Below are 70262 nucleotides of genomic sequence, written 5' to 3'. Positions count from 1 at the left end.
CATCCCTACGGTGAAGCATGGTGGTGGCAGCATCATGCTGTGGGGATGTTTTTCAGAGGCAGGAACTGGGAAACTAGTCAGGATCGAGGGAAAAATAAACAGAGCAAAGTACAGAGAGATCCTTGATGAAAACCTGCTCCAGAGCGCTCAGGACCTCAGGTTGGGGCGAAGGTTCACCTTCCAACAGGACAATGACACTAATCAAACAGCCAAGACAATGCAGGAGTGGCCACGGGACAAGTCTCCGAATGTCCTTGAGTGGCCCAGCCAGAGCCCGGACATGAACCCGATCGAATCTCTGGAGACCTGAAAATAGCTTTGCAGCGAAGCTCCCCATCCAACCTGACAGAGCTTGAGATTATCTGCAGAGAAGAATGGGAGAAACTCCCCAAATACAGGTGTGCCAAGCTTGTAGCGTCATACCCAAGAAGACTCAAGGATGTAATCGCTGCCAAAGGTGCTTCAACAAAGTACTGAGTAAAGGGTCTGAATACTTATGTAAATGTGATATTTCTGTTTTTAATTTTTAATACATTTTGCAAAGATTTCTAAAAACCTGTTTTTGCTTTGTCATTATGGTGTAATGTGTGTAGACTGATAAGGGGAATAAAACGACAATCTATTTCAGAATAAGGCTGTAACGTAACAAAATGTGGAAAAAGTCAACGGGTCTGAATACTTTCCGAATGCACTGTTGCTATTCTCTGCTTCTGATGACAGCTGACCATAAGGCCAGTCATGCCATCATACTGTAAGCCTGTGGCTGCATTGGTGATGCATGCCATATGATAAGCTGCAAAATGGATTCAGATAGCTGATATACTGAGAATGACAGTCAAATAAAACAGACTGGAGATTTTACAGCTAGACACGAAGGAAATGTTCATTTGAGAATACAACACAGAAACTTTGCAGACAGAACCTCTTCCTGTCACGACTTCCGCCGAAGTTGGCGCCTCTCCTTGTTCGGGCGGCGTTCGGCGGTCGTCGTCACCGGCTTTCTAGCTGCCACCGATCCACTTTTCTTTTTCCATTTGTTATGTCTTGATTGTTCACACCTGGTTCCCATTATGTTATGATTATGTCCCTATTTAACCCTCTGGTTCTCATTATGTCTTGTGCGTGATTGTTTCTTGTTTTGTGCTAGTCGGTTGTGTTGGTGTTATTATCCCTGCGTGGTATTTTGGTATATTCTTGTTTCAGAGTAAATGATGTTATTTTTACTCAGTTCTGTGTCCTGCGCCTGACTCCATCCTCACCTCCACACAACTGACTTGTGACACTTCCCCTCTTTATTGCAGGATTGTAATATGTGATTAATCAACATTAGTTCATTAGACACATGTTCATTTTGAATAATGGTTTAACAATTAAAAGAAGTTTAAACACTTCACTTCAAAGAGTCAACACTTTATCACTTCAAAATGTAGAAATACGCAGTGGCGATTTTAGCATGGTATTCTTGGTGGGGCAAACTCAACCAATTGTTTTTTTATGCATGCCAGCAAAGCCACTACACAACACAACATTAAACAATACATTAATTGCACTATAACGGTGACAAACAGTGCCCATAAACTGTTAGGGCCTACATAAAGCTGTCCCAACAGCAGAGCTTTCCTTTCAGCAACATGGAGTGAATCCTTACCACTGCTACACCTGATATGGCTGACTTGCTTGAATAAAGAAAGTTTCTACTGACTCCTTGTGGACTTGTGTAAGTCGATAAGAACTGCATTGTCCAATAATCATGAACCATACACAAACATTATTACATTTATGTTCAGTAAATTCATTATGTTTGTTCATTTATCATTAACACTTAGCTCCAAGTATAAGCAAGTGCAAGCAAACGAGCTACAACAAGGTAGGCCTTTCGTTCAGCAGGCCTTTCGTTCAGCACTTTCAAAATGGACACCAACAAAAATTGTGAGTCCGTGTAACTTATTATGTGATTTTTTTAAAGCCACATTTTCCTCCTGAACTAATTTAGGCTTGGCTAAACAAAGGGTCTGAATACTGATGCAACAACTATATTTTAGTTATCTTAAAAAATATAAAATATGTCTTCCACTTTGACATTACAGAATATTTTGTGTACATTATTGACAACAAATGTCGATTAAATCCATTTGAATCCCATTTTGTAGCACAATCAAATTTGAAGAAATCCAAGGGGATTAAATAATACTTTTGCAAGGCATCATTTTACTCCCCTTTTCTTTTGTCCAACACCTGAACCAATTTAATATTTGATTTTTCAGAAACTACAGAGACCAAAACCCACAAGACCCCCCTCGTGACCGAAGAATTAGAGAAATGCCCAGATCACTCTCCCCTTCTAGGTACATGGTAACATGGAAAACAATAAATGAAATTCTCTATCAATACCAATAAGTACTGATACCATTTCTAAAGACATCAAGTCACCACATGAATAGATTTTAAGTTCATTTAATGTAACTTTTCTCCCGACCTGCAGTTGGGCCTCTCAGGGTTGAGTTCTCTACGCCTGTCAGCTTGGACACAGTGAGAAAGGCGAACCCAGGTCTGCAGGAAGGCGGTCGCTACAAACCACATGACTGCGTCGCCCTCCAGAAGGTTGCTCTCATCATCCCCTTCCGCCTTCGTGACGAGCACCTCAAGTTCTGGCTCTACTACCTCCATCCCATCCTTCAGCGCCAACAGCTGGACTATGGCGTCTATGTTATCAATCAGGTACAGTACAACACATTTGTAAATGTAAAACTTAAATTTAACACTTACATTTAAACACTTGAATGAAACACTTAGGGCCTGTTTCCGGGAAACAGATTAAGCCTAATCCTGGGCTAAATAGCGATTACAATGGAGATTCTCCATTCAACATGCTATTAAGTCCAGAATTAGGCCTAATGTGTTTCCATAAAACTGGCCCTTAAATGACGTAGAGCCTGGTTCCGCTCTAGGTTTCGTCCTAGGTTCCTGCTTTCTATGGAGTGTTTCCTAGCCACAGTGCTTCTACACCTGCATTGCTTGCTGTTTGGGGTTTTAGGCTGGGTTTCTGTATAGCACTTTGAGATATCTGCTGAATTAAAAAGTGCTTTATAAATACATTTGGTTGGTTTAGAGTAAGATGTTTAATCTTCATCTTGAGGATGCCTTTTACCTTCATCAGGATGGAGACAACACGTTCAACAGGGCCAAGCTGATGAACATTGGCTATGCTGAGGCCCTGAAAGAGTATGACTACGACTGCTTTGTGTTCAGTGACGTGGACATCATCCCCATGGATGACCGCAACACCTACAAATGCTTCAGCCAGCCCAGACACCTGTCTGTCTCCATGGACAAGTATGGCTTCAAGTAGGTGTCAAGTCCTAGACCTCAACCAATAACCTTTATTTTGGAGTGAACAATCACTTTAAATGTTTAAACGCTGACTCATTGTTATGACCATGGTAAATGCCAGAGTGGTTGTTACTGTTTCCTCATACCTACAGTATTACCAAGGGGAAAAGGACTCGCGGTTTAAATGTAAAGGTATTTTCCACTTGAACCAACATGCAGCGTTTACCGTGAATACAGTCTCCACTAACACGGGAACATTGCTTTTAAATGTAACTCTGGCTACAATGCAGAACTTTAGCGCTACGGATTGAATACATCCCTAACACTTCAATTCCTACCTTCGGAGGCACAGCATGACAGAACAGGAAACTATAATATATCATAACGTATGACATTTAGCAAACACTTTTATCCAAAGTGACTTAGTCATGCATGCACACATTTTATTGGCCCCAAGAATCAAACCCACTATTCTGACATTGCAAGTTCCGTGCTCTACTCACTGGCCTACAGTGGACCACCAAGGGAGAGCCCGTCACGTCCAACGCCTCAACCACTCGGCCATCACAGCTGCTAATATTTCCAATATATCTGTATATTTGATTGTCTTCGTCTCCTCCATAGGTTGCCCTATAATCAGTACTTTGGCGGTGTCTCATCGTTGAGTAAAGAGCAGATCATGAAAATCAACGGCTTTCCCAACAACTACTGGGGGTGGGGTGGTGAAGATGACGACATTTTCAACAGGTCAGAAAACGTTGAACCTCACAGACGTGTAGCACATCGTAACTGTTGATCTTACTTACGTTTGCCTTATCTTTTCCGACTACAAAACATAGAAACCTGCCGTCGTCACATTATGTTGGCATTGCGGGGGTGTTGGAGAGGATGCGTTTTGTTTAAACAAATTATTGATTTCCCCCCCTTTTTTTAAATCATTTTAATCAAATTCCTATCACTGGTCTGATTTCCATAGGGTGGATAACAGAGAAATGTCCATCTCTCGTCCGGACAGCGTAGTCGGAAAATGCCGGATGATCCGTCACGAAAGAGACAAAAATAACAACGACAATCCTCAGAGGTAAAGCTTTAGCACAACCGCGTTCACGAAGTTCCCCCTCAAGCTTTGAACTACCACCCGTTCCCCAACTGTACTCCAAATGTTGATGACAGTTGATTATTTTTGCCCTGCAGGTTCAAGAGAATAACTCACACGTTAATGACGATGGATACCGATGGCCTCAACTCTCTCGAGTACGAAGTTGTCGCAGTTGAAAAGCATGACCTGTTCACAAAGATTACAGTAGACGTGGGGATGCCACCCGAAGATTAAGAAGACATGGACAAAGGAGGAATGAGGAAGAGATGAACAAGCAGGGCCCTGCGAGCCCGTTTGTAAATCCGGCCCTGTGAAGAAGGCAGGGACCACCAGGAATGAGGTCAAGAAAACTTCCCAGAACAGTACGAGAGATGCTGGGTAAGAGGGCAGCGCACAATCTATTTGTTGCGTTAACCAATAACCTATTGCAGAGGCTGCAGCGGTAATAACACAACACTGTAGAACCGTAACATGATTTAGCGTGAATCTTTGAGGAGGTGTCATGATTTCCACCTACTAATTGGCACTTTTGTCCGTCGAGCGGCCCAATTGGCAGAGCTTTGTGTAGCGCTACCTTCAACTGCTTTCGCCGTAACTCTTGAAAAACAAGGTCCCAACTCTGAAATAACCCCCCCTCCAAATTACAAGTGGGGAAAGTCTGAGATTATTTTGATACCCAAATTGTGACGTTTCATCTCTGACCTTTCACCTTTTCAAGGAGCAAACGTTTGGTTTACAAATACTGTATTTTTGCTCTACACTAGTGTACATCAAGCAAGGGCTATGGAATGTAGAGGTTTCAGAGATGCTTTTTGATATTGTTGTCGATCGAATGTGTTGCCTTTCCTCCTTTAAGTTATTTTCTGTGTGAAAATCTGAACTTTAATTGAGTATTTTTTTTAGTTATTGGGCTATTATAGTGTGGCTACTGTGTGAGCCGTGGGAAACTCCAACAAATAATAACAAAATGTTCAACTGTTCAAAATAAAATGACAGAGACCTCTTCTTTATTTGCCAATTGATTTATTATCTGGTTATGATGATGTCATTTGTTTGGTGATGTCAGATCCCCCTAGCAGCTCTCCTCCTTCATGACAAAGATGTCCATTCTGGTTTCCCTGTAGAGAAAGGAATATTCATGCCATGATTTATTTATTATGTTGTTGGGTATGAATTATGTTCAAAATGGTTGTGTTGTACATTCAAACGGAATTCAATGAAACCTGCTCTCATGGAGTCTTAATTTGATTACTCTTTTGTTGCTGAGAATTTTCTTGCACAGCAGGAAATGCAAACGTGTAGTGTATTTGACATTTTAAAAAGGCTTCTAAAGTTTGTAATTTCAATTTAGAAATTGCAGACTTGATTTGCCCTAACGAAAAATGTGCTAACCCATACAAAAATATCCATTCATTATAATCCACATAATAATTCACATTTCCTGTTGCTGCAGGATTTTTTTCCTACTGTAGCAAACTGGCTCAAATTAAGATCCTACATCCGTAGTATCTGTGTTTCATTATCTAGGTTTCCATCCAATTGGAGACAGATTCTAAAGTCCACATAGAAAATAAGCACATTTTGCCACCAGTGGTGTGCTTCCACCAAACAGACCTGTTTCAGATCAAATTCAGCGCTTGGTGACGTAGCGCACACAAAATGTACTTTTTCGCTTAAGTTTTCACGTACCGAATAAAGATCTAAAGTTCAATGTGTTTCCATCGCATTTTCAACTCTACCGATAGTTATGTCACAAAAACTATTGCGTTAAATAGCAAATGGACCTACTCTGGTCTTGGCACCTGCGCTGTAGACAACAGCTCGCAGCTAGTCTACATAAGGAAAATATTTTTATTTGTCAAACGGCAGTCAAGCATCGATCATGTCACCAAAATAAGACCCTCTATGTATTGGAAAGGAGCATCAAGATCATCTTGTACTTTCACCACCCTGTGAAGTTCATCATCAGTTATTTAACCTGTAGCCTAATAATCAACATGCTTTCCAGAGTTGTAGTGGGAGGACCACACACCATATCATCGTGTGACTTCAAGTTTACTTTGATATTATGGTTATTATATCAATATTTGTGCTTAATGGCGTTTCCACCACCATTTCTCGCATAATTCATTATACCGACGACATGTCCAACAAATTAGGCCTATCTGTCGGGCATTTATAAAATGTTACCGAAACTTCCTGTTTCCATCACAGCTGTCATGCTTTGTTTTTTAAATAAGGTATGACTTTACTCACATAAACTGTGGATGGAAACGTAGTTCCAGAAGCACTTTAGTGGGCACAACATTACATTGTAGGAGCCTACAGAATGTGGATTTTCCTGAAATACTGGTTTGATTGAATTCGGTCCCTTGTACTTCAGTGTTTACCTGTGGGTGTTGAGTGTTGTTTCTGTAAACGGACTCTCTCAGCTTTATAGTGATATGGTTGGACAGGGCTGTGAGAAAGGAGCAGCTGTGTACCAGGGACATCATTCAAATACTTTTTGTGTGTTTCAACTTGTCTGAAATGCCTGATGGGCAGGGTTAGCCGTTTTTTGAACTAATCTATTGGTTCCATTGTGCCAGGCAAGCTCAATCAAGCCCAGTTTAAGTATCTGCAATGATTTCAAATAATACTTTAACCCAGGTCGGTACAGTACTCACTGTCTCTGGACACAGAGTGCACACTCGTTGGGGTAGGTGTTGCCATCGGAGCCACACACAGGAGCCAAGTTCATAGGGCAAGCTAGGATCTCCACCATATCAACACAAGACGGCTGCAAAACAATATCGCATTACTGTTAAGACCAAGAGCGTGGGCAGTCAGGAGAGTGTAATGTTACATAACGCCGAGTTAGAAATGCATTGTGTAGAACAAGTATGAACGATATGATTGCATGTCATGTGGAATAGGGGTTGATTGTGTCAGGCTCTATTGATTACATTTCTATCTGCTGACACTTTCTGAATGTATCATGACACTGAATTCACAGACAGAGTGAAATTGTCCCTAGATGCTGATCTTGGGTTTTGTGTTTTCCCCGCTAATGGTTAAGGTTATGATTGGGGGAGGGGAAGCTGATCCTTAATCTGTACCTAGGGGAAACTTTACCCCAAGCTGAATTCACACCAGGTTTGGTTTACGAAGCAGCATTTACATTAAACATGTCAAGATCAGCCTTACCTTTCTGTAAAGTCCAGAGTTCTCTTCTTCTGCGCCTGAAGAAAACAAATAGTATGTTACAATGTTTTTTCAAATCACCTCAAGAATGTTATTACAATGTCAGACCATGGAGGTTTAGATAACATCATACACATTTAACCATCATCTCATGTACTGTACATTAAAACTGGTATATCATCTGTCCACTTAGCCATAATAGTTTCAACATAGGTTCATAGTCCCTCGACTCCAGCAGGTGGCAGAATCAAGCTTTTCCCATAGTTACTGAAATACTCCTCCATGGTTCAATCAATGCTTTCTTTGAGTATTCAATTATATTCAATAAACTTTATTAAACCCCAAGATATCCCACAGAAAACAGTTGTACTTGACCTGCAAAGGCGACGAGGAGCATCACACACAGCAGCATCACTACTTTTCCAGCCATGTTGTCAGTGGATAGACGGCGAGAGTGCCCTATCTAACAGTCTCTCAGTGGTTATTGTGAAGCAGCAGGTGTGAGAACTTTCACAGCTGACAGGAGTCAGGCTGTGTCCCAAATAGCACCCTCTCCCCTATAATATAGTGCACTATATTAGTCCTACGAACCCTGGTCAAACCCTAGTCAAAATGTAGTGCCCTATATAGGGAGTAGGGTGCCATTTGAGACACAAATGGACTTTACTCGGCAGAAGATGATGAAATACACGTTTGAAGTGCTGTAGTTTTACATTCCTATGAATTCACCTTAGAGTTTTGGAGCTAATCGTGGGGGGCCCGGGTGTAGGGGGCCCGGGTGTGGGGGGCCCGGGTGATATCCTGAATCCTTACACTTCACATGTACCACAGGAAGGCTTCAACTCTGAAATAACCCCTTAAATGACCATCCTTGTTGTCGGAAAGTCTGAGATGATTTTGATACCCAAGTTTACGAGTTGTGAAGTATCATCTCTGACCTTTCACCTTTTCAGGGAGCATTTGAAGACAGCGTTACTTTTGGTTTACCAATACTGTGTTATTGTTCTACATCAAACAAGGGCTATGGAATGTAAAGTTCTCAGACCTAGAGATGTCATATTTTGTGAACTTGAATTTGATGTATTTTTTGTTGTTATCGAATGTCAATTGGGCTAGACGCTTTGTATTATAGTGTGGTGTTTGTGTAAAATGGGAGCCATAGGAAACTCCCATAGAATAAACTGAGGTCACTTTCTTTATTTTCCAATTAATTAATATCTGGTCATGATGATGTCATTTGTGTGGTGATGTCAGACCCCCTAGCAGCTCCCTTGCCTGACGACTCACCATTCACTTAATTCCGCTGCTCTATCGATCTCTCCATACATCAGTCTGAACCTGCTATCCTAGAAGTCCTTTGTGCTTACGTGAAAATGACCTGATTCGTGATTCGTGTAGGCCGGCTCTGGACCAACCCATCGGTTTCTGGGACCAATCAGAACCGGTTTGAATGTCGTCGGGGAGGGAGCATATCCCGTCTCAACGTGGAGAAGAAACGTTAATGGCTGTGGCGTTTGGCCGGAGCGATGTGGATTGGTAGCCAGTTAAGCACTTCCTCCCATGCTCATGATCGAAATGTCCATTCCGGTTTCCCTGTAAAGAGACAAATGTTCATGTCATACACTGATTTATTTGTTATGCCTTGTCGTATGAATAAAACATAACAATTTTAATTGAAAAAATCTCTAAGTTCTACAGTGAGTGCATTATATATGAGAATTATGTTCAATATGGTTGTATTGTACATATAGCTGGAATTCAATGAAACCTACTCTCATAGGAGGGAAATATACACAGTGTATGCCAAACATTAGAAACACCTTCCTAATATTGAGTTGCACTTACATTTTCTGTCTTGCCCATTCACCCTCTGAATGGCACACATACACAATCCATGTCTCAAGGCTTGAAAATCCTTCTTTAACCTGTCTCCTCCCCTTAATTTACACTGATTGAAGTGGATTAAATAAGGGATCATCAATAATGATCATAGCTTTCACCTGGATTCACCTGGTCAGTCTATGTCCTGGAAAGAGCAGGTGTTCTTATTGTTTTGTATACTCAGTGTAAAGTATCTGTCATTGAAGCACAGTATGTGTTTTTCCTTGCAATGCATGTTTGATTAAATTCAGCCCCTTAAATGTATTTCAGTGTTTTACTGGAGGCCCGAAGCATTGCTTCTGTAAACTGTGACACGCCCTCAGCTGTATAGTGACAACAAGTGTATGTAGTATTCTATTTTGGGGCTCCCGAGTGGCTTAGCGGTCTAAGGCACTGCATCTCAGTGCTAGAGGCGTCACTACAGACACCCTGGTTCAAATTCAGTATCACAACTGGCCCAACAGTAGGTTTATAGGTCTGCTGTTAGAACCAGTAAAGGCTGTTTTACCACTCTTGGGTAGCGGAATTACTTTGGCTTCCCTCAAGGCCTGAGGACAAAGACTTTCCTCTAGGCTCAGATTAAAGATATGACAGATAGGAGTGGCTATAGAGTCAGCTACCATCCTCAGTAACTTTCCATCTAAGTTGTCAATGCCAGGAGGTTATTATTATCGTTAACAATAATTTTTTCACCTCTCCCACACTAACTTTACAAAATTCAAAATTACACTGCTTTTCTTTCATTATTCGTTTTTTTATGCATGAATGTAATTGCCCACTTTGCCAATGAAATAATAATTAAAATAATTGCCAACATCAAATGGTTTTGTGTTGAATAAGCCATCCGATTCGATGAAAGATGGAGTTGAATTTGTCTTATGTTACATAATGCTGAGTTAGAAATGCATTCTGTAGAACAAGTATGATATTATTGCATGTCATATAGAATAGGGACTGATTGTGTCAGGCTCTACTGATTACATTTCTATTATGAATATTTCATCACACTGAATTCACAGAATAGGGTGAAGTTCCCTGTTGCCTCTAGATGCTGATATTGTGTTTTGTGTTTTTCCCCATTTGTCACGTCCTGACCAGCAGAGGGTGTTGTTGTGTAGTTTTGGTCAGGACGTGGCAGAGTATGTCTGTGTATGTGTGTTCTGGGTGTTGTATTTCTATGTGGGTCTGTGTGGCTCCCGATCAGGGACAGCTGGTTATCGTTGTTCCTGATTGGGAGTCATATAATTAGGAGTATGTTTGTCACTTGGGGTTGTGGGTGGTTGAGTTAACACTGCTATTCGTTTTGTTCGTAAGTAGCATGTCGTGAGTGTTTATTGTTTTCTGTGTATACTTTACTTAATTATATTAAAAGATGAGTATCCACATTCCGCATGCAGTTTGGTCTCTTCAACACGGCTTCAACATTTATGACACCATTAATGATTAAAGGGCAATTCCTCCACTTTTCAACCTCATGTTCATTGTCTCCAGCACCATACCAGGGTCTACATACAGTATGTGAAAACAGCACATTACTATGCTTTGTGGTAAAAAAGATATGAAGAATGTCTGAAAAAATGCTTCTCCGTGACATCACAATGTAGGATGAAAAGTATGAAAAATTGTGATTTTCAAAACCTTCTATGAATTATGAAGTCTTTATGGTTTTTAAAATTACATAAATTCTTCCAAATTCACAAAAAGTAACTTTAGCTTATGAAGATTCTCATACAACAAAACAAAAATGATCTCCTAAGCTCATTTACAACATTAACAATGTCTGGGTTTGGTGGATGCCAGGAGAATGCTACCTGTGCGAATGCATTGTGGCAACTGTAAAGTTTGGTGGAGGAGGAATAATGGTCTGGGGATTTTCATGGCTCAGGCCCCTTAGTTCCAGTGAAGGGAAATCTTAACGCTACAGCATACACTGACATTCTAGACGATTCTGTGCTTCCAACTTTGTGGTAACAGTTTGGAGAAGGCCTTTTCCTGTTTCAGCATGACAATGCCCCCATGCACAATGCCAGGTCCATACAGAAATGGTTTGTCGAGATCGGTGTGGAAGAACTTGACTGGCCTGCACAGAGCCTTGACCTCAACCCCATTGAAGACCTTTGGGATGATTTGGAACTGCGAGCCAGGCCTAATCGCCCAACATCAGTGCCTGACTTTACTAATGCCATTTTGGCTGAATGGAAGACAGCAATGTTTCAACATCTAGTGGTAAGCCTTCCCAGAATGAGATGTTCAACGAGCAGGTGTCCACATACTTTTGGTCATGCAGTGTAAATGTCAAAACAGTGCAAACTGGCTCTAACCAGAATAGAAAGAGGAGTGGGAGGCCCCGGTGCACATCTGAGCATGAGGACAGGTACATTAGAGTGTCTAGTTTGAGAAACAGATGCTTCACAAGTCCTCAACTGGCAGCTTCATTAAATAGTACCCGCCTCTTCACTGTTGACGTTGAGACTGGTGTTTTGCGGCTACTATTTAATGAAGCTGCCAGTTGAGGACTTGTGAGGCGTGTCACATCCTGACCACAGAGAGCTCTTATTTTCTATGGTAGAGTAGGTCAGGGCGTGACTGGGGTTTTTTCTAGTTATTATTTTCTATGTGGGGTTTATAATTAGTTTTTCTATGTTTGGGTGTTTGGTATGATTCCCAATTAGAGGCAGCTGGCTATCGTTGTCTCAAATTGGGGATCCTACTTAAGTAACATTTTTCCACCTGTGGGTTATGGGATATTGTTTTGAGTAGTGCACATTGCACCTCTGTAGTCACGGTTTGTTGTTCGTTTACTGTTTATTGTTGTTTGTTTTGCTAAGTTTCACTTTATAATAAATGATGTGGAACTCTACATTCGCTGCGCCTTGGTCCGATATACATTCCAGCGAACGTGACAAAATATCCCATCAATAAAGGACCAAGCAGCGTGTTCACCAGGTGAAGGAGTCCTGGACTTGGGAGGAGATCTTGGACGGTAAGGGATCCTGGACGTGGGAGGAGATCCAGGTCGGAAAGGATCGCCTTCCATGGGAGCAGACGGAGGCAGCGAGGGAGGAACAACGACGACACTGGGGTTCGCGACCACGAGGGAAGCCCCAAAAAGGTTTTTTGGGGGCGGGGGGGCACACGGGGTGGTTGGCGGAGCCAGGGTTTGAACCAGAGCCAACTCCGCGTACTCACCGTGGGGAGCGTGTGACCGGTCAGGCACCATGTTTTGCGATGATACGCACAGTGTCCCCAGTGCCCCTTCACAGCCCAGTGCGTCCTGTGCCAGCTCCCCACACTTGCCGTACGAGGGTGGTCATCTGTCCAGGACATGTTGTGCCAGCTCTACGCTCCAGACCTCTAGTGCGCCTCCAAGGTCCAGTACATCCTGCACCGGCTCTACGCGTTGTATCTCCAGTGCGCCTCCACAGCCCAGTGCGTCCTGTGCCAGCCCCCCGGACTTTCCGTGCTAGGGTGGTCATCTGTCCAGGACACATTGTGCCAGCTCTACGCTCCAGACCTCCAGTGCGCCTCCACAGCCCGGTACGCCCTGTGCCAGCTCCACGCACCAGGCCTCCAGCGACGGTCCCCAGTCCAGAGCTTCCGGTGACGGTTCCCAGTTCAGAGCTTCCGGCGACGGTTCCCAGTCCGGAGCTTCCGGCGACGGTTCCCAGTCCGGAGCTTCCGGCGACGGTTCCCAGTCCGGAGCTTCCGGCGACGGTTCCCAGTCCGGAGCTTCCGGCGACGGTTCCCAGTCCGGAACCTCCAATGACGGTCCACAGTCCGGAACCTCCAACGACGGTCCACAGTCCGGAACCTCCAACGACGGTCCACAGTCCGGAACCTCCAACGACGGTCCACAGTCCGGAACCTCCTGTGATGGTCCACAGTCCGGAACCTCCAGCTCCATGGCCGGAGCCTTCCCTGCGCCGATGCCCAGTCCAGGCACAGTGTCCAGTCCTGCTCCATGGCAGGAGCATTCCTCTGCACCGATGACCAGGCCAGGTCCGGTGTCCAGTCCTGCTCCACGGCAGGAGCCTTCCTCGGCATCCAGGCCCAGTCCAGGCACAGCGTTCAGCCTTGGTCCATGGCTGGATCCGCAGGATGAGCGGGTTCTTCGGCCCGCACCAGAGCCGCTACCGACACTAGACACCCCCCCCTAACCCTCCCTTTTTGTTTCAGATTCTGCGGTCAGAGTCCGCAACTTTTGGGGGGTACTGTCACGTGCTGACCATAGAGAGCTCTTTGGTAGAGTAGGTCAGGGCGTGACTGGGGGTTTTTCTAGTTATTATTTTCTATGTGGGGTTGTAGTTTAGTTTTTCTATGTTTGGGTGTTTGGTATGATTCCCAATTAGAGGCAGCTGGCTATCGTTGTCTCTAATTGGGGATCATACTTAAGTAGAATTTTTTTCCACCTGTGGGTTATGGGATATTATTTTGAGTAGTGCACGTTGCACCTCTGTAGTCACGGTTTGTTGTTCGTTTATTGTTTGTTTTGCTTAGTTTCACTTTATAATAAATTATGTGGAACTCTACATTCGCTGCGCCTTGGTCCGATATTCATTCCAGCAAACGTGACAAGGCGTCTGTTTGTGCTGTTCTGTGAACGGAGTAGTACACTGCGTTGTACGATATCTTAAATTTCTTGGAAATATCTCACATGGAATAGCCTTCATTTTTCAGTTTCAGAAGAAAGTTATTTGTTTCTGGCCATTTTGAGCCTGTAATTGAATCCACAAATGCTGATGCTCCAGATACTCAACTAGTCTAAAGAAGGACAGTTTTATTGCTTCTTTAATCAGAACAACAGTTTCAGCTGTGCTAACATAATTGCAAAAGGGTTTTCTAATCAATTAGCCTTTTAAAATGATTAACTTGGATTAGCTAACACAACGTGCCATTGGAACACAGGAGTGAGGGTTGCTGATAATGGGCCTCTGTATGGATATGTAGATATTCCATAAAAAATCTGCTGTTTCCAGCAACAATAGTCATTTACAACATTAACAATGTCTAAACAGTTTGATGTTATTTTAATGGACAAAAAATGTGGTTTTCTTTCAAGAACAAGGGCATTTCTAAGTGACCCCAAACTTTTGAACGGTAGTGTATGTGAGAATGCTGTTCATTGCCTACAGCTCAGCGTTCAACACCATAGTGCCCGCAAAGCTCATCACTAAGCTAAGGACCCTGGGACTAAACACCTCCCTCAGCAACTGGATCCTGGACTTCCTGACAGGCCGCCCCCAGGTGGTAAGGGTAAGTAACAACACATCTGCCACGCTGATCCTCAACATTGGGTCCCCTCAGGGGTGCGTGCTTAGTCCCCTCCTGTACTCCCTGTTCACCCACGACTGCGTGGCCAAGCACGACTCCAACACCATCCTTAAGTTTGCTGACGACACCAGTGGTAGGCCTGATCACCGACAACGATGAGACAGCCTATAGGGAGGAGGTCAGAGACCTGACAGTGTGGTGCCAGGACAACAACCTCTCTCTCTATGTGAGCAAGACAACGAGCTGATCGTGGACTATAGGAAAAGGAGGGCCGAACAGACCCCCATTAACAAGTGGAGCGAGTTTCAAGTTCCTTGGTGTCCACATCACCAACAAACTATCATGGTCCAAACACACCAAGAAAGTTGTGAAGAGGGCACAACAACACCTTTTACCCCTCAGGAGACTGAAAAGGTTTGGCATGGGTCCCCAGATCCTCAAAACCTTCTACAGCTGCACCATTGAGAGCATCCTGACTGGTTGCATCACCACCTGGTATGGCAACTGCTTGGCTTCTCCGCTGTGCAATCCGGTTTTCGAGCTGGTCACGGGTGCACCTCAGCCACACTCAAGGTACTAAATGATATCATAACCGCCATTGATAAAAGACAGTACTGTGCAGCCATCTTCATCGACCTGGCCAAGGCTTTCGACGCTGTCAATCACTGTATTCTTATCGGCAGACTCAACAGCCTTGGTTTCTCAAATGACTGCCTTGCTTGGTTCACCAACTACTTCTCAGACAGAATTCAGTGTGTCAAATCGGAGGGCCTGTTGTCTGGACCTCTGGCAGTCTCTATGGGTGTACCACAGGGTTCAATTCTCGGGCCGACTCCTTTCTCTTTATATATCAACGATGTTGCTCTTGCTGCAGGTGATTCCCTGATCCACATCTACGCAGACACCATTCTGTATTCATCTGGCCCTTCTTTGGACACTGTGTTAACTAACCTCCAAGCAAGCTTCAATGCCATACAACACTCCATCCGTGGCCTCCAACTGCTTTTAAACACTAGTAAAACCAAATGTATGCTTTTTAACCGTTCGCTGCCCGCACCCGCCCGCCCGACTAGCATCACTACTCTGGACGGTTCTGACTTAGAATATGTGGACAACTACAAATACCTAGGTGTCTGGCTAGACTGTAAACTCTCCTTCCAGACTCATATTAAACATCTCCAATCCAAAATTACTAGAATCGGCTTCCTATTTCGCAACAAAGCCTCCTTCACTCATGCCGCCAAACATACCCTCGTAAAACTGACTATCCTACCGATCCTCGACTTCGGCGATGTCATTTACAAAATAGCTTCCAATACTCTGCATCCAGTTTTCTGAGTAGTCTATCACAGTGCCATCCGTTTTGTCACCAAAGCCCCATATACCACCCACCACTGCGACCTGTATGCTCTAGTCGGCTGGCCCTTGCTCCATATTCGTCGCCAGACCCACTGGCTCCAGGTCATCTATAAGTCTATGCTAGGTAAAGCTCCTCCTTATCTCAGCTCACTGGTCACGATGACAACACCCACCCGTAGCACGCGCTCCAGCAGGTATATCTCACTGGTCATCCCCAAAGCCAACATCTCCTTTGGCCGCCTTTCCTTCCAGTTCTCTGCTGCCAATGACTGGAACGAATTGCAAAAATTGCATGAAGCTGGAGACTTATATTTCCCTCACTAACTTTAAACATCAGCTATCTGAGCAGCTAACTGACCGCTGCAGCTGTACATAGCCCATCTGTAGATAGCCCACCCAATCTACCTACCTCATCCCCATATTGTTTTTATTTACTTTTCTGCTCTTTTGCACACCAGTATTTCTACTTGCACATCACCATCTGCTCATCTATCACTCCAGTGTTAATTTGCTAAATTGTAATTACTTCGCTACTATGGCCTAATTATTGCCTTACTTCCTCACGCCATTTGCACACACTGTATATAGACTTTCTTTTTTTATATTGTGTTATTAACTGTACGCTTGTTTATTCCATGTGTAACTCTGTGTTGTTGTTTGTGTCACACTGCTTTGCTTTATCTTGGCCAGGTCGCAGTTGTAAATGAGAACTTGTTCTCAACTAGCCTACCTGGTTAAATAAAGTAGAAATAAAATAAAACATTTAAATCTGACAGTAAGGCAGAGGGTAGTGCGTACGGCCCAGTACATCACTGCGGCCAAGCTTCCTGATTTCCAGGACATATATACTAGGTGGTGTCAGAGGAAGGCCCAAAAAATGGTCAAAAACTCCAGTCTCCCAAGTCATAGACTGTTCTCTCTGCTACTGCATGGCAAGCAGTACCAGAGCGCCAAGTCTATGACCAAAAGGCTCCTTAACAGCTTCTACCCTCAAGCCATGAGACTGCTGAACAACTAATCAAATGACCAACTGGACTATTTACATTGACCCTTTGTTTTTACACTGCTGCTACTCGCTGTTTATCTATGCATAGTCACTTTACAAATTACCTCGACTAACCTGTACCCCAGCACAGTGACTCAGTACTGGTACCTGCTGTTTATAGCCTCGTTATTGTTATGTACATTTATTGTGTTACTTTTTGATTGATTCGATTTTTTAAAACTTATTTCGTAAATATTTTATTAACTCTATTTCTTGAACTGCATTGTTGGTTAAGGGCTTGTAAGTAAGCATTTCACGGTAAGCTCTGTTGTGTTCGGCACATGTGACAAATGTAATTAGATGTGATTTGATATATAAACCCTTCTCATAAAATATTATAAAGGATTACACATGCTTAGAACAAGAAATAAAGGAGTGTATACGTCGCTTATGCTGGTATTGATTTTAATGTTGTATTAAATCCAATTATTTTCAAATGTAGGCCTATAACGTCAGAGAAACAAGTAGCCTAGCCCTGGCCTTTAGGCTAAAACGTTTTCTGGGGACAAATTGCCTACCTCACAGGCATCTGGTCCCTCTCCTAGAGTAAATTCAAACAAATCTCAACCTAGGGACTTGCAAATTAATAAAGACTACGTAATGAGTATATTTTGGACATTTTACTGAATAGTTTGCTAGTGCAGTTCCCTAGTAGGCTAGGATTTCCTAGCCGTGGCTTTTATTATAGAGGAAGCCACAGGTCCACAAGATGTCATATTACTGCCATAAAGTGTAGTACAGAGTGAATTCACTGTCGGGAGCCTACGACAACTGATGGTCACAGTCAGCATGCAACCACCACACAGTAGAGGAAAAAATGATCTTACCTTGTTTTTTTTATCTTTAAACTATACAGATTTTTGCAAAAAATAAAGAGTATTTGTAAATTGCTTTTTTAATACCGTCGGTGAGTAAACGGATGTGTTTCGGTTCGGCATATGACAACCGCATAATGCTCGACTCATCTCTCAATTGTAGGCTGCGGAGGAGAGGCTGCACCTTGGTTGTAGTTTTAGGTGTTATTAATCTCTTAGTTGCTTTATTTTATTTCATGGGTTACTCGATTGGGTTGTCACCAAACCAACAAATACAGACACAGACGCGAATTGAAACGGATTTTATTACCGTGACACATTCACCGGAAGACATTGGACATCGCGACCTTAATAACAGCGTTGTAACAATGCAAACTCCGAAGCTTCACGACATACATTTACCCAATACAACTACTACAACAACTACTAACACTACTACAACTTCGTGGAAAAAGTTAGAAAAATGTCCTGATCCGTCTCCACATCTTGGTAAGTAGCCTATGATTTGATCAATTCATTTTAATGCAAGGGCTGGTATTTAATCAAACATGCACAGCAGAAACATCACATTATACTGCATTATACATGTAACTGTTATAAACATGTAAGAGGAGTGTTTATAACACATTATTAGGCTATTTCTATGCAGATTTTCTTTCTCTCAAATTCTTCTGCCATGCACATATTGACTGTATTTTTTCCCCTAATCTAACATGAAACCTAAATCCAGATAGTTTGGCCTCCCATGGAAATACATTCAAACTTTTTATATTAAATCGAACTGTTTTGCCAAATAACAGGTAAATAAACATGCTGCATAACCTTGAAATATATATAATTATCAGCTGTTGAGCATGAAAAACCCAGCAGCGTTGCAGTTCTTGACACAAACCGGTGAGTCTGGCACCTACTAGCATACCCCATTCAAAGCCAGATAAATGTTTTTTCTTGTCCATTCACCCCCTGAATGGCACACATACACAATTTATGTCTCAATTGTCTCAAGGCTTAAAAATCCTTCTTTAACCTGTCTCCTCCCCTTCATCTACACTGATTGAAGTGGATTTAACAAGTGACATCAATAAGGGATCATAGCTTTCACCTGGATTCACCTTGTCAGTCTATGTCATAGAAAGAACAGGTGTTCTTAATGTTTTGTTTACTGGCACAGTTGCATCAAACATTGTATTATGTAGTTATACATAGATTATGTAGTTGTGTATCTCATATTAGGCCTACATTTCCTTCCTTTAACTGAAAGTCGATACGAGGAAAGATCTCTCGATTTATTTCATGTTAAGCCGAGCTGCATTGTGAAGTTTGCTCCCTGCTGCTGAAAATAACTATATGTTCTGTGTTCAGCTCAATCATGGCTCGGGGAAAATACTTTCAGCAGCGTAGACCATCTTTTTTTTTTTGGGGGGGGACGAGATAACACATATTTCCTCTTAACCCCTGAACTGCCTGTTGCAAAGAGACAAGCATGAGATATCCGTTAAGTCAGCATCATTTCCTGTGGGTATGAGTGTGTCTGCATGCGTGCGTATGCGTGTGTGCGTGTGTGCATGCGTGTGAGTGTTCAATTTTGTTTTACATGAGGTCAAAGGCTGCAAACTTTGAACAAAGAGAGAGAGATAGAGATGGAGGCATGAAGGCAGCAAGTGAAAAGGAAGTGAATGTGGTAGAGGAACAGGAAGAGGTGTGTGAGAGTTTGTGACCCAACAGATCTGTTTCTCCCGACCTGCAGTTGGGCCTCTCAGGATTGAGTTCTCTACGCCTGTCAGCTTGGACACAGTGAGGAAGGAGAACCCAGGTCTGCAGGAAGGAGGTCGCTACAAACCACATGACTGCGTCGCCCTCCAGAAGGTTGCTCTCATCATCCCCTTCCGCCTTCGTGACGAGCACCTCAAGTTCTGGCTCTACTACCTCCATCCCATCCTTCAGCGCCAACAGCTGGACTATGGCGTCTACGTCGTCAATCAGGTGAAGCCAGAGCAACCAATCTAATCTCTGTGTATAAGACTGGTTTCATCTATTCACTGAACTAGCCTTTCAGAGTCTGTCTGAACAAAGAAAACCGCTCAGTTGTGCGACATTTGTTTATTCATGCCTGAAGGTTTCCACACACCCCGCCCCCTCGTTGTAGATAACAGGAAGAATGTTAACGTGTGTCGCAACATCCCGCCTGACAGTTACAAATCAGGGTCTTTAAACCGAGGCTGAATCTCAGTAGCCTGTCCTCCATTCCTTGTGTCCTCTCCTGCCGTCCTTCACCCTCGCTTCCTACAGAAAAGCGAGATGTACGTAAATGTACGGAACTACGAAATGATAGATTTGTAAGAAATGCGACGTTTGTGAGAAGCCTAAGAGAGCTCTGAGAGAGACACTGAGAGAGACACTGAAACAGGAGATATACAGACAGACAAAGCTTGCACTTTCAGCTGTTTCTCCGAGAGCAGTTGTTAGAGGGTGGACCGTGGTGGCTGTTATTGCCCCAGGCCCAGCCTGAACCTCAGCCCCAGCTTAGCCCTAGCCCCAGTCCATCTCCCCAGCCCCCCAGCTCCCCAGCCGCCCAGCCCCCTAGCTATCCAGCCCCAGCTCCCCAGCTCCACACAAGCCCAAGCTTGTACTTTAAACACAAACATGGTTCAGCTGTCAGTTGAAGTTTATACTCACTATCTGTAGGCCACCAGCTGTCCTGCTGTGTTTCTCACAAATAATCAGAGGGCACAGCCAAGCCACCATGATGAACAAATGGAAACCTTCTTATAAACAAACGGTTTGCAACATGGAGTGTCTCTATCAAGTAACCCTGATGCCTGATGTGATGTCATCAAGTATGAGTTTATTCTAAAGCACCTTGTATTGTTTTAAAGGACAACATGTCTTAGACGCTGTCTATTTCCTGATTGTGTGGTAAAGCAGGTCCATGTATTCCTGTTTGATGGTTTCTCCAATGGGCAAACGTTTGTTAGTTTAAGTCAACAGATTTAGTGATCGTTAAAGGGTTTCAGACACAGGTGCGTCTTGCTCTCTTTGTGAACAGTTTATTTTCTTGTAAACAGATTAGAAACCAGATATGGCAGAATGAGAGCCCATCCTACAACACTAGAAGAGAAAAGGGTCAATGGCTCACACGGGGATCCATTCTCACCAGCTGAAGTTGTTTGACTGCATACCGCTGACAGCTTCTCTCTTTTTTATTCTCCTCTCTTTCCTCCACACCTTTCCTCCTTTCCACCCCATCCATCATCTCAATGAACTCTGCCTTTCCTAACCTTTCCACCCCATCCATCACCTCAATGAACTCTGCCTTTCCTAACCTGTAATGATAAAGAGACAGAGGATTCCTTATTTTTTCTTCCATAGGTTTAAAAAAAGGGGGGAAAAGTACAATTAAAGGGGCAATCCACAGTTGAAACAATAACAAAGCGGACTCCCTGCCTTTGTTTTGGTAAAAAAAAAAAAAGGCCCTGGAGAAATGTAACGACTCTTAAAATCATAGATGGAGATATTGATGCAAAGACTGACCATCCAAGATATCAACATTATAGTTTTAAGCATATTTTCAGGCTATACATTTACAATGTTTACAAACATTGGAGTATAACCAGCTTATATTTTGGGTTCTGATGGGGTATGAAAGTTGAACAAAGCTCAAAGTCATTTAGAAGCTATATTCTTCAAGAATCAATGCGTATCTATCATTCATTTATAAGTCCAAAATTGGATGTAGTAACCACAGATTTCATCTTTTAAAGCATGATTCTCATGAAAATGGTCAGGTACAGTAGTTTTCAGGATGTAGCAGGTATCTCTAATTACGAAGATCAAACAAAGGCAAATGATTAAAGCAATTGTACATGAGAGGGTGTGCTTTTTTTAGCACGGCTGTTGCAGCGGTCAAGGTACGAGGCGGATCCTTGTGCCGTAGATCAGCGCAGACGTGTTAAACAAAAGTTGTTTCACACAAACCTTGAGTGAACAATTGCTTTTCTACAACGGGTTACCAATTAAATAAAACACTTGATTTTGATAAATGTATTCATAGGCTATTATTTCATCCCACGACGAAAAATATAGGCCTAGTCCTGACACAAAGCTATGGTTTCTAGCCAAGCCGGCTGGTCGTTCATTCTATCGTTTAGGTTGCCAGAGCCGTGACCCAGTCGTGAAGTCTATTTGTTTTATATCTATGAACGCGACCAAGTCGTTCGGTCTAAATGTTCACGGTAACGCTCTTGTCCCTTGCTTGCTAGTTAGCCAACTACGGCTAACACAGTCACGTCAAACACGTCTCAGAATAACAGCAAAGTAGCTGTATTTGCGTTTGTTTAAGTTGTTTTTTTATTGACATTTATGTGGATACATCCATAACAATAAGCTAATGATGCACGATTTCGCCTGGCATATAACATGTGCTCTCTCGTCAGGACACTGTTCAGAGGAGCTAGCCCAAAACACAACACAATCACTTCAAACTGAAGCTGGGAAGACCGCAAGCTAGCTGCATTTCATTTAGTTTGATTCATGATTTGGACGGGTTGAGAAAATATGTTTGTCTCGTCCTGACACGATAATCCTCATTGGGACAGTGAGAAAGAGATAGAATTGCAATATTGGAACAATGTTGCAAATGTCGGAGAGACGGATGGCAACGTATGTACAGTGCAAACCAAAAGTAATGCCTCGATCAGACCAACAGTTTGATTGCGTTTTGGTTAATTTATCCAACATATGCGTAGACTTGACAGAAATAGTAGCAAAAGGTGAATGTTTAACTTTTATTGCACACATCCAGTAACAATTTTGGAAGCCCGGGAGATAATGTCAAGATGTTTCTTATAGTGGAAATCAAGTTAATGAATTGCTTGGCTGGGCTGATGGGACAGTGGAGGCGCAATCATTTCTCTGATGGAACAGAAAACAAGACTCCAATTTTTGCGTTATAGGCTTACCCGTGCTAAACGGGTTATTTAGTATGGCTTAGACCGCGTCTCAACCAATCACAAAGCTTGTTTTGTCCAACCTGTTATAGAATTTTAACAGTAGATTTTTTTATTTTTATAATCAAATTCAATATTATTTCATTTTTGTGGTGTATTTGGGTGACAGAATCACCACTTAGTACCAAACTGTCAGCTGATGACTGCCACGCATTGATAGTGAACAGTAGCCTACTCCTATGAAGATGACATTGACAGTGTAGAGGAAAGAAGTGTGTCCTTACTTCTACAGGTGCTTCCTGTTCTTTTGACAACTTAGGCAGCACTTGAAACCAAAATAACAGCTAACTTTTTTTCTCTCTCTCTCTCTCTCTCTCTCTCTCTCTCTCCCTCTCTCTCTCTGTCTCCCCCTTTCCCCCTCTCTCTCTGTCTCTCTCTCTCTCTATGTCTCTTGTCTCTCTCTCTTTCTCTCTGTCTTTCTCTTTCCCTCTCTCTCTGTTTCTCACTCGGACATACTAATAACTACTATTAACTCTGTTTCCACTCTCCTAGCACTGCATGTCTGCAACCAATCACATCTCAGCTAAAGTATGGTTGGGTTCTTCCAATGCTCGGTGGCTTTCTTCTCTTTCTGCTTTCTTCTTCTGAGGTAACCAAGAACTCTATGGTTCTCTAACACGCCGCTGCTTATATTCTGACACATTTCTTAAAGGGAAGTCCCTTGGTTTTTCTATTTAGTGTACTGCATGATGGTTATGAAAATATTGTTTACTTTCCTCATGCTAAATGACAAAAATGTGCATATACCAGAACTTTAAAAAAAATGTTTTACACTTTTCGATGAATTAAACATTTTCTATGGACAAACTTTATTCAATTATATGTGAATATTTGGCAAATAATTTAGCATACCCATGTTTTGAAAATGACTGTAACTTCTTCATTAGGATGGAGACAACACGTTCAACAGGGCCAAGCTGATGAACATTGGCTATGCTGAGGCCCTGAAAGAGTATGACTACGACTGCTTTGTGTTCAGTGACGTGGACCTCATCCCCATGGATGACCGCAACACCTACAAATGCTTCAGCCAGCCCAGACATATGTCTGTCTCCATGGACAAGTTTGGATTCAAGTACGGCGCAAAACTCAACCGACAACTTCTTTCTAATGCATCATCATTATTTTGATTCATTGGGACTCTCCCTCTTCCTCAGTTCATACCATGAGTGCATAGCTAGAAGAGTAGTAAACAAGTATATCTATTTATGCTTAGCCTACCCTTTTCATTACTTGGCTCTTTGTATGGGCCAGATGAGAAATATTTTGTCTTCGTCTCCTCCATAGGTTGCCCTATAACCAGTACTTTGGCGGTGTCTCGGCGTTAAGTAAGGAGCAGTTCCTGAAAATCAACGGCTTTCCCAACAACTACTGGGGCTGGGGTGGTGAAGATGATGACATTTTCAACAGGCAAGACAGTGCATTCCAATCCAAACAGATTTTTTACAGCATTACAGATGAGCCTATATTAAAGTCAGACATGGCAATGGGACATCATCACTTTCTGATGTTAGCGATGTATTGTATAATGTTCATGCAAAACACAATATATCCACCAGGGTGTTAGGGTCGGTCAATTCAGGAAGTAAACTGAAATGGCAATTATTTTTTCAATGATTTTTCAATCAACTGAAAAGGAGAAGCTATTTACTTAAAAAGTTGTGCCATTTTTTACTCGGATCACTTCCTGAATTGAATTAGAATTGACCCCAACCCTGAATTCCACAGTATTTCCAACTTGTATGCAAAGTCCATTATAATAATAAATTCTGACTTCCACAGGGTGAGCTCTAGAGGAATGTCCATCTCTCGTCCAGATAGCGAGATCGGAAAATGCCGGATGATCCGTCACGAAAGAGACAAACTGAACGACCCAAATCCTCAGAGGTAAAGCTTTTGATTAGAACAACCACATTCACCAGGTTCCCCACAAATCAAATCAAATCAAAGTTTATTTGTCACGTACGCCGAATACAACAGGTATTACAGTGAAATACCTTACAGTGAAATGCTTACTTACAGGCTCTAACCAATTGTGCAAAAAAGGTATTAGGTGAACAATAGGTAAAGAAATAAAAACAGCAGTAAAAAGACAGGCTATATACAGTAGCGAGGCTATAAAAGTATCGAGGCTACATACAGACACCGGTTAGTCAGGCTGATTGAGGTAGTATGTACATGTAGATATGGTTAAAGTGACTATGCATATATGATGAACAGAGAGTAGCAGTAGTGTAAAAGAGGGGTTGGCGGGTGGTGGGACAATGCAGATAGTCCGGTTAGCCAATGTGCGGGAGCAGTGGTTGGTCGGCCCAATTGAGGTAGTATGTACATGAATGTATAGTTAAAGTGACTATGCATATATGATAAACAGAGATTAGCAGCAGCGTAAAAACAGGGGTTGGGGGGGGGGGCACAATGCAAATAGTCCGGGTAGCCATTTGATTACCCGAGTCTTATGGCTTGGGGGTAAAAACTGTTGAGATGCCTTTTTGTCCTAGACTTGGCACTCTGGTACCGCTTGCCATGCGGTAGTAGAGAGAACAGTCTATGACTGGGGTCGCTGGGGTCTTTGACAATTTTTAGGGCCTTTCTCACCGCCTGGTGTAGAGGTCCTGGATGGCAGGCAGCTAAGCCCCAGTGATGTACTGGGCCGTACGCACTACCCTCTGTAGTGCCTTGCGGTCAAAGGCCGAGCAATTGCCGTACCAGGCAGTGATGCAACCTGTCAGGATGCTCTCGATGTTGCAGCTGTAGAACCTTTTGAGGATCTCAGAGGTTGTATCTTTAAAAGAAGAATTTACTTAGTTTTTATTTATTCATGATAGTATCAGCATTGATACTCTGCCATCACAGCCAAGAAAATATTGGCTATTGTATGGCCCCAGAATTGACATATCAGTGCATCCTGAATATCTTCATATGAGGATAGTATACTGATAGTCGTTTCCTTTGCATCGCAGGTTTGACAGAATACAACGCACGAGACTGACGATGAATACCGATGGTATAAACTCTCTCAAGTACGAAGTCGTCAAAGTGGAAAAGGATCCTCTGTTCACGAAAATCACAGTAGATGTGGGGAAACCTTAGTGAAAGTGGATAAATGTGAGGAGTTATTTTGCACATCACTTTATCACAAGGTGGCGGGCAGAGAAAGCACGGCAGAACCATGGAATACAATACTGAGAATGCTTTGAATTCTCCGGAACACGGCCATTTATTGTGGAAACAAATGGACAGCACTTGGATGAATAGGATGGCACAACAAGACCTTATAAATATCAGAGTGGATCAAAATGTTTGGTCAACATGTTTGACTTCTAATGGCAGTACCAAAAAGTTATTTTGTTCATAATTTGTAATGAGTTGCCTGTGTGTAATTTTGTAAGGGAGAACTACTTTATTTAAATGTGAATATAAGTTTAATAAATATGTATATAGTTAATACATATTTTATACATTGTTTCTTCTTGCATTTTCGGCAGAGATATTTGAGATGATTATGGTTTAATATATTTTGCAAAAATGTTTACCATGTTTGAAACTGTGTGAAAGGTAATAAGCCCGATCTACAGCAACTGTTGGTTTGGTTACTTATACATGTTTCCAAAAACATCAGTTGATACACACTTGTTTGCTGTATTCTGTACTTTCACTACCTGTGACATGATCACTTCCATGCTTCTTTACATTCAAAACCTATTCAGTACCTGTTACATGAATGATCACTTCCTTGTTTCTGCAATGAGGATACAAATCAGTCAGGAACAAACATATGACCTACCATCACAATGGTGTAGTATATAGGTATGGTCAGTCTCAGTCCCCACCCACTTGGCTTATCTTAAATGTGTAGAAATACTGGTTTGGTGAGCAGGTTTGGTGGACACCACCTGTCATGTGACTGAAAGCAAAAGCATAATGCCTGGTGTTCAGTCATAGGAATAGAACAGGGAGAAGTTATTAAATAAATAAAATGTTTACATTTTAATTATTCAAATAATTTTTTATTGAATACATTTTACTTTATTCTCCAGTTGGCCTATTGAATACATACATTTATTAGAATTAGAATTATTGGAATACTTGTTTTATTGAATTAATTTTATTTCAAGTCTCCAGTTAAGGACTCCAAAAAGTGACTACAGACCTAGCTCTGTGTTTGATTTTCATCCTGTTACAAGGAATCCAGTAACGTATAGGTCATTTGTGCTTAGTCATTTTAGCTACTGTTGCATCAATATGTTTTGACCATTTCAGTTTACAATCCAGGGTTACACCAAGCAGTTTAGTCTCCTCAATTTCCCCAGATACAATGCTTTTTGGTTGTATTTATATATATATATTTAGGACTAGCTTATTACCAGTCAATCCTTCTAAAACTGATTGTAGCTCTTTGTTAAACGTTGCAGTGATTTCACTTGCTGTGGGAACTGACGTGTATAATGTTGAGTCATCAGCGGACACACTGGCTTTACTCAAGGACAGTGGTAGGTCTTCAGTAAAAAAATAGAGGTATGCCTAACTCTACCTGGTTATCGTTAGAGGCAAGCATTTAAGAACACCCTCTGTGTTCCGTAACTCTCGATCCACAAGCTGCCGCTTATCCTTTCTTTGGATTGGTGGACACATCTCATTATTGTAATCCTTTTAAAATATTCGACGAGGGCCGTTGACGTCAACCGCCTGTATTCAACATAGAGACTATGATATTAGCCTAATTGCATGAATATGCATAGTCGTCTCTAGACAACGCCCATACGAAGTGTTTTTCCGGGATGTCACTTGTCCTACTTATATCAGTAGAATCGTAACAACTTTGGCGTTATGAAACTTCTATTTGATCAAATAAACCTCACGTAGCAAATTAGCTATACATTTTTGTTGTTGACCGCAATTGATACTCATTGACTTCCATACAAAAACACCTTGCTTGGTGGGCGAAACACAACGAAAAAAACACCTACTGGAGGGAGACAGATTTTCCGTCGAGTTGGGCCTCTCTCTTTTTCTTCCTCTCTGCTCTTTCTCTTCCTCTCTCCTCTTACCTACCTACCCGATGCAATATATGACCCGTGACTGATAGGAGAAGATGTAAGGCAAGGTAATACACCAGCAGATAGTCATCTCATGAAAAGCATGAGTAGACGCACATCCAACAATATTTAAAGGTGCTGACAAACGGAAAGGTAAACTTGAGATACAAAAACGACCACAAGCTGGTGATTAGATACAGCAGATTATCACTGTTTTGTTTGACTTCAGTGAAGCTTTTGACATTATCAATCAATCTGCTGCCGAAACGATGTATTTGTTATGGTTTTACATCCTCTGCCGCAGCTAGACAGCCTGCTGTTAGGGTGAGACATGTATATAGGATATCAATCATCTTTGGTAGAAGGGAAAAGTTGTAAACGGCAGAAATGGTGCCGCCTGTTGTTAACATGAAGTTGTTTTGACTTGAATTATTGTAGAAATAAGGGCAAACTATAAGTCATGTATTTTAGAAAGGATTTGGAAAACAGTTTACCTTAAAGAGATCTAGAATTGATCATGATGAAGACAAGATAATAGTGGTAAGATTTTTTTTTTAAAGCAGACAAACAACTATCTTCAAAATGTATCAATTTTTATTCATGTACATAAGTACTGTACACAACAAATAACAGACACAAACAACCTTTTTAATACGTCAAATGTAAACATATAATCAACACAAGAAAATAACTACCATGGTACAGTCGGACACTTTCTCCTCCAAATAGTTTTTTTTTTCTCTTCTTTTTTTTGTCATGGAACAAACAAAATGCATTGTAGTTCCAGGTGTGTCTTCTGAAATCTGGGGCTATTCCAGTGTAAATCCTGTACTGTGTAGATTAGAATACATAGAAAACTTCTATAAAGTGCTAGGAGGCGTCCACATCACATCTTTGTGTAATCAGCTATTCTGTCCGCATGAACGTAGTATTCATCGTAACGTAACCAAAACGGTGGCACTTTATTGGTCTGGTCCCTCTCAATTCGACTGGTGTTCGACTGTTGCCTTTTATCGTGTTTGTTTGGCCCTAAGTTTGTATGTTTATATGGCAGACTGCTGGTGTAACTATGGCAGAAGTGTTGTTTGTCAGTAAATACAACAGTGGGAGTTACAGAAGAGGGGGGTGTACATTTGGGGTCAGGAATAATAATGCACAAGAAGGACCGCGGCAACGGCAACAGGATGTAAAATGATGATTGGATCGTTTGTGAGCAACACGTGAGACCCAGCCTCCATGTGTAGCCACGTGCTCGGCGAAAAACTCCAAAGATGGTGGCTGAACTACAGGAAGTCAGCTGTTCAAGGAAAAAGACAAGTAAAAGTGTACAAATAAGCCGCCCGCCCCCCTGACTCAACCTCAACACAACGTTGACTCAACGTTTTGGCACTGGTGACAGTGTTTACTGAACGACACATCATATATATATATATATATATATACACACATATAGAATATATATATATATACACATATAGAATATATGTGTATATATATATACACATATATATTCTATATTGAAGATATAGCTCACCCATGTCTGTTCTCCTGTCACTGTTTACCTGTGACTTCACAATACATATATAAATGAAGAAGAAGAAAAAAAATGAATACGCAGTCACATTTCTCCCGTGGTCATGTTAGTAATACCGCTTTTTAACACAGAATCTTGAAGCCTGCTGGGGGGAAAACCCCAGTAGGTTGTCCAACAACAACAGCCAATCTCTTTAGTCCATTATGCCTGTCTTAGAGGGTTTATGCTTTGGCACACATACCGTACAGGTCCTATCTACGCTATTTAGAAAAGCATGAAATTTAGTTCCATCCTCACACTTCAGAAAACCTGTCACAAATGTCAGACGGATGATTGTTAGCTAATAAACAACTGTTGTCATTATTAGACTGCACATTCACATACAGAAGTACAGAAATTGACGCCTCACTGCCATAGTACAGTACATTTAAAGCAGTAATCTGACAATAAGGTCTCTCTGACATCCCTTCAGGGTTCTAAAGAAGCTCCGGTCTTTTTGCTTTGTCATTCCAGAACATTCCATGGCCTCTCTTTTGGAGTGTTAACATTATCTCCACCATGATTGCAGGCACTGTGCTGGGCGTCATGACAACAAAGACAAAACATTAATCTTTAAAAAAAAAAATACAACAAACACCATTAGGTTCCATTTTTTCAGATACAAAACTAAATTGATCAATATACTGTATTCAAAATGTATTTTATTTGGGATTGGACTGTCGTTGGAATTGATTCTTGTTCTTCCGGTTCATAAAAAAAAAAGTACTTCTCATGGTAACAAAGCGAGGGAGAGAAAATAGACGTTGAATCAAAATGACTGTCGGTTGGCAGTGAGCGAGTTGATTGGAACTTCTTTTTACATTGTCGAGCGTGTCGCTGATCCAGGTCAAGTGAGCACACAGAAACTGTGTACTCTTAATGCTCTAACTGGGGTACAACTTTGAAGTATAGTCAAGTCTTTCAGTCTTTTCAATCTAGCTAACGAGGGCCACAAGGCTGTTCCTCGGAGAACACTTCATGGGATTGTGTCATCTTTGTTGATTTGCATTGATTTGCATTGCGTTTCAGTGTTGAACTTCTGCCGCTTGTTCTCGTGTCGCCCTACAAAGAACGCTAACGCTGGGCAGTCCACTGAGAAAGAATTAAAAGAACGCTACAATAAAGTAGAAAACCCTCCTCTCCAGAATGACCCGTCTACAGGCGCCTCAGCAGTTCATCTGGGAGGGGGATAGGAACAGACACAGGGTTCGTCCAAAATGGCACCCTATACCCAACACAGCGCACTTTTTTGACCTGGCTCTGGTCGAAGGTAGCGCACTACGTAGGGAATAGAGTTCCACTTCAGGTGCAGCCTTGGATTCACACACAGCTCTCCCTGGCCTTCTCGTCTGTGAGGAAAGACTTGAGCTGAGTAATGTCCACTGCCACCGCGTCTCTCTTGTGCACGGAAATGTCTTTTAAGTGGTCCTCGTCACTTTGGTCCTTGGCGAAATTGACAAACACCTGAAGACAAGAGAACACACACAGACCAGATGAATCAGTGTGCTATGCAAGCAACGGTTGTTTCATTTGTATTTTGGTTTAAATGTTTTTATTTTTATTGTTCTATTTTGTATTGGCAATGAAACACTCATTTCATCTAAACCTATGCAAGACCCCCTCGAAAAACAACAACTTTATTTCAATAAAAAAAAAAGTATAATAAAATAATAATTGCTACGATAATCAAAATGGCCGACGACAACGTTTTCAACCAGCCTCAGTGCTTACTTGGTCTAGTGTTGTCTGGGAAACGGAGTAGTCCTCAATGTGCAGCCACTCCTTGTTCTTGGCCAGGATGCTGAAGATGCGTGCCAGGGAGGTTTTGGAGGAGGACAGCTGATACTGCAGCATGTTCCTGTGCTTCTCCTTCAGAGTGCTGCCTGGAAGCTCCTTCTCAATAAACTCCATCACCGGCCTCAGGTCCGGGTCTGGTCCTGCCACCCGGAGGATGATGGTGTAGCCATCCCCAAATCTGAATGAGGAAACGCATAGGGATGATTAGCGTTGGCTCAATGTTGATCCAAAATGGCCACAGTGCTTCTTCACCAATGTAGTGATTCACTACTGAACATCCCATCTCTCCCTCTCTCCTTTCTTACCTGTTCTTTAAGTGCTGTACGCTGCCCAGGCAGCGGAACCTCCCATTGACCATGATGGCCATCCGCGTACACAGGGCCTCACACTCCTCCATACTGTGCGAGGTGAGAACCACCGATCGCCCCTCCTTGACGATACTGAGAATGCAGTTCCACAGAGCCCGCCTGGCCTTGGGGTCCATACCAGTGGTGGGCTCGTCCTGTCAGTCACAAAGAAGAACAACACCACAGCCTGGTCAGACTAGGCCCAGGAACAAGTTGGTGTAGGAAACAACATCCTCTAGCGCCTGGTCTATTGTTGACATCCTCAATGGAGAGATTGGTTTCTAGGTTATAGGTTAGGCTGGGAGTTTTTCCAACTGACCATGATGTGATCAGGAAAAACTCTGCGCCCTAGATACTGTAATAGCTATTGAACTTGAATTTAAAAGGTTGGTCCAGTTCACACACATTGCTATACTGTAACGTACCATGACTGAATAACATTATAACAACGTTTGGGTATATAAACAAATGATTAGTTAGTTAAAAGGCTCATAAAGTAGGCCTACTCACCAGGAAGACCACCGGGGGACCACCGATCAGTGCCATGGCCGTGGAGAGTTTCCTCATGTTCCCTCCACTGTAGCTCCCTGCTGCCTTGTCCACATACTTGATCAGGCCTAGTTTACGGATGCCCCACTCTGCCACCTGGACCAGAGAGAGAGAGAGAGAGAGAGAGAGAGGTGCCAAAGACATGATTAGACTAACAAGATAACAAGATCACATACTATAGCCCACCAGGGCTGGGGTCAATCCCATCTTACTTCAGTCAATTCAGGAAGTAAACCGAAACAACCTGTCCTTAAAACAACAACCCGCCCTTCAAACAACAACCCGCCCTTCAAACAACAACCCGCCCTTCAAACAACAACCCGCCCTTCAAACAACAACCCGCCCTTCAAACAACAACCCGCCCTTCAAACAACAACCCGCCCTTCAAACAACAACCCGCCCTTAAAACAACAACCCGCCCTTCAAACAACAACCCGCCCTTAAAACAACAACCCGTCCATAAAACAACAAATTGTCCATAAAACAAAAACATGTCCTTAAAACAATTACCTGCCCTTAAAATGGACCAACAAAAAGGCAGAGACAAGGTCTCCAAATAAAGAGCATGACATAGTTACCTGTCCTTTGACAGGGCACAAAATGTCACGGTTGTAAGAATGTTATTTTTTTTGTCAAGGGGATAACACACGGACACACGCTCACCTCACACACTTCCTTCTCGGGAACCCCCCTCAGGATGGCGTAGAACTCAAGGTGCTCCCTGCCAGTCAGCAGGTCGTTGATAGCATCAAACTGAGGGCAGTAGCCCATGTTCTGGTGCACCTCGTTTATCTCCGTCAACACACTGGTGGACCACACAGTGACACAATGTCAGTCACAACAGCACACACCTCCAAATTATTTAAGACTCCGTTCACAGTACGTATTTCAAGACGTTGCAAGACTATTGCGATGTACAATGGTCATGGAAGCTTCAGTGTGAACAAGGTCTTAGAGGCTATACTGTAAAATACGGTACCTGTATACTGTATAAATCCCGTAATAACAATTTGTTCAGCTTGTTTAATTATCTTTACTATCCTTCTCACCTCTTTCCCGCCAGGTAAGCTTCTCCACTCGTGACTATTGAGTCTCCAGTCAGCATCTTGAAGGTGCTCGTCTTTCCTGCTCCGTTGACTCCAAGCAGACCAAAACACTGGAGAGAGAGAGAGAGAGGAGAGAAGAGTTTCACTGGACTGAACCACCAACAGGATATGGAAAGGGGAGAATCTATGGGCAGGGCCAGCAACTTTTCCTGACCATCTGACCTGACCAGTAAAGCTAGTCTATTGTAGACCAATGATCAGGTAAGGTCATGTGACCAGGAAAACTAGTCTAATGGAGTCTAATGGTCGTGTGACCAGGAAAACTAATCTAATGGAGTCTAATGGTCGTGTGACCAGGAAAACTAATCTAATGGAGTCTAATGGTCGTGTGACCAGGAAAACTAATCTAATGGAGTCTAATGGTCGTGTGACCAGGAAAACTAATCTAATGGATACAATGGTCGTGTGACCAGGAAAACTAATCTAATGGAGTCTAATGGTCGTGTGACCAGGAAAACTAATCTAATGGAGTCTAATGGTCGTGTGACCAGGAAAACTAGTCTAATGGAGTCTAATGGTCGTGTGACCAGGAAAACTAATCTAATGGAGTCTAATGGTCGTGTGACCAGGAAAACTAATCTAATGGAGACTAATGAGCAGGTGAGGTCATATGGCCAGGAAAAACTCCCGTCCCTATCTATGCTGTACAGTGGTAGCAGAGCCAGCTCACCTCTCCAGGAGGAATTCCCACACAAAGACGATCCACTGCTGGTTTCTGTTTTCTATTGTACACCTTGGTCAGCTGCTTGAGTTCCAGAATGTCAGACTGTCCCCCTCCTCCCAGAATCCTTTGCCTCTCTCTGGCCACGTCTTCATCCTCCTCACCGATAGGTTTCTGGTCGGTGCGCAAAGATCTGAGACATCCAATCAGATCAGGGAGGATATTTACAGCAGATCATTATGAATGCAAAATCTTTTACCGACTTGACAATTTTCATTTGTATTATTTTTTAAATAGAAAGTGGATAAAGGACACAACAAAAGAGTCAGATTAATCTGTCCAATGAAATGCGAGGCCACGCCTACCTGGCCTTGATACAGAAGCGGTATTGGATGAGCACGGTGATAGTGAAGAACACCACGCCCTGCACAGCCATGGCGAACAGGTTCTTGCCCACCATGTCCCACGCCAGAGGGGAACGGAACCGGTTCTCACCTTGAACCAATGGAAGGAACAGATGATTGGTCAAGAAACAGAAGCACAGCCCTGACAAATTTACAATAATAATAATAACAAAAACATTAAATCACAAACTTGATTCATTGACATTACTTTTTTGTCCTAACGTAATAAACGACCTATGACCTATGACCTGAGCCTACTTACCAAACCTCTCCAGAGCGTCGGCCATGGCCTGGTTCTTCACCATGTCGATGAGGCCTCGGCCCAGACAGAAGTGAGGGAAGATCAGGAACACGTTCTTCAGGATGTCGTTGATCCCTCCGATCTCCTGTTGTCACGTAGTAGAACAACACACAATCAGTCAAATCAAATCAAATTTATTTATATAGCCCTTCTTACATCAGCTGATATCTCAAAGTGCTGTACAGAAACCCAGCCTAAAACCCCAAACAGCAAGCAATGCCGGTGTAGAAGCAGTCAAGCTGTCACATGTATTTCTAAAGTCCCAATTTCATTCAATTCACTTTAAATCTTGTAATAAAATAAGTGCTGAATTGTAACAGTGTGTCACACGGATAAAAAGCATTTCCACAGGGATCTTTCATTTCTGCGGTATGGGTCCACCTAATGACTTTCACAAGTTCTATGAAGCCCTATTAAGTCACTATGAAGTTTAACGAAGCCCTTATGAAGTCTTGTTGTACGCACGTTGCTGCCGAAGAGCTCGAGGACGAAGGTGGAGACGCTGCCGTTGATGCCGATGAGGATGTTGACGGAGGTGAGCACCACGTAGGCCGTGCTGGGGATCTTGAAGAAGAAGGACGCCGGGTACATCAGGGGCGTGATGGACCACCTAGGAGCAGACATCAAAAAGGAAGTCAGAACAGGTACGTTGTAGCTCCCAATCGTATACAGACGCAGCCTTGCATCGCTAGGACATATGGTGTGTGAGGGACGTAGTTTGTCTGCGACATATCCGAGTGTGCGACATATGTGCCTGCACGTGTTTTCTGCGTGTGTGTGCGCTTCTGCCTGTGTGTGTGCGTGGTGTGTGTTTCTGCGTGTGGTGTGTGTTTCTGCATGTGTTTGTGTGTGGTGGGTGTTTCTGCATCTGTGTGCTTCTGCCTGTGTGTGTGTGGTGGGTGTTTCTGCATCTGTGTGTTTCTGCATGTGTTTGTGTGTGGTGGGTGTTTCTGCATCTGTGTGCCTCTGTGTGTGTGTATGTGTGTGTCCCTCACCCATAGAGCAGCAGCAGCAGGGCCAGTACAGGCAGGTTGGTGGAGGAGACGTAGGCGTCTTGTTGGAAGCAGATGAAGATGATGATGACCAGAGTAGCAGGGACGATGTAGTTACACTGGAACATACAGGAAGAGGCCAGGACATTCAGGACTTTCTCATACAGTCACATACCATTTCAGGGTAAAGGAAGATGCTGCGTACAGTCCAGATACAGAGCTATCCCAATGAGTTGACTTAAAACAGCGGAGAATATGTGTTTGGGACATTTCCATGGTGTCTCAAGTCATTTGAATTTTTTATAAAAGTCTAATATACAGTTATTGAAAGTCACATCGCGTGTACAGTCTTCACATTATGCTGCCTTCAAATGACATCTAAATGGGGTGTACGTTCACTAGTCACTGTGAACTAATATATATGGTATACTGTATATCCACACTGACCTCCCTACACTCTTAGAACTTAACATTCTCTGGCCGTCGCCATAGGAGAAGCCTTTTTGGTTCCAGGCCAGTGGAGGCTGCTGAGAGGAGGACGGCTCATAATAATGTCTGGAAGGGAGTCAATGGAATGGCATCAACCACATGGAAACAACGTCTTTGATGCCATTCCATTGACTCCATTCCAGCCATCATTATGAGCCGTCCTCCGACTCAGCAGCCTCCAACATTTTGGGTTCCATGTAGAACCCTCTGTGGAAAAGGTTCTACATGGAACCCAAAAAAGGTTCTACATGGAACCAAAAAGGGTTCTTTAAATGGTTTTCCTATGGGGACAGCCAAATAACCCTTAAAGGTTCTAGATAGAACCCTTAAAGTTTCTAGATAGAACCCTTAAAGGTTTTAGATAGGGAAAAAAAAGATTCTAAGAGTGCAGGATGAGATGAGAAGACTTACCATGTCCCAGATGAAGTTGGACAGCCAATAGAGGAAGGGATGCACACCACTGATGAACTGCATGTGCTTGGCCTTGTTGACTCTCTCCTGAATGAGGAAGACTACGAAGCTGGCCGGGACGAAAGACATGGCGAAGATCACGCAGATGGACACCAGCACGTCCACAGAGGTGGTCATCCTGGAGGGAGCATGCAGAGGGAAAATATGGTTCTGAGTCATACATAGAGCAAGTTATAAAGCATTATGCCTGGATGCTTTAAGTAAAGTGTTGCCATGCTTTTTTTTTATTAAAAAAAGAAATAGTAATTAGGTTGGTACTTATATTTGTTCTATTTCACACACACGGTGTGTCTATGTGCATGTGTGATTTGGAAATGTGTTTTTTTGCGTATCCCAACTCTCTCTGATTCACCCCCCCATTGAGCAATTAGGATTAAGTGCCTTGCTCAAGGGCCCATCAACAGATGTTTCACCTTGTCGGCTCTGCGATTCGAACTAGAGACCTTTCAACGACTATAAGGAGTTGCATTGTCATACTGTATATTTCTTCCAATCCATGTTATTGATAGATGAGAAATGTATTTAATGGAAGAATTTGAGTTGTCGACTAGGTACTTACAGTGCGACCTGGGACAGTTGCTCCTTGGTGAGGTTGAGTGGGTGGTTGAAAGCACGGATGCCATACTTGCTGGAGTCCTGGCCGGCGGGCAGGCTGGCGCGCAGGATTCCGTTGTTCATCACGTTCAGGAAAGACCCGATGCTGTGCCACCCCTTGTTGTTGAACCAGATCTGGATGGGGTCAGAGGTTACAGGACAGAGGTTAGGAGGGAGGAGCTATTAAAACAGAGGAAGGAAGAAGTGTTTTTGTGAGGCCTTAAAATGGCGGAAGCGATAAATGCGAAAACTGACTAAGCAAACACACAAAGGCCTCATCTTCCGCTTCTTGGTAGAATAACGGAAGTGATGATGAGTGACTTTAGGTTCTAGAACAAAAGGTCTTTGGTCTGGATATAATCAACATCGTTCAAGTTCCCTGAAAAACAGTGTGAGCGTTTCCTCTTCGTTCCTCAAGTCTCATTTCCTGGTCATGGCATTTCCGTCGGTCTGAACTTGCTCATTAAGGTCAAAGTGCAGTCGTAGCAATTTTAAAAGCTTTTCAGCTGTGTAAGCATAAAAATCTACTGTGTTGGGTCTGAAACAATGTTCCCACAGTGAAAGCGGCACGAAGTTCAACATGTGATTAAATGAATCACTGTGCAATCTAAATTGTGCAACAAAAGACCTGCAGTTGAACCCTACATTTATACGAGTGTGGAAAATTTGCACCAAAGCACTAAACTAACCTTGACATTGTTCTTAGTGTCCAGTCCCTGGATAAAACTGGATAAGCTGGCAAGGAAACGGTCAGCAGCAGTCCCCTATACAGAGAAAGACCGCAAGACCCAGTTTAGTACGCAAGCTAACCCTAACAACATTAAATGCCAACATTTAAACAAATAGCAAGTATTGGTAATCATAGAAATGTAATTGTTAGAAGGGACAAAGCCCCTCAGACCCTGATCATTTGAGTGAAACACTCATGAGTACACTCAATATGGCCGCCGTTACACGAACAGAACCTGGACTTGAACGTCCATTCTAGCCATTCTATTTCTATGTTGATAATACTGTACAGTACATTACAGTGGCATTGTTCCAGGGTAAGTATAGGGGATATTAAGTATGTAATGGTAAGGCTTACTCTTTCCAGGTGGAAGCGTTGTCTGATCTCAGAGATGGCCTGATCAATATCATCACCTGGTGGGAGGTGCTGAGTGTTCCTAGCGCCCAATGAGAATCCACCATATCTGCATAAAAAAAACCACAATTGCATATTATTGAATAACGTGGTACAGAACGTTCTCAGACCACTACTGATGCCTATGGCACGTTCTAAAGACCTACAGTGTATTTAGCATTGAGAGATTGACACCTGCCAGTTTACCTGAATTCATTGACCGAGATTTTGTTCTTCAAACTGTGAAAAGACACCATGTACAGTATTAACATAATGTTCCACCTCCTTTTTCATTGAAATCAAATGGAGCATTAAAATAAACATCTACATTTGTAATAAAATAATATAATCAATTATACCTTTTCCCGATAATCTGAGCATAGGTTTTGACCAGGTAATCTGAGATATTTCTGCCAGTCAGATTTTGCAGGGTACCTTTGTCACTGATTTTCACCTGAAGAGAAAGAAAGAACGAGATTAAACTTTTGTGGATACTACATTATCTGCATTTCTGTGTGTGTGTGTGTGTGTGTGTGTGTGTGTGTGTGTGTTTTCTCATGCGTGTGTACCTGTGGAGGAGGCAGACCACCAGCTCCCGCTGGGCATTCAGGAAGCATCTTCTTGCGTCCTTCACAGCTGCACTCACACAGAGGAGAGGGGTTTTCCATACTCCAGTTGCCATTCATAAAGATGTCCCTCACACTCTCCGGTACCTCAGGAACGGCCCACTCATCATCCAACGTGTTGCAAGGAATATGACTGTTGAGAGAGCGAGAAAGTTATAATCACTCTTCAAAGCGACAAGTATTTAACTATCAACTCTTTTACAACCAGTGAATATCGATACTGTAGTTTAGCCGAACTGTATTTGGTTAGTTTTGGTTAGTACGGGGGGGGGTCAGACTTACAGTGAGTTGCAGCGCGAACCAAAGCCGTCGTAGTTTGTCAGGGCACCCAACAGCTTGTTAGTGTCTGCATCCCCAGGGGCGTCGTTGCTGCAACGAGATAATATTGTACCATCGTCAAGGAAACAGACACGGCACTACTTCTTACAACCCAACGGGTGACCTTCATCGTATACGTTTCCGTAACATCATTTCTCTACGTAAGAAACACTGTACTTTGATTTTTGATCTTTGATTTCCAGGCTTTCTAACCTCGGGTTCAAATAACTGAGTGAATGTGAGAAGTATCTACATATTCAAAGATGTATGAAAACAAATAAACATTCTGTTGGCACTAATATCGCTCCATAAAGTTGGCGTTGGTCGTACCTGATGAAGGTGAACTGTTCTTCATACATGCCGGGCTCCAGCTCCAGGCTGGGATACTTTCCAAACGGAGGGACGATGAGACTGAAGACGAGGGCGATGCACACAAACACAGCAGGAAGAACGATCTGAAACCAACACAGGACAAGGCTACGTTTACAACAGGAACTGATATTTGAAGTTGAAGATCTACTTCGCTACCAAATGAAGGGGTTCCAAGGTAAACACGGCAATTACCCACAATGCCAGTAAAAATATGGTATAAACTTGCGCAGTACAATAGATGCACCAATGCTGCACCATTGCTAGATCATGTAATGATGATGAATTAAAATGTAACACTTAACAACTTTGATCAACTTTGATTTTATTTGTAATGCCCTGATGAGTCCAGTTTACCTGAGCGAAGAAGCCTTTCCTGGAGCGCCGGGCATACAGGAAGCGTTTCCATATCAACGCCACAAACTGCTGTCTAATCAGACGCCAGCCTTTGACCTGGTACGAGCCTTTACCATCCGAGCCTCCCAGCCAGTCCGTCTCACGAGATTCTGGGGCAGGAAGAGGAGAAAGGGAATGAGCCTCAAGTGTTCAAGGGTTTCCACTAGTTACCACAGCCACAATGTCAAAATATCGCAAAAATGAAGAAAATGTTTCATATAAGGTTAGGGTTAGGTTTAAAATCACATTTTAAGAAGAGAAATTGTAGAAATAGGCAGGGTTTATGACTTTGTGGCTGGGGTAACTAGTGACGACCGTGTTCAAGGGCAAAATGCACGAATATGATGCTTTAAAATGAGATGAGATCCTTTTAGTGAATTAACGGTCGAAACGAAGAGCGCTCCGTTCCGACGGAACATGAGAGGAGTGAAGTGATGGTTCACGGGTAATACATGGTACCTGGGTCACCTTCTGAGTCGTTGAAGTCGAAAGCGTCATCCTCGGTGAAGGGTTTCAGACAGCTCTGGTGGTCTCCGAACGCGTGTCTGCGGTGCCTGCGAGCCGGGATGGCGCCATCTGAATGAAAGGCGACATAGACGAGGTTGAGTCACAGAATGATAACAAGTAACGGAACACTAATAAATGAAGTATTTGCTATAAAGGGGTTTCAATGGGGTAGTATGATAATGTCTCACCAGAGTTGGGAAGTTCAGCAGCGTCCACTCCACTGTCCTCTGCTACCTTCAGGAAAATCTACAAAAATGTATTATAAATATGTTTTTTTTTTATAAAAGAACCAAAGTCAACATACATGCATCAAATAATCAACTGCCACAATAACTCACTTATAAGAATATAGCATGTAAATATTTGAAAAAAAATTGTCAAATCCAACTGCTTGGTTATTTGCCGTACCTCTTCCAGGGTGGTGTCTGAGATGCCGTAGCTGGAGATGCCGAGGTCAGACAGGCGGTCGTCGATCTCGTGGAAGAGTTCCACGAAGGCTCCACCTTTGGCCGCCTTGTAGGGCAGAACGTAGGTGAGTTCGTGGCCCAGGTCCTCAACCAGCCTGGCAGCGGGGACGTGCTTGAAGATCACATTGGAGATCATGGTTACGTCTAAGAGGAGGATAAGGATCAAAAGGATTATCGTCAGCATCATTATCGTCAGCATCATGTTATTGTTATCCAAAAAAGGATGAGTACCAAACGGTTTAAATGATCATTTATTGTTCCTTTCTGATCAAATTGAAAAGGGTACAATAAAACGACCCCTCTATAGGGATCAAAGTGTGGCCGTAAGGCATTTTTCTGACTTACCAATAGTTGTGGCTTCACTCTCAGGTTCACTACCCAGTCCAGCATCAGAGCTGCTCTCAGAAACACTGTCCCCCTGCAGAGAGAAAAACAACACTGGTTAATCTAACTGAGATAAATTCTCTTTAGCAAAAGGTGCATTTATATTTGTCTGACACAGGGCGATTAACTTGGTTATTATGTGAATTAAAGATCAGAGCAGTCTAGCTGTGAGAAGAATTCAATTTCTGCCATTTCTCATAACTGTGATGTCTTTAAATCTACCTTTAAAAGTGAGTACCGTAGTTTTATATGTGTCGGGATCTGGGGGATTTTCGTCCCTTCATCCCGGATGTATTTCAATCTACCTTTAGGACTGTGAGGGCCTGAGGTTGCGGCTGAGGGAGGCCCACCTTCTTGCTGTAGGAGACAGAGCTGCTGCTGGAGGAGTTCCTACAGGAGCTGAGGGTCAGGTCCAAGTCTCTCTTCACCAGGGTCAGGTAGTAGCCCGTCCCCAGCTGGGTCTTCAGGAACAGGGAGGAGCCCACGCAGCACAGCTTGCCGTGGGAGATGATGGCGATGCGGTCGCCCAAGATGTCCGCCTCATCCATGTGGTGAGTTGAGAGGATGATGGTGCGGCCTGAGGGGTGAGGAGAGGGGCGAGAGAAAGAGCGAGAGGGGGAGAGAGTGAGAGGGAGCGAGAGGGGGGGGGGGGGGAGCGATTGAGGGGGGAAGAGAGAACCAGGGGACTGTGTTAAGAACCAAGAGGAGGACATTAGATTGGATATAAAGCTAGCCGTTAGCCTATTTACACAATCATTTGCCTGTTTTCCATACACATTTGTTTCAGAGCAATTGTTTGCATAATGACAGTCTCACTCCTCCAACACAGAAGAAATAGTAAAAATTCTATGCACAGTTCGTTACCTGCACGATACTTCAGAAGCAGGTCCCAAATGCCCCGGCGTGCGTAAGGGTCGACTCCAGCAGTGGGTTCATCCAGGATCACGACCTTTGACCCTCCAACGAACGCCAACGCCACTGACAGTTTCCTCTGCATGCCCCCTGAGACCAAAACAAACAGGGTCGATCAGCTTCAATTATTCTCAGCAATACTACTATTTTTAACAACAGCTGATATAGTTGTTATATCGACAGGAAGGAGAACCACTTACCGGACAGCGTGTTGCTACGACACTGGCGTTTGTGAGGCAGGCCAATGTCGTTGACGATCTGCTCCATCTCAGCCTTCACCTTCTCCTCAGACAGACCCTTCAGACGGGCATAGAACCAGATGTGCTCCTCCACCGTCAGCCTGGGGCAGAGGAGGAGGAAGAGGAGGAAAAGGATGAAGATACGAGGGCAAGAAACAGATACAGTCAGTCATAAACAGCTACAATTGTATTATGCGAATTAACTGGAGTTAGGACTGCTAGTCATTTTGTTATAATTGAACGAGTAAAGTACTAAAACTGTCAACCCCAGGGAGTATGTGTTAGAGTCATAGTACAGTAGCGATGACTTACATGCTGAAGAGAACGTTGTGCTGAGGGCAGACGCCCAGGTTCTGTCGGATGGCGCTGAGCTCCGAGCGGATGTCCTTGCCCAGGATGTAGGCGGTGCCAGAGGTGGGCGGGAACAGACCCGTCAGGATGGACCTATCAGAACACACAACCGTACCTGTCAATTAACACCATTTAACTCAACACAGTTTAGTTTCACACATTTCCTATGGACACATATTGCATCGGACTGTTGTATTTTCAACGTGTCCAAATGTTTTAATTGTATCTGTCCCGACGTTAAGAACGATCCAAGCAAAAGATTGCCCTTACACACAAATTCATTTCAGCTGTTTAAAAGGTCTCGATTGATAAAAGGTATATAAACCCCATAAGCCGTCCTGCCAAAGCTCTGTGAACCGTGGCACATTGAAGCATATGATTGGTCTAGTTATGTAAGGGATCGAGGGGATTGGATGCAGGTTTTAAAGAAAACGCCCCTCAAGATTAAGCTCTTTGATCCTAGGCCTTACATGGTGGTGGTCTTGCCGGCTCCGTTGTGCCCCAGGAAGGAGGTGATCTGCCCCTCGTAGAAACCCAGGGTCAACCCGTCTACAGCCAGCTTGTTGCCATGGCTATATACTTTCACTAGGTTCTTGATGTAAACACCAGGCTCGATGTGAGACGGCTCCTCTTCGATGCACACAGCTGAGGACGAAACAAGACAAAATTAGCATCTGATACATCTCAAATCAAAATCGCCCAATAAAAAAAAGAAAAGTGTTAAATCCATTTCTAAAAAAAGAGGCGTAAGCAGATTTTCTTTTTTAAATCTACCTTCTGCGTTTCCTTCCTTTCTTTCTTGTATATTCTTCCCTTGTTTCTCTCCACACCAGTAGGACTTGGTGAAGGGGAAGTACCAGGGTCTGGGGATCCCATACTGGCCTAAAGGGGAATACCAGGCATCATACATGACGTGTACAAATACACACTCCTTTATGTACAATATAATATGACGTTTTATAATATGACATTTCTTTTCTGGTCTATTTTATTTGCCTAATACCGTTGGTAGACATAAGAAAATATGTGTAGGTATGCTTGGGAACACATTCAAAAACAATACAGGTTCATCAAACGGCATGGCTTCCTCTGGCTGCTGCTTACCAGGGAAGACAGCCTCGATGTACCAGGTCATGACCCCGTAGAGGAAGGAGTCAAACAGCATGAGACAGATGGAGGTGGTGAGGGAGTAGCTGTCCTCCTCCAAGGGGCTGGACAACAGGTTGGACCACTGGATTCCCACTCCCTGCTCCTCAAACAGGGCAAAGTACTCACAGCCGAACCCAAACGCCACCGGGGACAACAGGCTCTGGAGAAAGACGGGAGAATAGAACACAAGATAGAAAAGAGGATTATGTTTATGACAAAGAACAAACAAAAAAGTGACAAAGTAAATTCAAAACAGTCTTCAGGTCTCGGGCAAGGTAACTCGTCATCACGTGAGAGGGTTTCCCAAACCCATCTCCACTACAAGCCCATTCCAACGTTACCACGACAACAAAAGAGTGTATTAGCGATCTGAACTCACCACAATGACTTTAGCCCCGAAGCCCACGTAGTCCTGCCAGGCCACACAGAGGACATAGGGCAGGTAGAGGGTGAAGTAGATGATTCCTCCGCAGGCCGCCGCCAGGTTGGCACGGGAGAAGATGGTACTGATGAGGAAGCACTGCATGATGGTTACCACAGCAAAGGAAGCCAGGAACAGGAAGACCACGCAAGGGTCGCTGTAGGGAAGCAGGTTCCCCATCTGATTGGGCCAGAGGAGATGGATGAGATTATGAAACATGGTGAATTGTGGGTGCATGTGATTGTGTAAGGGTTCTGTGCGTTCTGTGCGTGTGTGTGTGCCTGCTTCCACACACACCTTGAGTATGACCACCAGCAGCGAGGCGGAGATGAGCAGGGGGATGAGGCTGCTGATGAACCAGCTGAGCCACAGGATGCCGTTGTCCAATCCCATGATCCTCATGGTCTCTTTGAGCCGCGCCTCCTTCTCATAGACCACGCCCTTGATGATGAGGGCCACAGAGTACATCCAGGCCAGGGTCATGAAGAGGGGCATGGAGCGACTCATCACCCGCAGGAACCTGGAGAGGAGGGAGCACGGAGAAATCAGGAAACGCTGAAAACGATTAAAGATACAGCGTACTTTCGCAGGCGGTGTTAACAACTAACCGGAGCTTGTAGCCTTATCTCTATGCTCAAAAATGTCTACTTTTCAGCATGACTCCCTGAGAGGGGGAAAAAAAAGAGCTTTGCTGTCTTGTGTGCTCTGCTATGCTGTGCTGTGCTATTCTGTGCTGAGTTATGCTATGCTGTGCTGTACTATTCTGTGCTGAGTTATGCTATGCTGTGCTGTGCTATGCTACAACATGATATGATATTGTGTTATTCACATATACACTATACTGGCTATAGTACAGCAGCGTGTCTCCGAGTCTCCGCAGCGCTACTTACATATCATCTACGTAGCAGGGGTAAGGCATCTGTTGGATGTAGACTCCAGTCTTCTCCTTGCTGCCCGTCACCGCCCTGACGATGCCCTGTTCTATAACGTCCTGCAGGTAGGAGAAACCACCCCAGATGTAGCGCAGGTCCTCAAAGGGGTCGGCCCGGGGACCAGGGTCCCAGTAACTACAGAGAGACAAGGGTAGAAAGTTAGGAAGACATGTTTATACACTCTATGTTCACGCTTGGCTTCTAATACCTTATTACAACATACTGGACTCTTTCACTTACTAGAATAACTAAAAGCATAAAATACATTCGAAGTCTACAGCAGGGGTTGGCAACCGGCGGCCCACGGGCCAAATACAACCTGCAAGCCAATTTGATTTGGCCAGCCAGAGTTGTCGTAGGAAACATTCTTATGAAATGGATCTTACCCGTCCTTGATCTTGTTGGTGCGCTCCACGTTGTCGATGTCCATGCGGATCTTGTAGTTGACGTTACCCGGCAGGTCAGAACTGTTGCTACGGGCGATGTCCGGGAACACTATCCCAGCCCAGAACTTCTGATTGTCTAGGAGACCCATGGATTTGTTGACCAGTCTTTCCTCATTGGCCACTGGCTCTAGTTTATCCAGGTTCACACACTGTGGAGGATTACGAGAAGAGTTGTCAGGCTTTTAACACACTGTGGAGGGATACGAGAAGTGTTTTCAGGCTAATAACTACTCACTTGATTTCAAATAACTTGTACAAATAAATTACAATTTTGAATGAGTTTCTCATTTTGACAAATGCACATTGAAAAGCATATTTAAATGGCCATTGGCCTTATTTCCAAGGAAGTGTCACGTGTGCTCCCTCTCCGGCTTCTAGGTCACCAGGCTGCTAGTTACGGCGCACTCCTGTCACCAGCGTTCTGCGCATCATGACACTCACCTGGACTCCATCACCTCCTTGATTACCTTCCCTTTATATGTCACTCCCTTTTGGTTGCTTCCCCCAGTCGTCATTGTTTCTGTTTCATGTCGGTGCGCTGTTCATGTTTTTTTGTTTTGTTCATTTATTTATTAAGTGTATTCACTCCCTGAACTTGCATCCCGACTCTCAGCGTACAGCGTTGCAGGAGGAAATGTGTTAAAGTAATAAGCTGCACTAATACCGTATATCATGATTGTGTTATAGGAGCCACGAATACCCTTGCAAAACGCATAAGCTATCAGCATGACTCTTAAAGGTTTTGGCCTCCAGCTTTTTGGGAACAGCGTCACCAAGCCAAGGCCTATTTGGACACGCTAAACTATTTTCAACCCGCACAGTATGTGTCATGAATAATTATCTGGAATGGAAAATCATTCGGTGGTCTAATAGCGTTTAACCTGGCATGGCAACAACAGTCACCCTTTCATTGGGGCCATTAAAATGGATCAGCAATTAGCTACAGAAAGCAGGTTTACGTAAGACACTGACAAACTGACCCAAAGTCTTAAACTGTATCGAATTGATTTGATTTACAAAGGCACGGTAAATGTGATGTTCACGGGAAACCTAACAGAAACCAACCACGGGCTTATTCGGTATCTTACGTCCTTTACCTTGAACTGAGCTGACGGAATTAGATCGGAGTGTAGACTATAGAATGGGGGCCAATTCCACCTACGGTATGCAATTCGCTTATTAGTGTCATCTAAGCGTATAACTGTCCTTGAGAACGGCTGCACACACGCACCTCCATAAAGCGGGAGATGGTCTTGATAGCGTCGTCGGTCTCGTTGAACACCTCTCTCCAGGTGTAGGCCGAGCCGGCGGGACGTTTGTCCTCCGCAGCCTTGGTCAGGAAGCGGGACACGTCCTCCGCCTTCCACTCGGTGCCAGCCAGACGGTCGTTGAAGAAGCGGGCGCTGGCGTTGTTCTGAAGCAGCGTCTAAACAGGGGATAAGGTAACAGACGGATATAGATTCAGATATAGACGCCGTGTTGGTTGCCTGTAGTTGTTTGTGTAGTGTGGAGCTCTCTCATAAGCATTTCCACCAGTTCAAAGACAATAAATGGTCTGAACTGTACATTTTGACGGTTTGTTTTTTGGTTTCCTTCAAATCGTTCATCCATCCTATCCATTAGCCTGTATCTATTATCAGGGGACTCCTATCAATAGCACTCACACCACAAAGCATTATGTAATGATAAGTCAATTACAAGCCATGGTGGTTAACAGCCACATTAGCTGGAAGCCACTAAAAATACCACAAAATGAATTGCTATGGAGAAAATGCCTCTGGGAGTTCATTTTTGTCATATATTTTCGACCACTGTGTGGCAGTATGGGACCGGTGAGACGCATCACTGGTAGGACCATGGCCTTTCTCACAGCATGAGGTGGAGCCATGTTAGGTGGCTACCTCTGTAAGAAATGGATCCTATCACCTACGGTTACCTTAAATTAACATGAATCAAATAATGTCATTTCATCGTTGTTTGTCCCTTTCCTTTCAACTGCATGTCAGATACTCAAAACGGTAAACCTGCTGTGTGTACACTGAAAACACTGTCCCCTCTTTTCTAACCCCTTACGAAAAAAGATTACAGTTTTGAAACTGCAGTAAAAGTGCAGTAACTGCAGTCGGCTGTGGTATTTTGGACACAGTAATTGCAGAATATACTGCACTGCAAAAATTACTGCAGTAAACATTTCTTTTCATTTTGGATGCAGTATTTGCAGCATACTGCAGTTATACTGCACTCTGACTGTAATATTTTTTCCCGTTAGGGACACCATAGACCACACGTTAGTTACGGTGATTGAAATCTTTAACAACATCTTGTCAATAAATAATAATAAACCACACAGCAAATGATGTATTGCTTGGACTGTCTGGGGGTTCTTTCACTTCATATACTTTCCCCACCTTCCTAGCTCTGACTTTGCTGATAGCTACTTTATTGAGGGAAAATGTACTTACTATGACTGAGATATGTGGTTGTTCTACCTAGCTATCTTAAGATGAATGCACTAACTGTAAGTGGCTGTGGATAAGACCGTCTGCTAAATGACTCAAACGTCAATGTAAAAGATCTTCCCCAACAGCCTTCTTTAAGGCTAATAGGAACCATGATAACATTAGCAGCCTCAAACCCTATCGACGCCAAACCTATGCGTGGAACCCTATCTTGTTTCCTGTTTTCTGTGTTCTTCTACAGTGCCACATACTATTGATATAGCTACTGTATACTGTAGGTACAACTGTAAATACCATGAGATCAGATGAGAGAGTAGAAACTCACCCGAACCAGGTCCATCTCCTCACTGCTCTCCATGAAGGTCCAGACTTTAGGCCTCATCTCCTCCCACATCCCACCCAGGTCCCTCAGGATACCAAGCTCCTGGAACGTCTTGTTCATCTGGGGAGGGGCGGGGGGGGGGGGATTGGAGAGAAAGAGAGAGATAGGAGAGAAAGAGGGAGAGAGATCAGAGAGTTATAGGAGAGCGATAGAGAGAGAGTTATAGGAGAAAGATAGAGAGAGAGTTATAGGAGAGAGAGAGAGAGCGAGAGAGAACGGAGAGAGAGCGAGAGAGAACGGAGAGAGAGCGAGAGAGAACGGAAAGAGATGGTTAAAATGGCTGCCTGGCCTCGATGCCGAGTTAGCGGAGAAACATTAATATGTAGGTTCCTTTGGTGTTCCTTCCGTTAGAGTCTCTCACCTCGTGTATGATCCTCTGTGTGGCGGGAGTGTCGGGGGTGTACAGGATCTTTCCCATGAGGAGAGGCTTCAGGGCCCTCCAGATCATCCTGGAGATGGGGCTAGCTTCTAGACTCCTCATCATGCTGTTACAGTACGGAGCTGAGGGGCGGAGGACAGACGGACACAGGTTAGTATCACACCACCGTAGGCAGAGTATTCCGTGGCCTATACACTTTGAAGAGGGTTACTGTGGCTATCGCTGTTATAACACCAGGGAGGAATACACTGGTGTCCATACATCCTGTACCCCCCCCCAAACTGTTAAAAGTTTTACCAAAAATTACAAACTGAATTTGCATCTGATTGAAGTGCGTGGAGACTCCCTTTTTTTTACTATAAAATTACTAACAAATTGATCCACGTTTGATATCAGTAAAAACGATTCATTCATGTACAAGTTCAGATCAGGGAGTTGACCAAGAACTCACTCGAGGTGTTGTCGTAGGCGGACACGGGTTCGTTGTCGCTGCCGTTGCCGCCGTGGTTACCGAACAGGGCCTTGTAGTTGTTGTCCTCGTACCAGTTGAGGGACTTGATCTTCAGTCCGCCGCCCTCGGGGTGGCCACAGACGATACGGGACACGGCCTGGTACATGTGGCTGGGGGAGCCTGTGGCGTTGACCGTCAGGTAATGGATCTCGTTACGCATCTCCTTCCAACTCTTCATACTGGCCAGCTGGGGGAAGAGGAGTGGAACGTGTACGTTTAAGACACTATAGAATACATCCTATGAATCCTATTATTGAGGTTTTTTTTTTATTTGATGTATTTGTCTGGTACCGATTTTATTTGAATTTTTACTCTTGTGCTTGTGTATTGTGTTTTGTGTATGCGTAAATGAAAGTATTTTCAGAGTACAGTAATGTGTCAAGTCAACACATGATTACACCATGTGCCGAAGACATGTTGAGACATGTTTACACCAACACTCAGACATGTTCTAGAACTGATGTACTGTGTGAGTTCAGAGAGTTAATGAAAGCTATTCCAGGTAGGAGTCTTTGGCTGCTATGGGACCTGGTCAAAAGTAGTGCACTATATAGGGAATAGGGTGCCATTTGGGAAACAAACCTTGTTAGACTTGAGGTGAAAAACACTTGTCCTAACTGCCTGCCTAACAGCCTGGGACAAATATATCAACTGTTCTTGTCACACTCACTCAAATTGCACGGGAGCCTGAAAACGTTGAAAACATGTGGCTTGTGTGGTCTATTGTGCAATAAAGGATTTAAAAAAAAGTTAAATACTCAAATCCTTATTCTCCTCAAGTCCTCACTACTTGTGAGAATTCTGTGTCCGGTAATAAATTACAATAGCAATGGGTTCACTGTGCACTCTAGGTCAGAAATGCTGACAATCCACAAACATTTAAGACCCTAACAAAACCCTGAACAACTTCTATGAGAGTTTAACTTGTTGTTGTTGTTGTGTGGACCCATCACACCTTTTTGCTTATCCGAATTCCCAGGTTTTATGCACCAACCAAACTTCTGGGAGAGCGTGATGGTCCCCTTTTTATTGAGTCTATTTTAGCTAATCTGGGTCTTTAGGTGTGAAAGTGACGTTACGAAAACCAGGCCGACCTGTGTGCTCGAGAGTGAGACAGGCCCTGTGCGTGTGTGCGCGTGTATCAGTGTTTGCACAATGGAGAGAAAGAAAAATGGCCGAGAGTAACCTAAGAAAGGAGCCACAATGGACTCACCGCACAAGTGGCTGGTTATCTTAGAAAAACACTTTGAAGGCGTTGGACGGAGCTAAAATTAACGCACCTATGCATAACAAGGTCTTTTGTCATTTGAGACGGAGAATAGAATAGGTCGGTCAGTAATTATATCCCAACTCAGCATCTTTCTGGAACTATAAATATACATTGGTTTTATTATCTAACCTTGTTGCATAATATCTTGTGATACGTGATGAAATGAAACAGACTTGATATTGTTGCTCAGTTCTAGTAGTTTTCTTCCACAAGGAGACGACTTGAGACCCTCCGACACGTAACATATCTTCATTGACACTGACCCTTTAAATAACAACCGTAGTTTTCCTAGAGCTGCCCTTTTTGACAAAGATGACAACACATTCTTAGCATTTAGAATGTTGCCATCGTTTAGAATGGTGTAATCATTTAGAATGGTGTAATCATTTAGAATGGTGTGATCATTTAGAATGTTGCCATCGTTTAGAATATTGCAATCATTTAGAATGGTGCCATCGTATAGAATGTTGCCATCGTTTAGAATATTGCAATCATTTAGAATGGTGCCATCGTATAGAATGTTGCCATCGTTTAGAATGTTGCCATCGTTTAGAATGTTGCCATCGTTTAGAATGGTGTAATCGTTTAGAATGGTGTAATCATTTAGAATGTTGCCATTGTTTAGAATGGTGTAATCATTTAGAATGTTGCCATCGTTTAGAATGGTGTAATCATTTAGAATGTTGCCATCGTATAGAATGGTGTAATCATTTAGAATGTTGCCATCGTTTAGAATGGTGTAATCATTTAGAATGTTGTCATCGTATAGAATGGTGTAATCATTTAGAATGTTGCCATCGTTTAGAATGGTGTAATCATTTAGAATGGTGTAATCATTTAGAATGGTGTAATCATTTAGAATGTTGCCATCATTTAGAATGTTGCCATCATTTAGAATGTTGCCATCGTTTAGAATGGTGTAATCATTTAGAATGCCGGGATCATTTACAGTCAAGTTTCTCATAACAAAGATAAAGAAATTCCAGCAAGCTCCGAGATCCGCCTTCCGCTCTGTGTTCTGTGGTTGCAGCTGATTTCGGGAGCCGCCTCAGCAAGTCACATGCTTCCTCGGCTCCAAAAACACACAAAGATAGAACAGGGCAGCCAGTGGGAGGACGAGAGGAAGAGATGGGAGGAAGGTTTTTTCTCCTCTCCACCTCAAGTAGAGCTCTCCGTATACAGTGAGAACGGTGACAGAGAAAGGCCTCTCTCTCTCGCGTTCTGTCTGTGCCTGTCTCTCTGCCTCACGCCCCGCGGGCCAGACATATAGCATGCAAACAAGCCGAGTCATTTGAGGAAGGCTGCGTCTGTTCCAACACCTCGTGCCTCCAGCCTGAAGAGAGGTTACTAGAGGTTATGTCTCCGAGCCAAGGCAGCTCAGTTAGCTACGAGGCTAACTAAGCTTCTTCCCTCTCACACCAGGGAACAAAAGCAGCTAACGGCAAAAAGCTGTGGTTGAGGTTAAATAACGGTGGAAAAAGTGTATTTTTCTATTTTTGAGACATTCATACCGGTAGCTTCTCTTGCCTTGTAACATTGCTGCTTGTTTGACTTGTTGAGTAGGGAGGGGATCATTCCATCATTCGTTTAAGGGACTTATCTTTGTCCATGGATTTCCTCTGATGACAAATACAGTATGCCAGATGGATATACAGGGACATACAGTTCTGCCAGAGAGTGTATGCTAAACACATCAGTGGGAACGACCTCTCTTTCCCACAGCTGACGGCTTCCTTATGTTCCGCCAACTCAGCAGTACTGTGGCTGGTGAGAGGGGAGGTGGTAGGGAGAGAGGGGGAAAGGAGGGAGGTGGAAGGAGGAGAGATTGAGAAGGGGGGGACAGGGAGCTGAGAGTCTCGTGACAAGGTGATCTATTGTAGTCTTTTCCCCTAGTACATCCTGCTAAGTCTCTTAGCCATGTACTGTCCCCAGCCATGTACTGTATTGGACATTCCTTTTAGTTTTGTACTTTTATGTCTTTGTACTTTTTACCCCTTTTTCTCTCCAATTGGTAGTTAGTCTTGTCCCATCGCTGCAACTCCCGTACGGACTCTGGAGAGGCAAAGGTCGAGAGCCGTGCGTCCTCCGAAACACGACCCAGCCAAGCCGCATCAATAAGTCGGAGGAAACACGTGCAACTGGCGACCGTGTCAGCGTGCACTGCGCCCGGCCCGCCACAAGGAGTCGCTAGAGTGCGATGGGACAAACAAATCCTGGCCGGCCAAACCCTCCCCTAACCCGGACGACGCTGGGCAAATTGTGCGTCGCCTCATGGGTTTCCCAGGCGCGGCCCAGCTGCGACACAGCCCGTGATTGAACCCGGATCTGTAGTGACGCCTCAAGCACTGCGATGTAGTGCCTTAGACCGCTGCGCCACTCGGAAGGCCCCATAGTGGACATTTCTATTGTAGCTAGCACAGATTTGGTTACTCCAGAACTGGGTCTGATATGTTGGGGGCAGTTAGCTATGTTGACAGTGCAGATGCCACGGAGGGATAGCGTTGCAGTTTGGCCACGTTCTGACCTGGACTGCTACCAACTGGACTGCTGACACTAAACAGTCGATTTGTTGTGAAAGACTAACCTTGTGTACAGAATTGCAGGGTTACAGCCATTTGAGGTGGCCACTTTGTGAGGGCCAGAGCACCAAGCCAGCTTGTTTATTATTGAGGGGACAGATGGGTTTTGTTTGCATATTGCGGTCCAGAGATGTGTAGTGGGAGGACCTGTTTCTGTCAGACCACTACTACAACTCATGGCTATCTTAGTGGTTGTTTTCGGCCTACATTCAAATGAGTTCACTGATAAGGCAGATGCAGATGCAGACCCAGAAATGTACGTCGAAACATACGTGTGTGTGTGTGTGTGTGTGCCTGACAGACAGCACCTACCTCTACAGCCAGCGCTCCCAAGCTCTCTAGCAGACCGTCGGTTGCCGAGGATACCTTCTGGACGACCTCAGGGTCGGACTTCACGTCCTTCTGTTGTGGGTGAGGATGATGAGGGAGAAAGGGGAGAGAGGGGGAGGGGGGATAAAAGACATGAGAACAAACACTCTCCAGGGACACTTCCGAGAGGGGTTCCTGTTCAACCTCACCTGTTATTGACAGTCACAAGAGGGCCGCTGATATGTGAGCTGCTGCACTCTCACAGCTGACCCCAGACCTGTAGTTAGTGGCTAAGGTGCATCTGAAATGGAACCTTATTCCTTACATATTGCACTACATAGGGAAAAGAGTGCCATTTCAAACGCACCATAGCCAATGAGTACAGGTCTGGGGTCAGCTTTCCTTATAGGTCCAATATTACTGCGTTCCATTGTCCATATTAGTGTACCACTTAGAACGCCAGCCTAATGCAAGGCTTCATTTTATGTGTAGTTGTATGATGTGGATATTGGATCAGGGCCTATATCAGTACTCAAGAGCAGTCGGTTACTTCATACTGTATTCAGAACAGGGGGTATTTATTCAAACCGAGTCTAATATCCCTGATCTATTTTGTTAGGGAGGGAAACCTATTGGTCTTTTTCAGAACAAATAGTATCACCATAACACGGTTTGAAATGACGGCTGATTCAGCAGTATGATATTTCAACAAATATTTTACAACATTTTCTCCCGTGTTAGTTGACCATTGCGACAGCGTTTTCATTGGCAGACTGTTCTGTACACTTTTGGCGCCTTTCCAAAAGCCTGTCCCAACACCGGACTGAGAGTTCTGACTTAGCTAACGAAACTGTGTCAGCTAAAATGGATCACTCCTCTACTTGCATCCAAGTGTGATGGTTATCTGACGTGTACAGTGATTCTACTCACGAAGTCCTATTATTATTGAAATTAACACATTGTATTTTTCTTTGTGTGTGTGTGTGTGTGTGTGTGTGTGTGTGTGTGTGTGTGTGTGTGTGTGTGTGTGTGTGTGTGTGTGTGTGTGTGTGTGAGTGTGTGTGTGTGTGTGTGTGTGTGTGTGTGTGTGTGTGTGTGTGTGTGTGTGTGTGTGTGTAAAGTCTATATTCAGACATCTGCCACAACAGGGTTCACGGCCTCTCCAACTCCCATTACGAGAAAGAGACAAGGGACGCATTCATTGTCAAGCTAATGTTTTGTGACAGGAACAGGATTTCTTGTACAGAAATATGGATTGATCATTCCTGACCCTAAATGGTAATCATGTCAGGGAACATGATGTTCTCTTTATCAGAAGAAAGAAGGCTTGGTGTCAGCAGGCTAAATTATCCCGCCATAAAGTGTGTTTTGTGTGAAAGTGAGTGCAAAGGGAAAAGCCTATTCAGTTTGTCTGACTGACCAATAGTGTAATAATACATTCATTGAACAAATGAAGATTTGCTAGGCCTATGGAATTGTGTTATTAGGCGTTCACTGTTAAAGCCCCCAGTGTTAAAGTGTTCCGTGTTAAAGCCCCCAGTGTTAAAGCCCCCAGTGTTAAAGTATTCACTTTTAAAGCCCCCAGTGTTAAAGTATTCCCTGTTAAATGCCCCCAGTGTTAAAGTGTTCAGTGTTAAAGCCCCCAGTGTTAAAGTGTTCAGTGTTAAAGCCCCCAGTGTTAAAGTGTTCAGTGATAAGTTTAAAAAAGTGTTAGTATTTTAAGTGTTTCTTACCCGTATGGGTTTTAGGAAGTCCAGGTTGGACAGGAAGTGGTCCTGGGCCTTGTTCAGCCAATCAGGGGAGGCCTTGCAGATGATGTCTTGAGTGAGCCGTGACACATTCTTGTCGGAGATGGTCACAAACTCCTCCAGAGAAGTGGTGTTACACATGTCTCTAAGATGGACGCCGAAACCTCCAATCAGGACCTGGTAGAAAACATGAAATTATATTTCAGGGATAAAGTTCTCGCAGTCGAGAAAAAAAAAAAAAAAGTGTTGCGGGGATGTCGGTGAGAATTGTGATTTCGTGTTTTAACTGTAACAACTTTCACAATGAATGCCTAGTCGGGATTGATTTTGCAAATATCTTTTGAATCATATATCATCACAGGAAAGCTGTTGTCATATCTCTGCTGGCAGTACTACTGCCTCTAGGGCAGCACTACTGCCTCTAGGGCAGCGTTTCCCAAAACTCAGTCCTGGTGACACGTTTCATTTTTTTCCTTAGCACTACACAGCTGATTCAAATAATGAACTCATCATCAAGCTTTGATTATTTGAATCAGCTGTGTAGCACTTGGGCAAAAACCAAAACGTGCTCCAGAGGCATTACCAAATGTTCCTATGACTCAACACAAACAAAGATGTTTGGGGAATGTTATTTGTAACCTATCAGAACTACTCTGGAAACCCAATTTTTTTAAATTCTATTCCAGGAAGGTATTTGCTTGTGGAATGACCCATAAAAAAAAATCTAATTTCATAATTCTACATTTCCACATGGTCATAGCTATCTCACAACATGGTCAACAACTAAACATATGAAAAACGTGCACTGTGCAGCTTTTCAGTCATGCATGGGAGAGACTTGTTTTTTCCACTTAGGGAGGCATAGCTCGAAGGTCCCACCGGTCTGAGGCGTATACAGTGCACATGTGTCCAGACTGGCTGACTGAGGGAGGGAGGCAGAGGAAGGGAGGGAGGCAGAGGGAAGCTGCTGCGGTGAATAACAATGTGTCCTGTATTACCACATCCAAGCTGGGATGAACTAGATGATAGCCTGGCTGAGACAGCTTCAGGACATTCTTTCTGTGTAACTGTAGAGTAGAGTGGAGGAGTAATGAGTTGACTCCCTTAATGACCTTGACCCTCAGCATCACAGGTTACTTTTGAACCAGGGACAAACTGTTAGGTAACTGCACTACTAGGTACCTATGGGTATTAAAGGCTACACAGTTTTTTTTGTGTGGATAATACTGCCAAATCCTTTACCATACCAAATATCCCTTACGCAAATTGATTTCCTTGATGATTTTTTTTCTTCTTCATATCAGAAGAAGAAATGTATCTCAACAGAAAGCCGGACTAAAATCCCCTGAACATTTCTACAATGTACTGTAGGACCTTCCCGGACTATCTGTGGAAAAAGGCCAGAGAGAGAGAGGGGGCTGATGGGTTATAAAACATCCCCAGGGGTGGGTGGTGGGGGGGGGGTACGGTTAATAGATCCACCGCGGGTGAGTGAGCCCCTCTCTGCACATGCTCACTGTGAGGCAGACAGAAGATGGAGGAGAGACGGAGGGCGGAGCTAAATCATGTGACTACTGCCCTCCAACTACAGACAGCGATGAATTCTGCTGAAACTGAGCTGAATTATTTTCCCTGAGAAAGAGGATGATATGAGCCACAGACTTGGTTCTCTCCGCAACACCACCCCCCTTATGATTTCATTACAGGGCGTTGCAAGTGTAGCCGTCTCACGGTGTATATATATATATATAGTTACAGCGTGTCAGATACCAGCAAACCAAGGTCATGGCATGTATGACTGCCTTTAAAAAAGTACTCGATGTGGTGACAAACAGAAGTAGAAGCCTTCTCTTTTCTCTTCACGCAGTGAATACGTTTACCTTCTCTAGGTTGAGGTCAGCCTCTACAATCTGCTGGACGGCATGATGGGATAGGGAGGCGTTGCGATGCAGGAACGACGACAAGGTCTCCTTATCGCGGAGAAAGTCCTTCAGCTTGAAACCTGGAATGGGAGGATGGAATGCACATTCAACAGACTGACTAGGCACACCGTGCTACATAATTAGAAACAGATCTATTTCAAAAGACAGAAATGTGTTTTTATGGATGCAACTGTGATTTAGCATCGAAACTCATAGTCTTGAATAAAGAAATGATAGTCTGGGGAAACTCCAAATACACAGTGTTCTTTGGGTGAAAACTGTAAAGTCCTCATTAATATGGTATAGTAGAAATATTATACTAATATCATGGCATGGACAGAATGGAGTGATACAGTGAGGGGAGAGATGTCATGGACCCAGTTTACCCTGCTCTGAGGGCTATTGTGCTCACTGGGTCAGAACATTCCAGAGAAGTCATCTCCGCTTAAAAACCAGTTGAAGTCAGCTCAGCACTCTGCTGCTTCGCACTCCAGCCGGGGTTACTCTAGGGCGTTCCACTTTGGCCCAAATACTGGGCTCGAGTTCTGGGCTCCTCACTTTTCACTCTGTCCCGTCCCTCCCTGCCCAGCTTGAATTGGAAATCTCCTTACCTAAACATTAGCGTCTCTGTGTTTGTGCTGCGTTAGTTAGCACAGTGACAAGAGTAGCTGCCGGATACATGGTAAAGTAGGAACATTACCCCTTGGAGGGAGGGGGAGGGTTACTAGAAGGTAGTTTCACCCATAACTAGGACCAAGGAGTTTTTCCTGGTCAGAACCCTAACCCTATACTCTTTGAAGAAAACTTATACCTACAACTTTGTCTGTCCCTGTAGGAGAACCCTTTTGGGTTCCAGGTAAAACTCGACTGGTAACACGATCTAGACAGGAAACACTTAGCTGCCCCAGAGGCTCCTGGGAGCAGGTCAGGGGGGACGTGGTGTGTGTTGAAGAGACGTCCCCACAGCATAGAGACGACCCCAGAGCAAATAACCAAGGAGTGGTCATGAGCTCTAATCATCCTGACTTCAGGAAACAAGAGACTGGAGATGTGCCTTAACAACAGTACTGAGTGAGTGTACTGCCATGAAAGACCAGAGGGATAGCCCCTAAAGGTACTGTCTGTCTGCACTTGGCTCCTAACTACTGAGTGAGAGTACCGCCATACAAGAAAGAGGGATAGCCCTGCACTTGGCTTAGGTGGTGACTATGCTGTGTCTCTGACCTACCAAAACAACAACAAGTAGGCTACGACAATACGAGGCAGACTGGCATCCAGGCTTGTCACTACTTGCCCTGGCTTCTGGTGAGTAATACTTGATACACCTGAGGAGACTGATGATTCACCTGTTCCCAAACCTCACTGACTCAACAAACAACCTACAATCAGACAAACAAAGTGGCTGCCTTTGCCAAGAATGACAAAAGACAGTTGGCTACAGATAATTTCAGGTTGATAGAAGACGTGGAACAAACGTACTGCACTATATCGGGAATAGGATGCCATTTGGGACACAGAAGATGACTGTCCTGACTGACTGAGTCTAATAACCTGAGAGAAGGAAGCTGCCAACAGAACCAAAACGGGAAATGAGAGTCTGACTGATCTGGAACTTGACCGACCGACACTAGGCAAGCCAGACCTCTTTGAGAAGGAGAATTGTGCGTGCATCCGCGCGTCAGTGTGAAGAGAATAGTTTAGCGACCTTTGAAAGAACAAACGGCCCACCTAGGAAACCGGTCAGTCAGTCTGGCTGACACATCAACCCATTACATTGAAGCTAGTCTTTGTTAACAAACCCGAAAAGAGAAGTGCAAGCAGCAGCATATCGATGTGTAGCATGTAAAACATACAGCGAGAGAAGAGAAAAGTCTGCATTTCGTGAGATTAGAGAGAAGTGGATATGTTTCATGAATAAGATTAAAGTGCTTCTGTCGTGACACGAGGCACTAATTCTAACAGCAACATGAACTTCCCCCCCTTTGACATAACGGCACTTCACTGTAAGGCTTTATATAGGGGAAGGATTTTATAGAGGGTCAATGCAGAGCTGTGATCTGCTCCTAGACTCCTTTTAAACACCGACGTAACCGATTTTAACACTGGTTGCTTTTCAAGTCTTGATATTAAAACACTGGTCTTTTTAACACCGACACCTTTCTCCACGTTTGGCCAGACTGTTCACGTGGCTCGCTTTAATTTGCCTGCAACATAATTATGCTGGAAGGAGCTGTTACGCAATAGTGTTGACACGGTCTTCGTGACCGGAATATCTCAGGTAATATCTTAACTGTGCTCGAGTCCTCTGGAAGGAAGGTGGGAAGTTATACTGCGAGAGTAGATAGACGATAAATGCATGTTGGAGTGGAAATGTGAAATACTTTTTCACACCTTTTGTCTACCCAGACCAAAGTGGGGTCAGTGAGCTCTGTTTAGAAGCGATTCATCTTTTCGTGGTAGGCCTGTGTTAGTCTCTGAACTACTCTTTGGTTCGATATATAGAATCGTGACAGTACGGTTACCACAGACGCAGTTCATTTATGCTCCTTTATGTAATAACGAATGACATGTGTTGTCTTTGAAATGCGTCAGCTTGATGGTTTAACGGCGGCGTGAGCGTTAACCTTGATGATGTGCCATGAGGCTCATCCGGCAGTTGATATGACATAATAAGCCAATTCAACCCAAAAAATGTCAATTAATAGTCAATGTCAGTTGTACGTTGAAATATGACATTGGTACAACGTTCATTCAACGCGTTCTGCCCGGTGGGTAGGTAATAATATGTATGGCAGATATGTAGGGGCGTGGGGACTGGGACACCTCAAGACTCATGCAAGGGAAAGATACTATCATCAACCTAATATCCTCGAAGACCTTTCCCCCTCTTCCTGGGCCAAGGTCATGACATCCCCATGTACCTTCCACTCTGAAAATGGCCGCTCAGCAAGAGCCAAAAGCGGACATACAGTACCCATTAAATCTGTGGAGCAGTGTGCAGGAGTTTCTTTTCAAATGGTATTCAGTTTTATCATGCTGTTAATACGATTAGTTATTCACCATCTAAAATGAGATGGACAGTAACGTGAGGGGAGACTAGAGCACATAATGATCCTCAAACAGGATGTAGACACATTCCAAGCCCAGGGTTGGTCCAGTTCAGACACAGACACAGAGACAGCAGTCAAAACATTAAAGGGCCACTTAGTTTAAATCTGTATCCTGTTGTGATGGGTGGGTCCAGGGAGGTCTTCCTGCCATTTAAAGAGATAGAACAGGACAGGACATGGGCGCTGCCCCCCCCCCCCCCCCCGTTGGCCTAGCAGCAACCTCCCCACCCCAGGACTGGCATGGACTGATTACACCAGTGCTATGCCAACCATAGAAATCCAATTACTAGAAGGGACAAAGCCTGGTCCCATATTTGTTTGTGCCATCAAGCCAACTCCCAGCAGATCTGGGACCAGGCTAACAAAGCCCCTCAGACCACCACGTTTTTTGACTGGATCACTCATGGGTACACTGAATCATAGGACATTGACTGGAATGAGAACACCCATTCTAGTAATTCTATTTCTATGCTGCCAACCTGCACCCATTGCCCTCCATTATGAGCCAAAAGGCCCCATTTTGATTAGGAGCTGTATGGTCCCCAGTAATCTGCTTTTCTTCACATTAGGAATTTGGGTTTTCATGGAGGCCATTAAAATCTAAGCATGCCATTTGCTCTGAACTCTCTGCGCCGTATGGCCCCAGGAAAACGAGGACTGAAACCATCAAACAAGTCTCAAGTTCAGTGCTATGTGCTTCAAGTGTACAATGTGTGTCCTACGTCTATAGCTATAAGGCATGTACAGATAGGTGATCATACCTACCTACTGAAAAACCAGGCTAACCAAACTCAGATCAGTATGCGTGCAATACGTCTATGGCTCAGGGCCTATGTGTGCAGGTGGGTACAGGCTTAGGATCAGATTCAGTAACATCAATGTACAAGCAGAAACATACATAAAATGTGATGTCATGCAGCACTTTAAACAATACGTACAAAAATATAAATCAGCGTAAATATATGGACGGTGCATCAATAAAAAAGTTTATCCATGTACATCCCACTGGGCAAAGATGTCATTTCAACATCTAGTTTTCATTTACATTTGGTTAAGTTGTCAACTAGCGAGAATTCAATGTGAAATCAACAAAAGAAAAAAGACGAAATTCCCGTATGTTGATGACTTTTTGCAAATCCAATCAGTTTTCCACATTGATTCAATGTCATCGCATTGCATTTACTTTGTGGAAATGACATGGAAACAAAGTTGATTCAACCCGTTTTTGGCCCAGTGGGATGCATCTTTAAGTCTGTAGCTCAGGGTCTATGTAATGTGATCTGTCCTACCTGCCGTGTTGCTCTGTAGTTTCCTCAGAGCCCGCACCAGAACTTTGTAGCCCTCGAAGCTCTTGTCATTCTGGCTGTAGAGGAGGATCTTCTTGGCATCGATGAACAGACGGGAGATTCTGTGTTTCATAGAGAGACGATTAGACGATGTGAGGAACAACGGTGGTGAAACACACATGCTGATCCTCTGGGGTTGAGGGTCGGAAAGGAGGAACAATGCTCCTTGTGGCATGGTCCATTATTTCAATGTTTTAATGTCTTAGCTTACATCGTTTACTTGGTTGTTTGTCATAGACATGACTAATGAAATCATTCTATCAAATCAGCCAATGTTAAAGGGTCAGTTTGTCCGGGATGAACTCACATAGAATCGTTGAAGTTGCCCACCAGCCCTGGGGTCTCTCCTGGTGTGGGGTGGCGGAAGCAAGGGTTGTTGGCGTTACAGATGATCCCTTGTACCCAGGGCAAGGTGCCCGCCGAGGGCATGGCCTTGTTAGGGAAATGGCCTGGAGGGGGGAGGGGGTGGGGGGGATAGAAAAGTTCAATGATCGACACCACTCTATGTCACAATATCTCCCTATGTAACTGCCCAGATGGCCACTGAAGTCAAATGATTAGGTTGGGTAATTGTGGTACTTTAGTCAGTCACCCAACATTTCACAATGGCAGAGCAAGGAGGACTGAGTGAAACTCCATTTCAGCTTGGCTCAAATTCAGAAGATCGAAAGGACAGCCAGGCGGACATCTTGTTTAGCATGAGAACTGTGTTATCTAACAGCGAGACCAAGCCTGCATCCCAAATGGCCCCCTATTCCGCAGGTGCTCTGGTCAAAAGCAGTGCACTATGTAGGGAATAGGGGGCCATCTGGGACGGAGACCAAGAGAGATCGTCATTGTCCGCAACCTCAAACTCCGTACCATAGACGACAGTCAGACCCCCCGTGGTGTGGGGGGGGGGGGTCTGGTGAATAATTGCCTCGGTGAACCACATGACTCATGTGACCTTTGGATCAGCATTCACTTTCAGTGACGAGTCAGAAGAGGTTGTCAGTAAACTGTTATCTGCTACTGTACAGTAGTTAGCTGTGAAGCCCGGCAGATTGTGAAGCAATCAACTAGACTGGGGCTATACAGTGTGACCCAGTCCTGAGGTCAATGCTGTTGAGTTGAGTGGGTGAAATCAAGTATTACTATCTACGGCCGAGTTGACTAGTGACAAGAATGACCGTCAACAAAATGGTGACGTGCACATTCTGCAAAACAAGATATCATAGAAGTATTCACACTTTACTTTGTGTCAATGTTTGTGTGTGTGTGTGTGTGTGTGTGTCTGACAAGCCTGCTGGATTTTTTAAAGCAGTGCCATTGTAGTGACACTTGAATTGTCCTTTCACCTTCCACAGTTAAGGTATCATACACAGAGTTTAAAAGTCTAACCTACTGGCCTGCTATCCAACCTACACTGAGTGTACAAAACATTTTGAACACCTGCTTTTTCCATGACATAGACTGCCCAGGTGAATCCAGATGAAAGCTATGATCCCTTATTGATGTCACTTGTTGAATCCATGTAAAATCAGTGTAGATGAAGGGAAGGAGACAGGTTAAAGAATTATTTTTAAGCCTTGAGACAATTGAGACATGGATTGTGTATGTGTGCCATTCAGAGGGTGAATGGGCAAGACAAAATATTTAAGTGTCTTCGAACGGGATATGGTAGGCACCAGGCGTACTGGTTTGAGTGTGTCAAGAACTGCAACGCTGCTGGGATTTTCACGTTCAACAAGAATGTGTATCAAGAATGATCCACCACCAAAAGGACATCCGGCCAACTTGACACAACTCTGGGAAGCATTGGAGTCAACTTGGGCCAGCATCCCTGTGGAACACTTTCGACACCTTGCAGAGTCCATGCCCAATGAATTTAAAGGGGGTGCAACTCAATATTAGGCAGGTGTTCCTAATGTTTTGTACACTCAGTGTATATCTGTATTACGTATGAGGGCAAAGGTATAGCCTTCTGACCTGGTGAAATACAGTAGGTACATCCCAAATAGCACCCTATTCCCTATGGACCCTGGTCAAAAGTACTGCACTATAAAGGGAATAGGATGCCAATGGAGATGCAACCAAGATCTTTACTGGAGACCTGTATTGACAAGATAGAGATAAGGAGGGCAATAGAAAGTATAGTAGCTATACATCCTTCTACTGACATCCATACTGTATTGATGTAAACAAACATACTACACAGTCCAGTGTTGTTGGAGTCTTACTGGTATACATTTGAATTCAGGAAGTTAATTTAATGGAGATGAATTTATTATTGCTTTCAGGTGAATTTTGCAATAATTCAATTTCATTTCACTCTCTGATTTTACAGAAATAAACAATTCCACTTTAGCTTCTCACTTTGTCAAAACACCTTTAAAATGTCATCAACAGGTTTGTCGGAGTTGACGTTTTCTAAGAATTATTATCATGTTCTCATTAACATTCTTTGACAACGTTATTCAATGTGAGTTTGCCAAGATCCAACAGGAAAATGTTGTACACCGGTCATTCCAGGAAAAAGGCTTTTCTTGACTGACTTAATCAACGATCAATGGATCTTTCACAAAGTGGAATGCAAAGGAAATAGAATTACACTTAACTGAAGTACCTCAACATTGAGAATATCTTACCTGTGTAAGTAACAAACTGTTCCCAGAGCTGTTATTGTGTACTACCGTAGTTTAAAAGGCCAGCGGGTCAATATATCAAATATTGACCAACTGAGTGGGATATTGACCAACTGAGTGGGATGTTTTTAAGAAAACAGTATAGAGGGAGGACATTGGCTTGGGATGAGTAATGGCAGGTAAGGCCATTTACATACTCTTCTCTGCATTGACATTTCTTGGACAATATTTTTTTTTGATTCCTTTCCAGGAGGCCTATTGAACATTTCCACATGTTCACTCAGTCCACAATTTTTGTTCCCTTATCCATTGTTCTAGATTCTAGAAGAACTAAATCCATTGAGACACATTTCTTGTTGGAATCTCCTGCCTTCCACTGTTCTGTTGTGACTATCTGTCTCTGATACGAACAGTAATGTCCTTTAAAAATTTCTCTGAAGTATCTTTTGTCTGCTCCAGTTTCAACTGTTCTGCCTGCGGCTACGGAACCCTGACCTGTTCACCGGACGTGCTTGTTGCACCCTCGACAACTACTCTGATTATTATTATTTGACCATGCTGGTCATTTATGAACATTTTAACATCTTGACCATGTTCTGTTATAATATCCACCCGGCACAGCCAGAAGAGGACTGGCCACCCCTCATAGCCTGGTTCCTCTCTAGGTTTCTTCCTAGGTTTTTGGCCTTTCTAAGGAGTTTTTCCTAGGGAGTTTTTCCTAGCCCCCGTGCTTCTTTCACATGCATTGCTTGCTGTTTGGGGTTTTAGGCTGGGTTTCTGTACAGCACTTTGAGATTTCAGTTGATATACGAAGGGCTATATAAATAAATTTGATTTGATTTTGATTTGATTTATTGCTTTGCTTTCCAATGAGTCTTGGACTCAATAAACAATAGTGGCTGATGATATAGAGGACAACTGTCTGGAATCCTGTTGTCCTCCATCTTGTGATCTCTGACTCATCTGACTACAAAGAACGGGAAATGGGAATAAATGATTACGGGAAACAGTATTCGGACCAAATGTCATGAGGCCTCTAGTACGTTCCTGCTTACCCAGTCGAGACACTAACATTATTCTTGAATTGCCTCATTATAACTGTGCGAATAGACAAGGCTAGATTTGAGTCGATTTGAGCTCAATTCAAATTCTAAAAGCTTTATTGTCCTTCAAATTTACATAAGACAGAAAACCGTCTTTCACAGGCTAGTACACTGTGAATTCAGGCACTCTGTGTATGTGTGGGCTACTTACACTCATGTTGCTCGTAGGGCGGGTAATGCATCCTCACAGATATGAGGATGAAGAAGATGAAGAGCGGCCATATTATCTCGATAACTAGCTGGAGCTGAAAGGGAAGTTCAGACGGTCGATGAGAGGCTGATAAACTCAGTCAGGACAAACAGCATTCAAACAGTGAAACCTATGCCATAGTAAGGATTTCTGGTCTCCCTACAGAACAACCCATTTGGAGACTTCAATCATACAATCATGTGGAGTTTATTCGGGGCAAAACGACAGATAAGGAGGAATCTTTGAACCTGAAATTGTTTGCAAAGTAGGGTGGCCATGGATGTAAAAACAATTTGACGCAAAAAAATACTGAATGTTTCAGTGTCTTAGAGCAGTGGTTCCCAACCAGGGGTACTAGGAGAGGTACATGAGAAGACTTATGAGACCATAGGCCTACTGGTAAAATTCTCATGAGGGGGTACTTCAGGGGTACTCCGGGCAGAGCAAAATGTTCTTGGTGGTACAATAACTGAAAAGGGTTGGGAACCACTGTCCTAGAGTAGACAACCCACCTCTAAGCTTTCTTTGTGTACTTTAGTCTACAATCCAGGTTACCAATTTCTTGACTGTGTTGGATGGGTCATTTTGATTCTAAATGAGACATTTCATCAATTACAAAAATATTATTTTAAAATCTAGGATCCACTTTAGAATGGACTGGTCCAGCTTTACAACGGAAGTGGGTCATTCCACAAACCCTTATTGGGGTGTCAGGCAGCCATTAAGGGGTTTATCAGCTGTTGTTGGCAAATATATTATAATCTTTATCCTAGCTAGGACTGGGAGTGGGAAGGGAGAGGTGTTGGTTGGGTGGACATATGTTCACAACAGCTGCTGTCCTCCCAGCCCCAGACTCACAGAGCATCGGGATGGGGGATGGGAGATGGAAGGATGATTGGTCAAACGGAGGCCGGGGATATGTTCTATAAATGTATCTGGTTGTTAGATTCTTCTGAGAGATTTCGAGGTTTAACAGTTGGATGACATGATAAGACAAGGCGACGGTGTTGTTTAAAATGTTCCAGAATCCAAACCCTATTGCCGGGAAACGTGCACATGAGAGAGCACTTAAGACTCCTCCGCGCTACGAGTCACCATCCCTACCTTGAGTCTCTGCCACGTTGACGTCCTCTACGGTCTGAACATCCTCAATGAGTCAATGGATCAAGTTCATTCAAGTGTTATTTTTTTACAATCTCACTCTTTTTACCAATACATAGACAATGCTATTCTTTCTGTGTGAATTGGCCGCACAAACGACAATAGTAACCCATTGTATAGCTACCAAACCTCGTAGCCAATAAACCTTATTTTTTCCACTTTTCCCAGGCAACTTTCCTTGACATGCTCCCCTTATCTCACAGAATCTACGTGGGGTTGGTGGACTTTTATTTTGTAGTAGCTACTTACTGTCTGTCTCCGTCTGTAGGTGAAGTTCTTCCACAGCAGTAAGCCCAGTTGAGTAGAGACGGCCATCTCGCCTCAGGGACCTATCCTACAGCCGTCCAGCTCCCAACTGCAGAGCACAGTGACAACACAGTGAGACTCAGGGACCTTTCCTACAACTCTTGAGCTCCTCATCTGCAGACACACAGCACAGTGAGACCAGAGAAGAAGGCTGTTTGAGTCCACTGGACACCACGCCACTCATAGGTCAAAGTCTAACCAAATATAACCATCAGATCTCCAATGGATACTGGACTGTATTAACCAATCAGAGCAGTTTCCAGGATTGGGAGATTCCGTGTCTGTTACAAAAAAAACACACTGGGACTTTTGGATCTACAAACAGTCACTGGATACTTGGCAAGTGAAGGTGTGCCACCCACACAATTGCAAAAAAAATATATAGACTTTAATATCTAAAGTACCAGATGTCCTCATGACATTTCAATTCAATCCAGCTATTGCAACGCAGAAATTAGCAATCACTCAAATAGCAAAAGGTAAATGCTGTTCCTATCTATTTATACAAACAGCTGTATTGTTAAATACTTCCAGATGCAACAAAGTTTTTATGACACAGATGGGTCCCGTGTGGCTCAGTTGGTAGAGCATGGCACATGGAACGTCAGCGTTGTGGGTTCGATTCCCATGGGGGGACCAGAATGCAACAACAAAGAAAGTATGAAAATGTATGCATTCTCTACTGTAAATCGCTCTGGATAAGAGCATCTGCTAAAATGTAAAGCTACGGTGATGCAACACGCTCTCAAACAATTGTAGTGCCTTTTCTCAAGTCAAAACTGTATGAGACGAATGAAGGACCAACAGACTACGCAGGTAACTATTTCATCAGTGATGTGTAGCCTATTCCGTGTGGGTGGATGGATTGCTTATTCATTACGAGACACGTTCAAAAGATAAATGGGGCAAAATTTGAATGATAGTCTACCTCAGGTCTCAGCGTAATAAAGCAGATTTTCAAATGAAAATATCGTATGTTGGTTACATTTAAGGTTTTTACGTTGTTTTTCCATCAGCTTCATCGCATAACATAACGAACCACTACAGTACAAATTGTAAACAACAGCCTCCCTCCAAATGAATCAATGCGGTTGCCTGAATTGCTGCGGGCTCCTCTAGTGTTTTAATGTGGTATTGCCTTTTTCACTCGTTCCAGATCCATGTCATGCTCATCTTTTTTTCCCCCAATAGAAGCTTAGCCTGTTATTTTTTCAACTACGGTCTCAAAACATTCAGAATACGAACATCTTACAAAGACCAAGAACAAAATTAATCAACGCTTTGATGAAACAGGCTATGAAAAAAACCCAAAAAAACAATGAATAACAATATGACAACCACTATGGTCAACGATGGACCGACAATAAAACATAATTGCTAATCCTTTTTGGCAAACATCTGCTACCTTTAACATCAAGCCTGCACCTATTAAAACAATACAAACATAATTTCACAAACTAAGACGTTGCATTCTTTCATTGTAATGGAATGTCAACCATATCAATGCAATATAACTATCGAAATCATTTCAGAACTTCATGCTGGATGTTTCATTGTTTCAAGAGGAAGGGGTTACTCTCGGTCATTCAGCGTAGCGCAGACTCTTCCATACAATAAACAGCAGCAGATGATGTAGCCCAAACACTGTATTCATCAAGCACAATACAATATGCGATAAAGGACATAACATACACTACCCACACTTTGTCATCTTACCCATCCGACCAAAACCTCATAAATGCATCTAAGTTATTCAATACATTTGATGGAGGATAAACACTAGAAATCATGTGTTGATTGTTGTGAACGACGTCGCGTACTATACAGGCGCCGAGGCTAAGATGCGCTTTTGTTTTGAAAAGATTTACAAACTGAATCAAACAGGCGCAACCATGTACATCCGTTCTGTAAATATCAAATAAAACAGTTCCTTTGGGATGTTGCAGGACACAATGCATATCACCCACTGAGCAACTTAACAAAGAAACAACAAAAACGAACAAATAGAAACAACCGACCTTTTTCCCTAATGCTGCGAAATTCCAATTCTTCAATGTTCATCAATTGTAATTCCTTGAAATGGAAAAGGTAAAATGTACGGGTTTTTTATTCGCTTTTTCACGACCGTTATTGTCTTCGCTGCTCTGTGTCTCTGGTTCTGCCTTTTTTCTCCTCCAAGCTTTTATAGTGGCAGCCAATGCAGCCGCTTTCAGAAGAGGAAAGGTAACTCGCGGTCAAAAGGATACGAGGCTGTTTGTGTTGCTGTCGCCTTAAACGGGGCACACGTGTAGAGCCAAACTGCTCTTAAGAGGGCTACGGTGCCCTATACATATATATTTAGGTATTGAATCCGTCCGTGCAATGTATACAATCAATTTATGATTGTGTAATTCTCATATCTGTATAATAGCCACATTTTGGCTTGAAAACAAGTGCTCAGTCTTGTCAGTGGCCAGTGGGGACATAATCGAGTCCAATAAATACCATTATTCTATGACAAACTCTAAATGTAGGTTCAATCTGAAGGCATATCAGTTCACACACTTTATAAAAATAGAATTCTGTTTTATCCTTTTGAAATAGAATTCTATAAGTGTTTGAACTTCAGATTGAACCTACATTTAGAGTCTGTCATAGCATATTGGTATTTATTGGCCCAAAGACCATTCCACCTCAGTGACTTTGACTAAACAATAACTAGATACACAAGTTTGACGACCAGGTTCACTGGTTAACTAACTACAGAATACTGTCCAACGATGCTGCATTCGTGATGACTAGGGCCAGTATCAATGTATCATCAACTAGACTACAGGAGAAAATACACTCTGAGGCTGGGCACAAGTTGAATGTTGAAGATGTATCCCAGATTGTTGAGTAGAGTAATCCTAACTGGTTTGTGTCTTTGTCT

At 43.5% G+C, this 70262-nt stretch overlaps 4 protein-coding genes and 1 long non-coding RNA gene across 10 annotated transcripts in view; 2 read left to right on the top strand and 3 right to left on the bottom strand.

Annotated features, from left to right (window-relative positions):
- LOC115191839 (beta-1,4-galactosyltransferase 1) overlaps positions 1 to 5435 on the top strand; it is a 6837-nt gene extending 1402 nt beyond the window's left edge. Inside the window, exons 2-7 of the mRNA XM_029749798.1 lie at positions 2265 to 2345; positions 2483 to 2718; positions 3158 to 3345; positions 3955 to 4077; positions 4307 to 4411; positions 4525 to 5435. Coding sequence (XP_029605658.1) covers positions 2265 to 2345; positions 2483 to 2718; positions 3158 to 3345; positions 3955 to 4077; positions 4307 to 4411; positions 4525 to 4663 — 872 coding nt within the window. The 3' untranslated portion in view covers positions 4664 to 5435. The remainder of the gene's footprint in view (positions 1 to 2264; positions 2346 to 2482; positions 2719 to 3157; positions 3346 to 3954; positions 4078 to 4306; positions 4412 to 4524) is intronic.
- A 3-nt stretch (positions 5436 to 5438) lies between these two features.
- On the bottom strand, positions 5439 to 8105 carry spink4 (serine peptidase inhibitor, Kazal type 4). 2 transcript variants are annotated; one of them, XM_029749802.1, is made up of 5 exons: positions 7988 to 8105; positions 7616 to 7650; positions 7096 to 7208; positions 6820 to 6887; positions 5439 to 5547 (listed from the first exon to the last, which is right to left on the bottom strand). In XM_029749802.1, exons 1-5 carry the CDS (start codon positions 8040 to 8042, stop codon positions 5519 to 5521), a joined length of 300 nt encoding a protein of 99 aa, XP_029605662.1. In that variant the 5' UTR covers positions 8043 to 8105; the 3' UTR covers positions 5439 to 5518. The 2 variants fall into 2 exon arrangements, with proteins under 2 accessions (XP_029605662.1, XP_029605663.1); XM_029749803.1 differs by lacking the exon at positions 6820 to 6887 and having other exon boundaries at positions 7988 to 8098.
- A 689-nt stretch (positions 8106 to 8794) lies between these two features.
- Positions 8795 to 18110, bottom strand: LOC115191844 (uncharacterized). Its single transcript, XR_003877776.1, has 2 exons — positions 17996 to 18110; positions 8795 to 9205 (listed from the first exon to the last, which is right to left on the bottom strand). It is a non-coding gene; the product is annotated as an uncharacterized LOC115191844 (long non-coding RNA).
- Positions 18002 to 26621, top strand: LOC115191838 (beta-1,4-galactosyltransferase 1). Its single transcript, XM_029749797.1, has 6 exons — positions 18002 to 18472; positions 19731 to 19966; positions 23877 to 24064; positions 24277 to 24399; positions 24772 to 24876; positions 25953 to 26621. Exons 1-6 carry the CDS (start codon positions 18088 to 18090, stop codon positions 26080 to 26082), a joined length of 1167 nt encoding a protein of 388 aa, XP_029605657.1. The 5' UTR covers positions 18002 to 18087; the 3' UTR covers positions 26083 to 26621.
- A 1983-nt stretch (positions 26622 to 28604) lies between these two features.
- LOC115191837 (ATP-binding cassette sub-family A member 1) lies at positions 28605 to 69516 on the bottom strand. 5 transcript variants are annotated; one of them, XM_029749793.1, is made up of 48 exons: positions 69370 to 69516; positions 67295 to 67400; positions 65846 to 65939; positions 62275 to 62416; positions 61911 to 62029; positions 57470 to 57591; positions 55575 to 55766; positions 53845 to 53934; positions 49624 to 49870; positions 49155 to 49294; positions 48737 to 48853; positions 47184 to 47378; positions 45893 to 46101; positions 45465 to 45641; positions 44872 to 45094; positions 44533 to 44754; positions 44109 to 44313; positions 43779 to 43886; positions 43475 to 43649; positions 42966 to 43097; positions 42615 to 42754; positions 42367 to 42504; positions 41808 to 42079; positions 41464 to 41536; positions 41060 to 41262; positions 40840 to 40897; positions 40604 to 40720; positions 40106 to 40254; positions 39710 to 39834; positions 39344 to 39430; positions 39005 to 39194; positions 38795 to 38889; positions 38643 to 38675; positions 38400 to 38505; positions 38002 to 38076; positions 37278 to 37447; positions 36659 to 36836; positions 35762 to 35877; positions 35232 to 35376; positions 34728 to 34851; positions 34427 to 34556; positions 34071 to 34254; positions 33344 to 33450; positions 32958 to 33099; positions 32256 to 32390; positions 31704 to 31900; positions 31333 to 31576; positions 28605 to 31065 (listed from the first exon to the last, which is right to left on the bottom strand). In XM_029749793.1, the coding sequence occupies exons 2-48, from the start codon at positions 67358 to 67360 to the stop codon at positions 30922 to 30924; spliced, it is 6852 nt and encodes a 2283-aa protein (XP_029605653.1). In that variant the 5' UTR covers positions 67361 to 67400; positions 69370 to 69516; the 3' UTR covers positions 28605 to 30921. The 5 variants fall into 5 exon arrangements, with proteins under 5 accessions (XP_029605653.1, XP_029605652.1, XP_029605654.1 ...); XM_029749792.1 differs by lacking the exon at positions 69370 to 69516 and having other exon boundaries at positions 67295 to 67509; XM_029749794.1 differs by lacking the exon at positions 69370 to 69516 and having other exon boundaries at positions 40613 to 40720; positions 67295 to 67509.
- Between the last annotated feature and the right edge of the window lie 746 nt (positions 69517 to 70262).

Source organism: Salmo trutta, chromosome 4 (genome assembly GCF_901001165.1).
Source record: "Salmo trutta chromosome 4, fSalTru1.1, whole genome shotgun sequence".
Taxonomy (NCBI): Eukaryota; Metazoa; Chordata; class Actinopteri; order Salmoniformes; family Salmonidae; genus Salmo; species Salmo trutta.
The sequence above is the reverse complement of the archived record's forward strand: the minus strand, read 5'-3'. Positions and strand labels throughout refer to the sequence as shown.

What these genes read in the sequence shown, in the direction of transcription:
- LOC115191837 (XM_029749793.1), bottom strand. Translation starts at nt 67,360, where the DNA reads ATGGCCGTCTCTACTCAACTGGGCTTACTGCTGTGGAAGAACTTCACC. An exon ending in CCATCTCCCGCTTTATGGAG is followed by an intron (nt 46,102 to 47,183) that starts GTGCGTGTGTGC and finishes AATCCTCCACAG; the next exon opens with TGTGTGAACCTGGATAAACT. An exon ending in CCAACTTCATCTGGGACATG is followed by an intron (nt 35,878 to 36,658) that starts GTAAGTCTTCTC and finishes TGTATGTTCCAG; the next exon opens with TGTAACTACATCGTCCCTGC.
- spink4 (XM_029749802.1), bottom strand. Translation starts at nt 8,042, where the DNA reads ATGGCTGGAAAAGTAGTGATGCTGCTGTGTGTGATGCTCCTCGTCGCC. An exon ending in GCTCCTCGTCGCCTTTGCAG is followed by an intron (nt 7,651 to 7,987) that starts GTCAAGTACAAC and finishes TGTTTTCTTCAG; the next exon opens with GCGCAGAAGAAGAGAACTCT. An exon ending in ACAACACTCAACACCCACAG is followed by an intron (nt 5,548 to 6,819) that starts GTAAACACTGAA and finishes CTTTCTCTACAG; the next exon opens with GGAAACCAGAATGGACATCT.
- LOC115191838 (XM_029749797.1), top strand. Translation starts at nt 18,088, where the DNA reads ATGTGTTTCGGTTCGGCATATGACAACCGCATAATGCTCGACTCATCT. An exon ending in TGATCCGTCTCCACATCTTG is followed by an intron (nt 18,473 to 19,730) that starts GTAAGTAGCCTA and finishes CCCGACCTGCAG; the next exon opens with TTGGGCCTCTCAGGATTGAG. An exon ending in GCGTCTACGTCGTCAATCAG is followed by an intron (nt 19,967 to 23,876) that starts GTGAAGCCAGAG and finishes CTTCTTCATTAG; the next exon opens with GATGGAGACAACACGTTCAA.